This window comes from Chenopodium quinoa, unplaced genomic scaffold (assembly GCF_001683475.1).
Source record: "Chenopodium quinoa cultivar QQ74 unplaced genomic scaffold, ASM168347v1, whole genome shotgun sequence".
Classification (NCBI taxonomy): domain Eukaryota; kingdom Viridiplantae; phylum Streptophyta; class Magnoliopsida; order Caryophyllales; family Amaranthaceae; genus Chenopodium; species Chenopodium quinoa.
Window position 1 is genome coordinate 5,894,082 of NW_018744502.1, and position 72,089 is coordinate 5,966,170.

The window sequence follows — 72,089 nt, forward strand, 5'->3', positions numbered from 1 at the left end:
AATAATTCTTCGCCTTGGTTCGGTTACACGATTGGGTGTGACCCGAAGGGTTCAGTCAAGAGCAAGCTGTAATATTAATTATACATTAATACTACTGATCAGAAACAGCCTCCAGCTAGGCATTCCGATCACTTGACCTCAATGAATAATTAGCTTTCCTAATTAGTTCCATACCCTCTATCGGAATAATACACTTGTTCGAAGGACAACATTCCTTTCATATTCTCAATCAATACTAAAATGTTCTCAATCAATCAATAAGGTGATCGTCATCAGGCTGATCATCAATCAAATTGTAATCGAGCTGACTACTAATCAAATCATTTTCTCATTAATCGTTCATCACGAGGCTCAAAGGAATCAAATTCTCATTAAGAGGCTTGAATGGATAATCAAGGGCCTACAAATCAAGTTATGGAACCCTTAAGATGCCGACGCAGGCGGAATCAGAACCATCGCACGGCGGCAGGTCTATCGCGTCGCGACAGACCCATCGCGCCGTGATGGACTTGTCGTGCCGCTATGATTTGGGAAATCTTCCTCATTTTCTCGGCTGTTTATTTTCGTCATTCGTATTTCTACAACTTCAAATTGCTCGTTCTTGGTCATTTCTCAAACAAATCAACTCAAAATTGCGTCAAATCGTTGCATTTTCACTTAACTACACCGATCTATGTAAGTTTTGCTCAATCTCTTCTCATTTTGGATGAATTTTGAGCATGTTTCTCGCGTTTTTCCGGAAAATCTGAAATGGGTTCTCTGTTTCTCGCGTCGAAATTTTTGCCATGAATTTGCTTATATATGTTCAAGCATTCTGCCATTGTTGAACACTCTAGGTTCGTGAGTATAATGTAGCTTGTTCTTGATGATTTTTCTTGCACTTTGTGTTTAATTTGTTGCAATAAGTGTCATAGACTTGCAAGAAATTGTTTTGATATTCAAAATCTTTGTTGTTGTGTGAATCAAAATCATGCTCTGTTTTTGCATTTTTGTGCTCTGTTTTTGACGAACACCGTATCATGCGGCTAGGAAAAATTTAGATACTAAGAACATTTAATTTACTGTTTTTATACCAACAATAAATAGCATGGCACGATTTCGAGGACCTGGTTAACGTTCCCGCTCTTCTCACTGAGAGGACGAGCCAGTTCGAGAGGGGGAAGGCGACGAGGGAAGCGCCTCTACCAGCCGAGCGTGGTCACTCCCTACTTGGGATGAGCACACCCTGGCTTTTCAGCCGGTTCATCACATCTTCCAGCGGGTTTTGCTGGGTTTCACTAAGGAGCACGTGCGTTGCCATGGTTCGGGAAACGACACCATCTCGTCTCTGTACCGCCACCACATCGCTAGGGTAGAGGTGGTGAGAGTCCTTTAGGAGTCATGTGGGTTGACTCCCCTTCTACGAGTAGGTGAGGCTTTCCAAACCTTCGGAGAGAGTCGTTTCATTGTTCGTGGGGCCCTAGAGTTCTTTTAGGATACCACGAACACCTTCCATTTTTCGTGGGTTAAGATGACTATCACGCTACTCGACTTTTCTATCATCAGTGGGCTCGAGTTCCATCCGACTCGAATTCCTATGGAGGATCCATTGTCGTTGACTTCTCTAGGGGCTGCAGCTCTTCTAGGTCCTATCGTACATAGGGCTGCCGCAGACGCCAGGGAGAAGAACTCGAGTATGAGGTCGATTCATACTTGGTTGCTAGTTCAGGCTTTTGGTGACGATGCGACTACGCCGGAGCAGCGAGTCCGCATCTTTGTTCTTATTCTCCTGTCAGGGACCATATCTCTTGACAGGGGAAATCGTGCTCTACTACGTTATCTGCCCACCCTAGGTGATCTCCCGCGGGTTAGTACGTTTGACTGAGCAAGCATTGGCTACGCTGACCTCCTTCTGGGGCTACGGTTGGGATGCCGCAAGTGACATTGTGGAGCGAAGATCTCCGTTTCTGGCCTTTGGATGGTCATAGAGGTATATTTTCTTCTAATCATGTGATCTTAACTCAAGTTTCGATTTTCATTATTTCTTAGACTTCTTGGTTTTTTCACAGGTCTGGCTCTACGAGTACATTCCTTCACTAGCTCCGGCGAGGCCTAGGGCTAGAGGGCACCTAGTGGCTGCCAGCTAGCAGGACCGCCGTGCTGGTATATCTTCTACAACTGCTGTCAAGGCTGCTATCCTTGATGTTAGGACATTCCTTGCTTTTCGATTCTATAGCTTTTATCATGAGTTTTTAACATATATCTTTTGTTACATCGCACTGCCATTCGATATCATCCATGGATTGACTTGGGCAATATCCGGCTAGCTTTCCAGTATACGGCTGAGAGGCGTTTCTCCTGGAGTACCTATGATGTAGTATAGTACCTAGGTGAGAGAGTGGCTATCCAGCACTCCTCAGATGTTCCCCTAGTTCCCGAGGATCCTCCTGCTTCGATGATGAGTTAGGGGAGACTTCGGCTGCATGCTATGGACGGTGCCACAAGTGAGGACTTTTGGAGGCATATCTACCCCGGCCACTCTTATGAGGAGGAGCTGCTCCCTCGACTAGCTCGTCCACTTTACTGCGAGGAGGTTTGCAAATTATTCATCATTTAGTTCATCTTTTCTGTAGCCCCCAACGGCACTAATTATTAGATTATCTTGTAGGAGGAGTGAAGGCTTGAGGTGTTTGAACCCCCGCGCATGTCTATTCGCTACCAGGGGGTTCACGGTCCTATTGAGCAGACGATCTCTTCAACCCGGGAGGAATGGCGGCTGGTGGAGCGATCTATCCCTCGCTCGACGAGATGGGTGAGTTTTTATACTTTCTTCAGTTTCATGCATGTATCATTCTGTTTTCTAATTTTATCTGATTTTTGTAGTTCTCTTGAGAGGTGATGGTGTGGATGGCAGCTGTCGTCGACGCCTGTCAATATCAGCTGGCGTCATGTCTACGTACAGAGGATGTTGTGCTGGTATGTCTTTAAGTGTTTCTATTTGTTTATCTACTTTGGCCCTTTTTTTTTACGGTTTAACTCATATTTCTTTAACTTTGTTGCAGCTGATCCTCGGTCACGCACTCGTTCGAGGCCAGAGGGCTTGAGAGAGGCAGGAGTGAGCCGTTGACACACCTCATTGGAGATCCAAGCAGGCAGGAGGCGCCTGGGCAGAGGGTGATTATGGTGACAGCCCGAGTCACGGATCCTCGAAGACAGATATGTTCCCATCTGGCTTCGGTACCCCAGTGGTTCGAACTCACGTGGTTCCGGGCGCGTTCGAGGTCAGTCCGTCGTCTCAGTTTGGTGGTAGGACGTACGAGGTTGGCTCATTGTCGCAACAGCCTACGCCTACTCCCTTTGCTGGCGGGAACTTTCAACAGTATGGCCCTGAGGGAGGTCCACAGTTCACTCAGTGGACTGGTCCCACGCTCGTGATCCCCACGACGGGCGGTGATGATTCTACTCAGGTGGTGACTCCTCAGTCTGCATTTTTCTATGACACGATGGGCATGCCTAGGGAGCTTCGTCCTCTAGCACCCTAGTTATTCCTACATTATTTCATCACTTTTATGGACTATTTCGGACTTTGCTTATGTATTATTCATTTGATTGACTTTTACAACATTTATATACATTATTCAGACTCATGTGTTATGTACTTCTTATTTAGACTCTATTCATTTTTACACTATTTTTATGTGTGTATGAGTGTGTGATTTTGTGACAAATTTTGCGAAAAAATTCCGTCATTTTTTATTATCATTGAAGGGTATCCGGCTTTCTCCCCCAAAAGAAAAATGAAAAAAGAAAATGAGGAAAAAATAAGCTTTTAATTAATTAATTTGAAATTCCTAAATAGAAATTCGAAATCAATCTGGAATAAAAGGTTGAAATATCATAGGAAAAAAGGTGAATAAAATTTGAATAAGGTAGGAAAAGTGAAAATAAGTTGGATAAAAATCCAGATAATTAAAGTACAAATTCGAATCAAAGTCAAATCAAAGAATCAACAGGTCGCGCATTGTATTGGAAACGGCAAGTTCCATCGCGGCGCGACAGTCTTATCGCGGTACGATGGCTCTATCGCGGTGCGATGGTTCTAGGTAATCCGGCTCCGAACAAAACTCAAATTTTGCTTCAACTTTGTTTATAAAAAACCCCCAAATTCGTCATATTCTGCATAATTCGAGTCATTAGCTTCTATATTCTTCTAGCTTTCATATTCTAGTAATCATGTCCAAGAGTTTCTGTGAAATCAACCGCGAGTGGTGTCGATCTTTGACCAACAGTGACAAAAAGCGCTTGAATACCTCAACAAGAATGGTCTATTGGGTATTAAGGGTTTAGATTTCGATAGTGATTTTATTCATACCGCAATAGAATATTGGGAGCCCAACACTCACTGTTTTAGGCTAGGATACGATGAAATTAGCCCCCTGCCGGGAGAAATTAGTGCTAGTTTTGGATTTCCCTATTTGCATCTTGCTGTAATCCTCACAATATGTGAATATTTATTATAAGGATTTTTAGCATTTTTACAATCTTCGAGACACCGATTTAAAATCTATAGTTCATGGAAAACAAGTAGATCTAAGAAAATTCGCATCTTTTTCTTTAATAGACCTAAGTCTAATTCTTTTCACATATATAGAAAGAGAGATTTTCTTTTCTTCATGTTTAGCCAATTCTTGCTCACTAGTGGTAGTAGTCATACAGGTCAAGCTATACTAGCATCAGTATTGGAGCAAATTGACGCTGGAAGAAATCCAATGCCTTTAATTGTTAGGGAAATAATGATGAGTTTAGATGAATTGAAAAGGGATCCCAAAGCACCGATTCGAGAATCTCCAATATTATTACAGGTAGAAAATCAATACGTCTAATTGCAGAAATCAAAATATTCAATTTTATGGTGTAATAACAATCAATTTCTATTCTTGCAGATTTGGCTAATGGAAAGAGTTGGATTAATCAACCCTCCGGATAATATTGAAAAATACACTCTTAATTGCCTTGTCAGAAGGAAGAAGCGATTTTCCATTAAGATGGGACGTAGGGAGTGGAGTAAGATATTTGAAACTCGTGACTTCTCCATCAAGTGGGTTGTACCCTGGTGGAAAATTGAGAAGATGAATGGAGTTAATAATCAAGCCTTCTGTCGCATCCCAAGCTTGTCAAAGTTGACCTTTTATTTCCCTTCTAGAGTGATGAGGCAGTATGGACTTGCTCAAACTATCCCTTATGGTGATGATCTCGTGAGGATTCTATGTTAAAATATGTTGCAAGGTTCGACGATTATTGGCACGGTAGACCCTTATGGACCGTTATTTCCGATAGAGTCCTCCTCCATTATCTAGAGAATATAAACAATGGTTACTTTCCCGAGATCGAAAAGATAAGAACAAGGTTCGAAATTCGAGTTCTTAAGGTGTAGAGAAGAGCAACATAAAAAGACCGCCTAGGGGACAAGAATACTCATCCTAAAGATTGTCTGGGTTCAAGAGTTGAATTCAAGACTCCTATCATGCCTAAGAAAAAGAGTTTTGTGGAGGGGAAAAGGAAGAGGAAAGCTACTCTTATAGAAAAGAAAAAGAAGACTTGGGTTGAGAAAAAGGTGGGGGTCTTTGCTAAAGGGGAAACTTCTTTCTCAAAGGTTTCAGTTCACTCATCTAAGGGCTCGCTTTTGGTAAAGGAATTGTCGGATGAGGAGGATGGAGACAAGAACTGGAAAAGGGCTTGAAAGGAAAAGGAGGATTAGATTTAGAGTATTGCTTGCCTTTAATTTTATTAGACAATTTTAAGTTCCAAGTGAATTTTATTTTCAAGCCTTTAAATAATGTAATTTCAATTTCAATTCAATTATTAATGCAATTTTTAGCTTTCAATTAAATCAACTTTATTTTTATAATAATCCTTTATTATGAATAATTTTCCAAACGATGAAAACAACTTGAATAATTTCAAAAATAATCCGAGTACGGAAGTTGAAAAATCTTCGAAATAATTTGAAAATATTGCAATTAATCGCAGTTTGCATCGGTGGGAAACAAACTTTATCGTGGCGCCATGACTGTGACACAACGCGATGGTCCTATCGCGGCATGCTGGAGTCTAGCTTGTTGTGATATTGGAGCTTCGACTAGATTTTTGCAATTCTGTGTCGATTTATTGCGTTTAAATGCAGGATTTTGAAATTTTAAAGTGGCCGCACCCTACGGAAGAGTTGCCAACGTATCCTTATTAAGGAATCAGGCCAAATGTAGCTCTCTTGAGTACGGAACTCATTGGATCATGGGTAGAACTTCTTGAGTTGGTCAAGGTTTGTCATATTAGAAAACTCATTGCCGTCCATATCTGTTAACTTAGTTGCGCCTCCAGATAGGATGAATTTTCCTCTTGGATCCAGAACATTCTTCCTAAGTGCTTTTAATACCAAGTCTCCTTGCTTAATATTTCTTGTCTTAACTTTCTTGTTGAAGTGTCTAGCCATGAGATTTTGGTAGCATTGAACATGATGTAAGGCTTCTAACCGCTTTTCATCGAGTAGAATTAGCTCTTCATATCGTGCTTTTGTCCATTCCACTTCATCAAATTTACTTTCCAATGATATGCACAAGGAAGGTATTTCAAGCTCTACAAGTTGTACGGCGTCCATTCCATAGACTGGGGAAAACAGCGTAGTTCCTGTGGATGAACGGATTAACGTGCGATAACCCCAAAGAGCAAAGTGGAGTTTGTCAGGCCAATCTTTGTAATTTTCTGTCATCTTCTCGATGATTGGCTTTAGATTTTTATTTGCTACTTCTACTACATCATTTGCTTGAGGTCTATATGGAGAAGAATGATGATGTTGAATACCATACTTTTTAAGTAGGTCTTCACACTCTGCTTGAAAGTGAGTACCATTGTCACTTAACATTTCATGTGGGACTCTATATTGACACATGATATTTCTTTCGATAAAGAGTGCCACATGCTTTGCAGTGAGCTTTGCGTAGAATGCCGCTTCAACCCATTTGGTGAAGTAATCGATGGCAACGAGAATGTACTCATGGCCTCCTAATCCGGGTGGGGTAATTTTTCCAATGATATTTATTCCCCAAGTTGAAAATGTCCATGGAGATGTGTAAGTGTAAAGAAGAGAAGGTGGAACGTGTTGCAAATTGGCATATATCTGGCATTTTGCACACCTTTTTTACATATTGATGGCAATATCTTTCCATGGTAGTCCAATAATAGCCTTGGCGCATGACCTTCTAGACTAGCATTTTACCATTCATGTGTGTTCCACATGCCCCTTCATGGATAATTCTCATTGCCTCTCGAGCCTCTTTTTTTCCTACAGACAGGAGAGCTCTACCTTTAGGTACCCTGTTGTGAAGTTCACCATTTATGAGTACGAACTGTGAGGCTGAGAGTCTCAAAGCACGTTTTGCTCTTTTGTTAGCATTAGGTGGATATTCCCCTTTGGTGACATAATATAGAATGTCTGTGTACCATAGTTCTTCTTCATCTTCTTGGATTTCTTCTTCACCCTTAAGAGCTTGAACATAGGCAGGCTTATGCTTTTTCTCTATGGTTAGATGCATTTGCTCAATTTCCTTAGGAATTCTACCCATCGAGGCTAATCTTGCTAAGGCATCAGCAAATTGGTTTTCTTCTCTGGGTAGGTATGTATACTCTACTTTTTCGATTTGATCAGTGAGAGTTTCCAAGTAGGTTTGATATGGAGCAAGACTTTCACTCGTTATCTTCCACCTTTTGGAAATTTGATTGATGATGAGGGACGAATCTCCAAAATTCGAAGCATCTTAACTCCCAATGCTAACTCTATTTCGAGGCCTACCACACATGCTTCATACTCTGCAGCATTGTTGGTAACGTCGAAGTCAAGCTTTATTGAAATTGGGACATGCTCTTCCTTAGGTGACACTAATAAGACTCCCACGCAACATCCTTTCTGGTTGGATGCACCATGAAAGTATAGTGTCCAAGTGTCATCCTCAGTGACCATTAACTCTTCATCTGGAAAATCATTTTCTTAGACTGGTGTTGAATTTTCAATTGGAAAGTCTGCTAAGAAATCAGAGACTGCGGATCCTTTGATGGACTTTTGGGGCATGAACCTTAGGTCGAATTGAGATAAGTTGACTATCCATCTCGATATTCTTCCATTAAGAATGGATTTCTCAAGGAGATTTGAGAGGATCCATTCGAGATAACACATGGACAGTGTGAACGAGCATGTAATGTCTTAACTTTGTTGTGGCCCACACAAGTGTGAGATACAACTTTTCAAGTGGTTTGTAGCGAACTTCATATTCAAGCATATTCTTACTTAGGTAGTGGATGGCATTCTCCTTGTCTTCCACTTCTTGTGCAAGCATTTCCCCCCATTGTTTCTTTAGTGACTGTCAAGTATAGACGAAGAGGAATGTTTGGTAGTGCTGGCGCCAGTACAGGAGGATTTGCAAGGTAGGCTTTGATCTTATCAAAGGCTTCTTGGCACTCATCGCTCCATATCAGTGGTACATTCCTCTTGAGTTTCTTGAATATTGGTTCACACACCATGGTGAGTTTGATATGAACCTACTTATGTATTGCAACCAGTCAATGAATCCTCGAATTTGCTTCTCGGTCTTGGGCAATGGTATAGACATGGTAGCCTTGATTTTAGTGGAGTCTATTTCAATTCCTCTAGAGATAATGACATAGCCTAGAAGTTTCCCTAAGGTAACCCTAAATGCACACTTGGCTGGATTTAGCCTCATGTTGTATTTACGAAGCTTTTCGAAGAATTTTCTCAAGGCTATTTAGTGGCTAAGATGATCCTTATATTTTACGATCATATCATCCACGTATACCTCGACTTCTTTATGCATCATGTCATGAAGTAAGGCAGTTGCTGCTCTTTGGTACGTGGCACCCGCATTTTTCAACCCAAATGGCATCACCGTATAGCAGTAAGTGCCCCACGGTGTTATGAAGGTGGTATTTTCCATGTCTTCTTCTGACATGAGAATCTGGTTGTAACCTGCTTACCCATCCACAAATGAGAGAAGTGCGTGATTGGTGTGTTATCTACTACAATGTTGATGTGTGGTGGAGGGAATTCTTCCTTTGGGCTAGCCTTGTAAAGATCCCTGCAGTCGACACACATTCTTACTCTACCATCCTGCTTAGGAATTGGTACCACATTAGCGACCCATTCTGGATAATACTTGGATACCATGATAAAACCTGTAGTTATTTGTTTTTGAATTTCTTCTTTTATTTTAAGAGCTACGTTGGGTTTCATTCGACGTAACTATTGCTTTACAGGTTTCATTCCTGGAATTAGTGGTATAGTGTGTTGAGCAATTTCTCTGCTTATACCCGGCATATCTTCATATGACCAAGCAAAGACATTGATAAACTCAACAAGTAGATTTATTAATTTATCTCTTGTTTCTTGTTTAAAGTTAAGCCAATTTTAACTTCTCTTTTAATGGTGGGATCTTTTGAGATGTTAACGGTTTCTGTTTCTTCGATTACTGTTGTTTTATTCTCAAGTGCTTCTATTTCTTTAATTATTTCTTTGTCATTTTCATTATTAGCAAAGCAATACTTGTCATCTTGGGTGAGGGAATAACACGAGGAGTAAGCAGAAGAAGTCATATTATTAAATTCTTGAATCATTACATCAAAAACAGAAAGGTCTATAGGGACTTGGCTACTAACTATTCTAGGGGTAGATACAAAGCTAGGTTTAATGGTAGGGGGTGCAACTACGAGAGATTTGGAAGACTCAACTATAGAAGACTCAAACTCAGAGTCAGACTCAGACTTAGACTCATCGAACATGGGACCTTCTCCCGTAGTTATAGAAATCTTCCTTCCGCTTGGCGTAGTTACTTTCACAGTTTTGCGCCATCCCTGGAGTAGTCCTTTCGCTGGAGTGATGAGCTTGGAAGGGTCAAAGTTTTCACTTTGTAAGGCAGTCTGTATAAGTGTGGAGTTGTCGTCGATGAACATAGGCTTATTTTTCTCATATCCAAAGAGGAGACCCATGACATTAAAGTCAAAGCATGGGGGTGCTCGTTCCTTGTGAATAGGAGCGGAAATCTCATCTAGAAAGTTGAAATCCAAAAAAAACTTGAACCCAGGCTGGTGTATTCCGTTTCTGACAAGTGGTTTAGGGAATTTGTAGCATGGGTAGTATTCTCCCTCTTTTATAAATTTTCCATTCAAAGTGAGAGGGTATGGGTCTATTAGTATTGTATCTTTCCGGGTACGAGTTCTTCTTCGTGCATTGGACTTTTCCAAGGCTCGCTTGAGGTCTTCTGGAGTTAGGTTGAATCCAAGCCCAAAAGTATCCTTCTTAGGGAGGCTAGGTAGTCCCATGCACTTACTATATCTTTCTTCTTTCCTAAAGTCATTCCAGGAAAAAGTCTTTGTCTCCTAAGAATTGCATTGACAACGAGATTCGAGTGGGGGTTATAATCAAGAGGGGTCTTTTCATCTTCTTTGATAAAAGAGACCTCTTCGGCGTTGAAGCCCCACAAGTCTTCGTCTTGCTCATCGTGCTCCACATGAATGATTGGTTTGTCAATCACTTTGATTCTCATGGGGGAGGCATCGATTGTAATGGGAATTCCTCCAACTATACCCTTTACTTGTTGGTGGAGAGATGAAGGGACAGCCTTAAGGTCATAGAGCCAAGGGCGTCCCAACAATAGGTTGAATGAAGCTTTGATGTCTACTACCTGAAAAGCAGTGCTATGTTTAATGACTCCTGCTGTGACATTCATGGTGATGGTTCCAAGGGCTTGACGACAAGTGTTGTCACAAGCCCTTATGCCTTGTGTGGATGAAGTCAAGTCTTCATCCTTTATTCCCAACATTGTGGCAGTGCGAAGTGGGCATACATTGATTGCTGAACCATTGTCTATGAGGGTCATTGGCACATTCATCCTTTTGCATACTACCATGAGGTTCAAGGCTTTATTGTGCTTATCACCTTCTGGTGGTAGGTCTTTGTCAGAAAAGGTGATCAAGTTATTTGGAATAGGGAGGTCATTTGTGAGGAAGTTGGCCAACCCTGTTAGGTTTTGTAGTGTCCGACACTACGCGGAATGAAACCCTCCCAAAATCCGCACACAAATTAAAGTAACTATACATGCATATTAATTAACAATCACATAATTAATTAACAAAGAGAGAGAGAAAGACGATCATACCCTAGAAAGACGAATAGCCCCTACCCCGAAGCTTAGTCGGGGCTAGACCAAAAGAACTTAAAGTATTAGAACGAAAGTGTTCTAGCTTATGGAGATCCTTTCAAGTTCACAACTCAATTGCCCTTTCCCAATGCCAAGTGATTGGTATTTATAGGGAAAGGATCCCTTGAATTCCAATCTCCCATTAATGTAGGAGAGTTGGTAAAAATGCATTTATTCAATTTAATTTAATTCAAATATCAAATTAAAATGCAAATGAATCAAGAAACGACAAGTGTCAAGTGGAGAGCAAGGGGTTAGGTGAGGACCACAAGGGGGGGACCACCCTCCCCTTGCTCCCCAAGGAAACCCACACACAAACCGGCTCCCACACGCACAAGCCAACCATCACACGTCAGCTGGCGCTAGGCCTTGCACACTAAGGAACACCCTGCTGGTGGCCTGGTGCTTAGCTGTGCTACCAGAATGGATACATGTGCAAGCAGCCTAGCAAGCACGCCACGCATAACTGTGGGCTGCTGCTAGGCTTGCTCGGCGCACATACCGTAAGCACAGCTTGCGAGCCGCTGGTGTTGTGCTGCTATCAGTAGCATTCCTTAGCTAGCTGCTTCTTCAATGCTTGTGCTAGGCGCAACCCAGCACGCACAACCCGCAGCACACGCACGCATAGCGTTCTACTGTTGCTGATGCGATGCTCGTGCTAGGCGCAACCCAGCATGCTACTACCTCGCGCGCCAGGCTCAGCTAGCATGTGTTGCTAGCCTTGCTTACGATGGTGCGGGATGGCTGCTTCCATGCTTAGCATGTGCGGCTGGCCCTTTGTAGGCCTTACCTTGCACGCATGGCTGGCTCTGCCAGCATTCTCGGCCATGCTAGGCATGCCGAGCTTGTGGCCGAGCCTTACCTTGCGGCAATGGCTCTAACTGGCTATGCTAGCCATCCTAGCCCTCGTTTGGCTAGTCCACTTCGAGGCTAGGATTTTCTCGGTGTGATGACTTGTTGTTTGCTTGATTTCTCGTCTCGTCGATTCCGAAATTCAACTCGACTTACGACGCTCGGTTTCCGATGCCCTAAGCTCGGAATCTTACATCTATGTTCGTAATACTCTAATGACTCATTTAATCCTTTGGATTAATTTTTCGTTTCGGTTCGGTTACTCGATTGGGTGTGACCCGAAGGGTTCAGTCAAGATTAAGCTGTTATATTAATTATGCACTAATATTACTGATCGGAAGAAGCCTTAGCTAGGCATTCTGATCACTTGACCTTTCTGAATAATTATTAGCTTTCTAATAATTCCAAACCCTCTATCAGAATAATACACTTGTTCGAATGACACCATTCCTTTTAACCTCCCATTTGTCCTTCCGGACAAGTGCGCTGCTAGTGTATAGCCTATTTCTTATGCCACTTAATGTCTCTTCATGAACTATAAGATAAGATTCTTCGTCATCCTTATTACGTCCAGAAGTGTTTCTCAATTTCCGAGTTTGACTGTCAATAAGCAGATGATTTCTAAAATCCATCTTAGCACGGCCATGCATTTTCACAGTCTCGCTCTTCGAGAGGCCTTGTAAACAACAAAGTCATGTTCCCTATTGTTAATAGGGGGACATTCCTAGTCTTGCATTGTTAGCTTCCCTTACTAAGAGGACCTAGCCGCCCGAGTGTTGCCATTATAATCCCCATGTACGGCAGACGTTTGACAACATCAAAACAGACTAATACTCAAACAAGAGAACTTATAATACTCATGGTCGAGGAAAGAGGTTTCGATAGCTATAATGAGAAATATACTTATGACGATTTTAAATCTCTTAAAGTATTTTCATATGTCGATCCGGTATAGTTCCAAACAGATATATGTGCAAATGATTTATGACAATCATGTCCTTGTAGCACAAGAAACGGTGCTATAAATCATAGTACACACTAATCTCAAGTGATCATTAATTGTCCATCATCTAAATGACCTTGATTAGGGATAAATTTCGATTAAAATATTCAATGTTCACCTAACAGGTGTTTTTTATCCAAGACATTGTCTTGATACCCTGTTTTGAATATTCTCAAAAATCAAATGGACTCATTATTTAATTCTAAACCACAATTAAATAGAAATGGAGGGATAATAATTTGCAGAAAATTTAATTTCTCCAAAGACGAATGGTTCAACATAGTGTTATACATTAAAATCCTCAAAATAAATTAAAACACATGAACAGGGAAATCAAAGTCAATCTCCGACGTGCCTGATTCCTATTGCCTTAACATGCTTGTTGTGTTTCACTTGAGGCAAAGGTTAAGTGAGTGGATCTGCTACATTGTCGTCCATTCCAATCTATCGAACCCTTGATTAAGGGTACAACATCAAGTTCACCAACGAACTTTTGAATCCAAACTGCCTCCTTAGCTGCTTCCGAAGCTTCCAAGTATTCAGCTTCAGTTGTAGAATTTGTAGTTGTGCATTGCTTAGCACTCTTCCAACTAAACGCTCCTCCATTTAGACAGATTATGTACCCCGATTGCGACTTGAAGTCGTCTCTTTCAGTCTGGAAGCTTGCGTCGGTGTAACCTTTAACATCCAAATCATTACTCCCACCATAGACCAGAAATTTGTCCTTGTTCCTTTTCAGGTACTTTAGGATATTCTTGGCTGCAGTCCAATTCGCCTTTTAGGTCTAATTGGTATCGGCTCGTAGCACTCAAGGTATAAGATATATCCGGCCTAGTATATATCATGGCATACATGATTGATCCAATAACCGAAGCATATGGAATTTGATTCATCCTTTCTCGCTCATCAAGTGTCTGTGGACACTTCTTCTTGCTGAGATTTATGCCATTGGACATGGGTAGGTGCCCTCTCTTGGCTTCCTGCATGTTGAATCGTGATATTACCTTATCATTGTAAGTACTTTGGCTCAATCCAATCATCTTCTTATATCTATCCCTATAGATCTTGATGCCCAGTATGCACTGTGCCTCTCCCAAGTCCTTCATTGAAAAACACTTTCCAAGCCAAGCCTTTACAAACTCTAACATTGGAATGATGTTTCCAATGAGCAATATGTCGTCGACGTATAAGATGAGGAATACGATGTCACTCTCACTGACCTTCTTGTAAACACAAGACTCATCTTGATTCTTAATAAAACCAAACTTACTAATGGCTTCATCGAATCGCAGATTCCAACTTCTGCTTGCCTACTTTAATCCACAAATGGACTTCTTAAGCTTCCATACCTTCCCAACATTGTTTGAATCTACAAAACCTTCCGGTTGTGTCATGTACACAGTTTCTTTCAAAATTCCATTTAGGATGGCGGTTTTGACGTCCATCTACCATATTTCGTAATCGAAATATGCAGCAATTGCTAGGATAATCCGAACGGACTTGAGCATTGCAACTGGTGAAAAGGTTTCATCATAATCAACGCCGTGAATTTGCCTGTAACCTTTTCCCACCAATCTAGCTTTGTATACATATACATATACATCTCCATCTTTGTCGGTTTTCAACTTGAAAACCATTTGTAACCGATAGGTGTGTAACCTTCGGGCAAATCAACCAAGGCCCATACATGATTTTCAAACATGGAGTCCATCTCGGATTTCATGGCTTCTTGCCATTTTGCAGAGTCGGGGTTCTTCATAGCTTGTTTGTATGTCGCTAGCTCATCTCCATCCATAACTAGGATGTCTTGATCTTTGGTTAAGACAACACTGAGGTATCTGTTTGGTTGATATCTTGGACTTTGCGACCTACGCAAGGTCATAGGTTGAGCATTTGCATTGTCGGTTTGACTCTGACCAATGTCAACAGCTGCTTCTAAAGTGCTTTGATTGTCAGTTTTGTTAATTTGACTTTGTTGCTCGTCCTCTCAAAATTCATCGAGTTTGATTTTCCTTCCACTTGTCATTTTGGAAAGGTGTTCCTTCTCCAAAAAAACACCATCATGAGCAACAAACACTTTGTTCTCGGATTTGTTGTAGAAGTAATACCCTTAGTTTCTTTTGGGTATCCCACAAAGAAACACTTTTCTGATTTTGGTTGAAGTTTGTTAGAAACTAATTTATTGACATATGCTTTGCAACCCCAAATCTTAAGAAACGACAACCTTGGAGGTTTCTTCGTCCATAATTCATATGGAGTCTTTTCGACAGCTTTTGACGGAGCTCGGTTCAGTGTTAGTACCACGGTTAGAAGTGCGTGTCCCTAGAAAGAGATAGGAAGATCGCTAAGACCAATCATGGATCGAACCATGTCTAACAAGGTTCGATTCCTCCTCTCGGACGCTCCGTTCCATTGTGGAGTTCCGGGAGGTGTCAACTTTGAGAGAATACCATGTTCTTTCAGATGATCGTCGAATTCATGGCTCAAATACTCGCCACCTTGATCCGATCGAAGCGCTTTGATTTTCTTGCCTAGCTGATTTTCCACTTCATTCTGAAACTCTTTGAATTTCTCAAAAGATTCAGATTTTTTCGACATAAAGTAGACATATCCATATCTACTATAGTCGTCCGTGAAAGTGATAAAATAGCGATAACCATTTCTTGCGGCTGTGCTCATTGGTCCACATACATCCGTGTGTATAAGACCTAATAAGTCACTAGCCCTTTCTCCCAACTTGGAGAATGGTTGCTTTATCATCTCACTAGTAGAAAAAAGCAATTAGGCGGCCCCAAATAGGCAGCGGTTATTGAAATCCGCTTCCAAAAACACACAAAAACCCATCCAAAAAAAATAAAACAAACTGAAAATAAAAATGGGGAACGGTTTTGAGTGAACTGCTTACAATATTATAATTGGAAGCATTTTAAACCGCTGCCCATTCTCAAATATAAAATATCAATAATAGAAAACCCTAACACTACATTATACCATCAGTATATTAGCCGCTTCCTCCCCCCCTCTCATTTTCTTTCTCCTCTTTATCCTCTCCTCTCTCATCGATCTCTCTTCTCCTCTCTTGTCTTCTATCCTCGATTTCTCCTCTTTCCCTAACAGCAACACCGGATTTCTAGGGTGGCGGCAACGCGCCTCTGTTCTCTCTCCTCTTCTTCATGGCGTCCAGAACTACCCTATTCGAGGGTAAGGTTCTCTTCTGATTTGGGGGTTTAGGGTTTGGGTTAGGGTTTTAGTGAATAGGGTAATGGTGGTGGTTGAGGAGGAGAGGTGGTGGCTGCAACCACATCGTCAGCTTCTTTCTCTCTCCGTTGACCGTCTTTGGCATGTGTCTTGGTGCGGTTTTTCCTCCTCTTCTCCTGCCATCGAGGTTAGTCTCTCTCCTTTTTTTATTTTGATTTCATCTAAATTTCGGCTTTTTAGGAATTATGTTCTAATTTGATGATGTTTTTCCGAATTTTATCTGGAATTTTTAAATAATTCTGCTTAGTTTGATGATTTAGGATGATTTTGCATTGTTAAATTTGGCAAAAGAGAAAAAAAAAAGTGGATTCTGTTTCGGGGTTTTCTATGTCCCTCAGGAGAGTTACAACACCAAGACTGGATTTCGGGCGCCTGTACCTGCAAAACAACGGAGACTTCAATTGGGTGGAGTTCCGCCTTCGACGATCAAGTTAGAACGTGTTCGGAAGATGTAAAAAGTGCGGAAAGAAAAATGGGATCCTCTCCGATTCCGAGATCAGGTTTATTGTCGGTGGTGAGAATTAATTATCTGCAATCATTAACTGCTCTGGTTTTTTGTGAATAATGAATGTGTTAATCCCCCTTTCCCTAGGTGGGATACATCTCCCTTTTATAGGGTCTTGGGATTCGTGCCACTAACCTAGGTTACGGACACCTAGGAGTAATGGGTTGTGTCTCGCAAATTGGGCTTTGAAAGCTGTCATTGCTCCCTTGCTAATTTCTAGTGCCACGTGTCAACTGGGGACTGGTTCATTTAGAACCTCTGCTAGGGTGACACGTGTCACCTTCTGATTGGGCCACGTGGTCAGGGTATTTTTACCCAAAACATTTGCCCCTCACAGGGGTGATGTGGCGTGCCACGTGACGCTTGTGACACTTGTCACACAGGCATTGGTGAACGGTTTTAACCGTTCATCTTCTGAGGAAATTACATGGATGCCCCTGATTTTAACCCTTCTATAAATAGCATTTTCACCCCTCATTTTCGCACATTCACGAAAATTTTCAAACAAAGAATCTTTGCCTTTTAAGGATTTACTTATCACCGTTTGAGTTCAATCCGTCTGCTTTTTCCGTTTGACATAGCCGGTATACCGTCTGTGTAGTTCACCAACAGGAAGCACCTGAACCGCCGAGGTAGTTTCCAGCGCTGCCTCCCCTTTTTCAGCTAGGTACAGCCGATCATCCGTCTGTGCTCCTATCAAACAGAACTTCTAAAAACCGTCTAGGTACTTTACCAAACAATTCTCTTCCTCTCCAAGTGGGTACATCCGGTCAACCGTCTGTGCATCTCTCAAGCAGCTGCCTGTTTTCCACCTGCTTGATATAACCGGTCAACGCTTGACCTCACTTTCAGAAAAATCTTTGAGGTACCGTCTCTCTCCTTCGCAACTCTTTCGAGCTTTTTACCGTCTATATATATTGCATTGAATAATTGATTCACCCACAACACACACGGGACAGTCTAGAACAGAAGTCAGTCGGTCTCCTGGTACGGCTAAGTTTAGACCGGCTGAGTTTAGGACTGGAGGTGCCGCCTAGGTGTGTTTGGACCACCCTTGCTCTTCCTCGAATCCGACCGTCTCTATGCATGTGCAGGACAATATGGCTTGGACAAAACGGACGGCATTTGAGATTATAGATCAGACGGCTCAACTGAGGTGCCGGCTGACAGGGAATTTGACTTTCCTCCGGGTGCACCCAGAACTCCGTGTGATGACATTTTAGAGGACTCTGACCAAGGAGACGACATTGAGGTCGTCCAACGATCCGACTCAGAGGCATCGACCTCTCAGCAGGCGGATGCCGTCAATGAGGAGGATGAGGCATACAAGTGGTCGTCTATATCCAACCCAACCGAGGAGCATATGTCCTCCAGGGATATAGCCGCCATAACAACCAGCTTCCCCGCCTTTGTAGGAAAATTCCCAGTGGGGGATAAGTGGGAAATAATTGTGCTGCCTGTAGAGGCGACAGTCGTCTAGGATGACGATAATGAACATGCTGATAATTATTTCGGCTGTTATGAGGCGGCATTCAAAGCCGGCCTCCGGTTCCCTCTTCATAACGCAATCAAAGTCATCTTAAAGGTTATGATCTTGGAGTTTGGCAACTCACCCTCAATTCCTAAGTGAACATCATTAGCTATATCGCCACCTGCGAGATGCAGGACATAACGCCCAGTTGGGAGGCGTTTGCACATATGCATTACTTTAACCACGCATCCGGAGTACATGATGACACTAGACAAACCGTTTAAGTGGAGAAACAGGAAAAGCGAGTTCTACTTGGTTTCCTCCCCATCCAAACGTCTAAGCCATCTGCTCCGCCAGTACAATAAGGAGCCGGCTCTCTTGGGGAAAAAGTGTGCCCTTCCGCATGTCCTTGAGGAGGCTTGGGCACAAATAATTAAGCCGGAGTTTTTCAAGAGAACAACCATGCTTCTGGATGATGGCACTGAAATAATTGTACCTAAGAACTGGGTACCCCATCCAAATTGGCTCAAGGATGAGGCTTTCCTCTCCGCCTGTGGTCTTAGTACTTTTTTTAGTAGACGTACGTTGACCACTTAATCGGCAATTTAGTGTCGTCTCTATGGTTCCGTGATTTGTTTTGTATTTAACCAACCAGTTTTCCTTTTGCAGAAAAAGGTCTAGAAATGGTTGACTCTACAAATACGCCTGCTAGGTCAGTAGCCTAGATTGGGAAGGATCAACTTAAAAAGAAAAGGGCCCAACTGGTGTCCAAGGATGATGGGGTAAGCTTCGGTGGTATGTTTTAACTTATAACTTTTTTTTTGTCACCAGGTGGCTTTTAACCGGCTGTGACCCTTGTGTTTGACTTTCAGGGTGGAAGTAAGAACGTTCCACGTTCCCTCTCCAAAATGCTCAAACGGAAGGCTGATGAACCTTCCAAAACTCTTTCCAAGGCAAGGAAAACCCCGTCCGCCCAGATGGCATCATCAAGGCCGCCTGTTCATGACAGAATAACTTCCGCAGGCAAAAGCCTGAAGGATCTTGGTCTAAGTACTGAGCCGGCTGGCAAAGAGTCGGGCGTCACTAAGACGCCGAAGGGTGGTATGCCACTCTCTGCTGCATCTGGTTCTACAGCGGCTGGGGGTGGGGTGACCCCTCAGTCAGAACCTCAAGGTATGACTTACAACTTTGATCCCCCATGGCCGCTTGGGCCTATGCGAGTCAAATCTCAAGTTACCCAATCGGGGGATTCCTCTAGCAGCCGACACAATATAGGTGGCGTCTATGCTGCTATCTCACCTCATCACTCTATTGGTGTAGATGCCTCTCCAAGGTGGCCTGACCTCCAGCAATATTCCGAGCGGATGTTGAGCTGCCTCACCCGGTCTAAGAAGGACTCGATCCCGGGGGTGCATTAGGTCAACATGGATCGCATCAACACCTAGCTTGCTGAGGTAACTTAACTTTTTGCCGACTGTGTTAATTGAGCCAAATGAACTCTTACCGGTTAAGGTATGTGAGGTAAATTAATTAACTTTTTGCCGGCTAGATTAATTAACATTTTACCGGCTGTGTTTTGCAGGTAATGCTGAGTGTGAAAGGGCTCAAAGTCCCTTTTAAAAAGAAGCAAGAGGAGGTAAGACACGCCAATAAACGGGCAGCTGATACCCTTGATGTTGCTCAATACCAATGTACTATGACTAAAATTAGGAATGAATCCCAAGCTATAAAACAGGAGGAGCTGGTTAAGGAGCTCACGGTTGTTGTGGAGACGGCTAATAATAAGTCGTTTGACTTTGAGCTTCAAATTAAAAACCTTCAGTCGGATCTCAAGGCACTGGTTAGGGCAGACGTCTCCCGCCTGAAGGATGAGTTGGCTCAGGTGCATATTTACCACAAAGCTGAGCTGGCGACTAAGAAAGAGCGGCTGGTGGATGAGAGTGAGCGAGATTGTGAAGCTCGCATGAAAATGGCATGGAATCTCATCCATTCGGACTACGACTGGGAGTTCTTCAACTTTAAGCTACAAGTATGCCTCTAAGGTATACGATGCCCAGTCCCTCGGTCTTGAGGCGCCGGCTCCGTTTGAAGAATGGGCCGGTATTGAGCCGTCTGACGAGGAGCATGAGGATGAGGAACTCAATGAGCAAGAAGAACAAGTGCTGGTTGACACTGACCAAGTTCAACCGAGGCAACCTAAAAACGAGCTCCCATCCAGTGAGGACCAGACGGTGCCTCCACCTCAGGAACAACAAAATTAAACTTTTGTCTTTGTTTCCGGCCTGCGTGCCGAGTATTTCAATGTAATTCCAACAACATTTTTTTATTTTTTCGGATGTGGATCCGGTGTGACAATCTTCTTCTCCCGATCTTTTATGCCAGGGGCTTTTAATGAAATAGCCGACTAAGTCGGTTTTTAACAAAAATCTTAATTTTTGCTAATGTATATGCTTGCAATTTTAGCAACTTGTTAATGGCACACGACACTTAAAGAGCCAATTGCCTTTGGATGCCTTTCTTTTTTACCCCTGGATGGTTGTGTGGTTGGTTTTAAGGTAGATTGATTGACCGGGGGAGCCTTGATACTTTAAAGATTATGAATAGTTCCTTGGTCAATCAATCACTACCGTGATTGCCCCTAACCAAGTACATAGTCGTTCATCGTACAGGCGGATTTTTATTGAACACCTAGAGGTTTTTCTTTCGCCGTTGAGGACTGTTCAAAAATATACTCGAGCGTCCTTTTGCCCCATTATGAGGACTTTCTGAGTTTCGAAATTAGTATGGGGTAATAATCTAAGTGGGAATGATGGCCGGTTACCGGCTGGTGTCAAGGAGACATGCGGTCTTGCTTATGCCTTAAAATTCCATTTTAGATTACTCAGCTTTTATTTATTTGAATTTTTCCACTTGTATTGCCCCTGAGCAATAATAGATGTTTTACAGTGTATTGTATTAAGGTTGTATCCAACCAAGATAGTAGCCGGATACCGGTTGTCATAAAACAAGCGGTGGTCTTTAGCTATTTAAGTTTCACTAGATCAAATAACACGGCTGTGAGGGTATCTTAATCCATAGTTAGTAGGGCCGTCTGTTTTTAAGTTTATAGAGCAATGTACCACCCGAATGGGAGATGCTCTCTGCTACGAAATCATCCAGATGGGCATCGCCGGTTGTCTACTCATGTTGGAGCAGACAATGGTTTTAAAAATCATCCAGCCATTGGCCTCATCAGGTTGATCTAAGACGAACAATACTTAGCTGCTAAGATTTTGGACTTAGCTTATATCTACTCATGTTGGAGCAGATGTGAGATTTTAATAAGGCCGTCTGTACATTGCACAGACGGTACATATACAGAGCAAAAAATATCGTTGAAAATAAAGAACTTTTTATTGATAGACTTTATTTACAAAAATTTTGAAGTCTTAGAATTAGTAATTTTTTAAGTTGTCTACATTCCAAGTTCTGGCCAATTGTCTACCGTCTGGGGTTTCCAGGCAGTAGGTGCCGCCTCTTACTTCTTCATAGATTCATTAGGGGTCTTCCCAATTGGGAGTCAACTTTCCTTACTCATTGGCCCTACCAATTGCCTTCATTTTCCGTAACACAAAGTCCCCTACTTTCAAGGGCGCTTGTGTACTCTTTTGTTGTAGGCTCTTGTCATTCTCAGACGGTAAATCTCATGTCGCAAGGCAGCATTGCCCCTACAATCTAGGAGTGAGCCCAATGCTAGTCGCATGGCTTCCTAGTTGGCCTCTTCATCATAAAGCATGACTCGAAGGGGCGGCTCATAATGTTCAATGGGAAAGAAAGCTTCACCGGTTGCCCCCTTTCCAGTTGTTTAGATGGCCCATAGGACATGAGGCAACTCATCTGCCCATAGACCGCCATCTCTTTCAATTTTCTTCTTAATGTCGCCTTAGAAGAGTTTGTTGAATGCTTCAACCTAGCCATTTCCTTGATCACCCAACCAATTCTTGAGGGCAAGCATCTCAAACCGAGGGCCATTGTTAAAGACCATAGACATAGATACCCCAAATCGGGTGATAATATTCCTCCAAATGAAGGAGATGACATACTTTGTCTTGATACCTTTGACCGCCTCCGCTTCTACCCATTTGGTGAAGTAGTCAACAGCAACTAGAACATATCGTCGTCCGCCTTTAGCAGGCGTATACGGACCAGAATGTCCATGCCCCATATGGCGAATGGTACTAGGCTGTGAATGGCCGTCAGATCAGTAGCTGGACGGTGTATAAGTTTACCAAATATACCGGAAGCTAGGTGACGTTTCTCTAAGCAAGGAGAATAGCACTGAGAGCATGATCGGAGACGGCTAAGTACATGTAGAGCACTTCCTTTGGAAGAGGGCTAACAAGCCTCGGCAATCAGTGCAAGTGCTCTTTTAATTTCTAGAAGGTTGCCTCAGCATTCTCCTTCCATTCAAACATAGTCTTCTTCTTGATAGCCTGGAAGAAATAGAGGCACTTGTCACCACACCGGCTGAGGAATCTCCCTAATGCCGCCAGACAACCGGTTAGTTTTTTAACTTCCTTGACAGTGCGAGATGACTTCATGTCAATAACCGCCTGTATCTTCTCTAGGTTGGCCTCTATCCCCCTTTGGTCAATAAAAAATCTGAGAAACTTCCCAGACTCAACACTGAAGACACACTTCTTGGGATTAAGCATGACCTTGTGTCACCTGAGGATGGTGAAGGTTTCTCGGAGGTCAGCAAGATGATCCGTCTGTAGCTTGGATTTGACTATCATGTAATCAATGTACGCCTCTACGTTCCTCCCAATTTGACTATTGAAGACTGTATTAATCATTCGTTGGAAGGTAACGGGCACATTTTTCAACCCAAACGACATCACTGTATAGTAGAACAACCCTTGATCCGTGACGAATGCCATCTTTTCTTCATCTTTCTTCCACAAGGGTATCTGATGAAAGCCTGAGTAGGCGTCCATAAAGCTCATCAAGGCATGACCGGCTGTGGAGTTGACCAGACTATCGATCTTTGGAAGTGGATAACTATCCTTCGGATATTCCTTGTTCAGATCTGTGTAGTCAACACACATGCGCCAGGTACCATTCGTCTTTTTTACAAGAACAACATTTGCAACCCAATCCGGGAAGTTAAATTGCCGAATGAACCCAGCATCCAACAACTTCTTTACTTCGGTGGCTGCCGCTTGACTTCTTTCCTCAACGTGGTTCCTTTTCTTTTGCCTTACCGGCTTCTTTTTGGGATCCACGGCAAGTTTATGAACAGCAAGATCCGGGCTGATGCCCTCTTTACTTCAAAGGCAAAGATGTCTTTGAATTCTTTCAGTAGATTGTGCAAGTTTGCACCCAACTTTGCAAATGCAACCGTCCCAACCTTAACAGTTCGATCCGGGTGTGTGTCGTCTAGAACGATATCAATGTGTTCTCTAGCTGACTGGGGGCGGAGTTCATCTGACCGTTCCCCGGTCAGTGATTGCTATTGCTTCTCTTTTTTTACTGCCACCAGTTGGTCGGCCTTTCTCTTTTTGTCGGCTGCTATTGGAGCAGGCGCGGGTTCCTTGACTTCATCAAGGTCTATAGGCTCTTCACCTTGATCGGTTGCGGCCACAGCAGGCTTGACGTCTGAGAGGTAGCACTCTCTTGCCGTCTTCTGATCCCCATTCAGGGAGCCTACAGACCCGTTATCCTTTTCAAATTTTAAGAGCATGAGGGATGGAATAATAACAGCCTTGGATTCGTTCAGTGTTGGACGGCCCAATATCAGATTATAGGCGATCAACTCTTCCACGACCAAGAATCGGACTACCATGTGGCGTCCTTCCCCCTTCTCCCCTAGCCGGATGGGTAGGTCAATCCTCCCTACCGGGTGCACTACTCCACCCCCAAAACCAACTAAGGGGTGAGATACCTTGTGCATACTACTGGGCTTGTACTTGAGCTTTGCCAAGCACTTGTGGCTGATAAGGTCAGACGAGCTGCCTGTGTCAATAAGGATCCGACCTACCTTCTGGTTGGCCACTTTACATTCAATGACTATGGGGTCATCATGTGGTTACCTGACCTTGCCCCTGTCCTTCTCAGTGATAACGACCTCAGGAAAGGTGTCTTTAGATGCCTGACCCTCATCAACTGAGCTGACATCCAGCCGCCTGATATAGTCTTTGGTACCCCGGATGGTTGGGCCTCCTCCAGCAAAGCCGCCTACTATGGTATAGATCGGCTCTTCATCCGTGTCCGAACTATGAGCAGGTTGAGCTGCCTTGTTGGACGGTTGTCCTTGGTTCGTCCTTAGGGTTAACTTGGACTACAGAATGTAGGATTTCAACACCCCTTTATTAGCCAGTCGGTCTAACAGCCACTTGAGGCTATAGTAGTCGTTGGTGTCATGGCCAATGTCCTCATGAAATTGGCAATACTTGTTTTTGTTCCGGTTTTTGGCGGAACCTTTCATTGCAGCCGGTTTCTCAATTGTCACCTGGTCTTTAATCTCCATGAGGAGGGAGTAACAGTCCATGTTAAACTCGTACTTGGGGACGTACGGTTTAAACTCTTTCTTCTTCTTTTGGGATGGTTGTTCAGTGTCATCTGTCACCCAAATTTCTTTTCTCTTTTTGCTCTCTTCCCTTTTAGCCTGCTGAGCGGACTGACTCTCTTTTTTGTCAGACTTTTTGGGGTCCGACTTCTTACTGATGGAGCAGAGTTCAGTTGCCTGTATATAGGCTTCCGCCTCCATCAGACCTTCTTGGAGGGTGGCTACCCTCTTTCTGATGAGGTCAAACTTAAAGGTCGACCCGTCCTTCAGATCTTTAAAAAAGTATGTAAGCCACTTCGTTAGACAGCCCTTGAATCTGAATTCTCATCAGATTGAACCGCCTAATATAGGACCTTAGCCCTTCTTTATCTCCCTGTTGTATTGCACCCAATTCAAGACTTGTTTTCTTAGTAGAGATGTTCATAGAGAAGTTAGAAGCAAACAAGTACGCAAGCGTCTTGAAGCTATTGATGCAGCTGGCTGGCAGGTTGCCAAACCATCGTCGGGCGATGCCCTTCAATGCAGCCAGGAAGCATCGGCACCAGGTGGCATCACCCAACCCCAGTAAGTACATGAGGTTGGTGTAGGCCATCAGGTGATCTTTAGGGTTGGTGGTACCATCATAAGTACCCACCATAACATTCTTAACCTTGGCCGGCTGTGCCGCCTCGGTTATCCCTTAGAGAATGCAAAAGGTTGTTCCCCAAGTTTGAGCAGACGAAGCTGGCAGCCCAAAGGTTGGACATGTTTTGCCGCTTGACCCCCAAAGAGGGTCGGCTGCATGTATGGTTGTCCATACGGCATGTATGGTTGCGGAGGCACATATGGAGCCGAATGGATTATCTGAGGGCCAGTGTGGACTGACAAGCTGCCTGACTAACTTTCTCGGTTTGATTGCGAATACCTCATTGAGGTATTCTGGAAGCTTTCTAGGTAAATCGACGTTGAAGCCGACTCAGACAGTTGTTGACTTTTCTTCTACTCGATTAACATTCGGGCATCGGAATAAGTCTTCTTTGATCCATCTAGCTGAACATGTCGGATGGCCTTCCTCTTCCATGTTTCAGGGAATCGGATCTTGGACAGATCAATCAAGGGCTGGTTCCCCTCCTTTAGTTTAGGATGCGGAGTAAGCACACGGTCCTTGACAGGCTTTTTCTTCGTTAAGGGAGAAGGTTTCTTGGCCGACTGACCCTTGTTGGAGTCAGTCGTCTTCTTGTTGATCAAGTCCTTGATTTCCCCTTTGAAACATGTCATGAATTCCATGAGTTCGTCTCTAAGCTAGTAATCAGGGCTGCGCCTTCTGCCGCCTGGGGTTGTCCAGACGGCTGTCCGATTGGCTCACTTGGACCAACTTGCTCTTTGCCCCGTTCCCTTGTTTCTATGGGACGGGTGCGCCTAGTTCTGAGTGAACCGTCAGCAGCTACATAGGTGTTGACATCAAAGTCTTCATCACTGTCTTAGCCTGAATAAACCTGAACTTTGGCCATAGGCCGTTTCTCATTAGAAGGCAGTACAGACTCATGTGAAGCCATCTCAGAAATACTCTCCCCACGGACGGCGCCAAATGTTTCGGGGTTTTTTGTGTCCTTGGGAGAGTTACAACACCAGAACTAGATTTTGAGCGTTTGTACCTGCAAAACAACGGAGACTCCGGTTGGATAGAGTTCCGCCTCTGACGATCAAGTTAGAACGTGTTCGGAAGATGTAAAAAGTTAACGGAAAGAAAGGTGGGATCCTCTCGGATTCCGAGATCAGGATATTCTCGGTGGTGAGAATTAATTACCTACAATCATCAACTGCTGTGGTTTTTTTGTGAATAATGAATGTGTTAATACCCCTTTCCTTAGGTGGGATACATCTCTCTTTTTAAGGATCTTGGAATTCGTGCCACTATCCTAGAAACCTAGGAGTAATGGGCTGTCTCAGGAATTGGGCTTTAAAAGCTGTCGTTATTTCCTTGCTGACTTCTAGTGCCACGTGTCAACTAGGGATTGGTTCATTTAGAACCTCTCCTAGGGTGACATGTGTCACCTTCTAATTGGGCCACGTGGTCAGGGTATTTTTACCCAAAACAGATTCATTATTTTATTTTTATTTCATTAGTATTTCGATTATGTTGGAATTTTCGGTTTGTTAGGTTGATTTTGCTTAATATGATGACTTAGGAATTTAGGATAATATTGTGCCTGTAAATTCGAGCAAAGAGAAATACATGTATTTAATTTTTTATTTTGATTTTGATTTTAATCTTCTAGTTTCTAAGTGATTAATATCTTTCAGAATTTAGCTATAATATTTCCGTTTTGTGGTTGATTCTGCTTAATTTGATGGCTTACTATGATTTTGTGCCTCTTAAATATGAGCAAAAAGAAATAACTGGATTCAATTTTGAATTTAATTTCATCAGTTTTTAATTATTTGCTTTAATTTGCTGAAACTTTTTGCAATTTAGCTGCAAATTTTTGTGAAATACTATGATTAATTACCAGCAAAGAAGAAAAAAAATGGATTTCATTAGACTTGTCAAAATTCTTGAGTGATTTTTTTTGTTATCATCTTATTGATAAACTGATTTTAGACCAGATTGCAGGGGTTGTTGGTGACTGGTGCGTGAGGTGACTGGTGCGTGTTGTTTCTTGTTATTGTTGCGGTGGAGGTGCAGCGAGGGGCTGATGGTACTGTTTTTTTATTTTGTCCAAATGCCGAGAAAATGTAAGTGTTACTATTATTTTAATGTGTCTCGAATTGCTGTGTTGCTATGTTGTTTGGGTGTTCATGGTGTATTATATTGTGGTTTGAATCATATATGTGTGCGAACTAGTAGTTATCTATAATCAACAGGCTTATTCATATTTAAGTATGGTCTAGCTTATATTTGACTCCTAGATGATAATAAAATGAAGCTAAATTCTTATTTAACAATTCTGTGAATGGTTTGTGTTTGAAGACTGTAATGTGTTTTGTGTAGGATTGACATGCACTAATGCACTATAATGACTTAAGATAGTATAATCATTCAGGTCATCAGGAGGTTTCCTCCACAAGGATGTATCAAAGACCATTGGTCTGAACTTATTAAAACTCTGCTACACCCTTATCAAAGACCTTTAAGATGTCTTAATGCTGATAATTCATATAAAGATCCCTTTGTATTCAACACCCGAAAGTCCAGAACTTGATTAAGGTGTCAGTTTCAATTTATAAGATGAAAATGATTAAGGTAAGACGTAAAGTAAAATTCAAGTGATATGCTAGATTACTAAGTTTGAGTGGTTTTCTAGAGGAGAAAGAGTGAGCAGGTAAGCAATGAACAGGGCACTTGAAGATGAAAATGATTTAATGATGAATGTGATGAAAGAGATTTCTGTCTGACATTGGTATATTCTGATATCTGCTTCTATTGGATGCATCCTTTGAAATAGTATTTGTCATAATGAAAATCTTTTGGAAATTTGTAAGAATTTTTAATGAACCTAATTCTATGATTGCCATTAGAATGCAAATTAAATGGAATGTGATCAAGGTCCTTGCTTAATCCAAGTAAGACTAATAGTATACATTGAATGGGGAGACATGGAACCTGATTAGTTGTACGGAGTATTACATTATAAGATTGGATGCGTAATATGGTTGAGGTGTGTTTTGAGTATGTCTTGGGTTCTGTCTAAAAGTTCAACTTTATTTGAGTTATTGACTCTTAGTTTAAATACTTATATGAATGCTTACTTGACTTCTTAGTTTATATACTTATATGAATACTTAATTGACTTCTTGTTGTGATCTTTTATCTTTGGATAGTGTATTATTGACCTAATAGGAAATTCTTTCTTTGTAGTCTGAACTCTCTATTTGTAGTCTGACTGGTAAAATGGCTTTGAGGATTTTGCTGGCTAGCATCAAGGGACTCAATTTTGTAGTCTGAACTCTCTATTGATACTTTGTTTGCCTACATTTTCAACTTTGAGTAGCCACTTATTAACTGATTGTTTTTCAGTTGCTTGGCAAGAATTACTTTTGTTTCTGATCTTCATTGATTTGATGTTGGTTGACAAGTATGTCATTGAGATGGTTTGATTTCTTTATTTTGCAGTTGTAATCTTCTGAGAATGGCCATGTCAAGAACTATCATTTGCATAGTTGGTTCACATACTCCATACTTCTTCTGGTTTTAAGCACAGCCGGTTTTTGCCTTGTTATTGTTCTGCTGGAGCTGCTGTCCCTGCTGTTCTAAAAGCTAAAATTGTTTTTTTCTTTTTTTTTCTTTTTTTTGCAAGGGTAAAGTTACGGTATTAATGAAAATATATAAGTTTTATGTTTATTACTTATATATATATAAGTGTTTGCCAATCAACTTAAGTGAAAAAAGCGCAAAATATATATATATATATATTTTAATATTTTTTGGTACTAAAGGGCAGCGGTTTGGCCCACTGAACCGCTACCCATTACGCCTTACCATCCACCTGTAAACAACAAATGGGAAGCGGTTTGGAGTGTGAACCGCTGCCTATTTCCTCGAAATGGGAAGCGGTTTAAACCGCTGGCCATTACAAGGGGGCAATGGGCGATCCCTTTAGCCCAAGCGGTTCAAAACCGCTTCCTATTAGGGGTTTGAACCACTTAGCAATTGCTTTTATCTACTAGCGCCTTGCCTAATAAACATCTGTCGTAATTTTCAAACGACTCTAAGTCAAGAATACCTTATTGTAAAAGTTTCTTGATGCGTTTGATGTTAATGTGGCCAAGACGACAATGCCACAAGTAGGTTTGATTTGACTCAATGGTCTTAGCTCTTTTGGTGGTATCATTAACATTTGTCTAGTCACATATAGAATGTGTGATCTCATAGAACATATAAGCAAGACATTCAAAAACAATCATTGTTATAGTCTTGTGATCAAATAACCCAGCGTCCAACAGAATTAGTTCTATTACAAGCCAAAGACAAATAATGTGCCTACAAGCACGACGGAAAGACCATCTTTATTGTCCGCTCGTAGGTGCACATCCACTTGTGAAGCCCTCTCATTTGGTCCTTGAAAATGATAGCATAAAGTGAGTTATACATGGTATCCAATACCTATGAATAGCTTTATACACAAGTGTGACAGGTTGTAGTCATATCACCTAATCAAAAGTAATTCCTAAGTCCTCTAACTAAAGTAGATAGGGAAGTAGGATCGAATCCACAAGGAAACAATGTTCTTTTACTCCTAATCAATTATTATAATCTAAAGTATCGAGTAACCAATTTGTATTGTGGGAATTAAACTAACAATTAAACTAAGCAAATTAAATAAGGGAATAATCAATAATAAAAGGCCTAGGGTATAGGTTCACCAATAAATAATATTCTAGGGTAAAACATAACAATCAATCATCATTGCATAAATTGATCAGATTATAAAGGGCTTTCGCTACGTATTATAATCACAGAATTAATCTATCGGTATTAAATCACATCTCTCGAATATTGACTTAACCATTTATAAATTAACATGCCTATTGAAACTAAGCCTAAACATCAATTCTCATCTCTCGAATCTCGAATCAATATTGCAAAACTCATACAATTAAATTTGGCCAAATCTAATTGCCTAGCATTAAATCAACCAATAGGAAATTAATCAAGATTAACAACCAATAATAAATTACCCCTTCATATTATTTATGGATCCCCACAAACCCTAAAATTAAACTACTCACACATAATTAAACCTCCACTAATCAAAGCAATAAAGCAAAACATAACTAAATCAAAGCAATTAAATAAATTAACAAGAAAATAGAATAACAATAAAACTAATTACGAAAAGTCAAAGAACACCTACGAACAAGAAATTAAAATTAAAACAAAAAAATAAAGGAGGAACAAAACTAAAATTAAAACTATACATAAAAGCTTATCTCCTAAACTAACCCCTAGCCTACGTAACTCCTACCTCCTTATATAAGAAAAGTCAACCCCATAATACAAGTATCCAACTCCCACTAAAACAAGGATTACTCAATTATAATATAATGAAAAGGCCCCAGGCAGATACGGAGTGTTATAACTAGGCCCAAATAAAACAGCGGGCAGAATCAACTTAATGCACCTTGTTGTACAATCGCTCGGTCGGGGCATTGGGCCACCCGATTGGGCCCGATCAGTCTTCACGCCCAGCCGGCAGCAGGAGCATTAGTAAGCTTGGGCCGTTTAATGCTTTGGCCCAATCTTCTACTCTTTTGCTTGGTCTATGATTGCAACTTGGATATTTGTTACTTATTTATTAATCGAGCCCTTAATCACCGTACCAAAATTGTTTGACTAGGCTTTGGGCTTTAAATATACGATCATAAAATACGATTAAACTCCAAAATATTTATAGTGGCTCAATAAGCTCGGGAATTGACATAAATTTGCAAATTCCTACAAAATAATACCAACTCTACAAAAACACTAGAAAACATATATTAATAATAAAAATAGCTCCACGGAGCTCAAATAAGCACAAATATGACCATGGGACTGGGAATAAAAATATGTATAAAATAGACTCATCAAAGTGTTAATGAAAATACCTGAGGTAGATGAAACATTCCTCTTCCCCTCATCCCTTTGGAAGATCTTGCATTCCCTCTTATGGTGGCCTTGCCCACCACAATAGAAGCATCGCATCTTTGCTTTGTTCTTGAAATCCTTCTTCTTTGCTCTCAAGGGCATTTTGCTTGCTCCGTAGGAGTTGATTTTGTGAAGTAGCTACACCACATCTCTTAAAGAGTGTGACTCTTTTCCCACAGCTATATGCATCCTAAGTGCATCATAGCCTGAGTGGAGTGAGGCAAGCAAGATATGACCCGCCATCTCATCCTCCAATGGGATTCCAAGAAGCTCCATGTGCTTGAAGAGCCTAGTCATTCTAAGCACATGTGGTTGGAGGGGCATACTGGACCTCAATTTGGTATTGTAGACCTTCGACCAAAGCCGGTATCTCTCCTTAACAAGGCAACCCTCTTTCGGTGGCTTTATCTTCATATTTGAGAGTGACCTAATCACATCAAACATAAGTCCATTATAGTTGCCATTGAGACTCTTGGTGACTCTCACATTGACAATGTCCTCAAGTGTTTTGAGGAACATGTCCGGAAAATAGGAGGAGAACTTTTCCTTCCATTCTTCCGGGATGGAATTAGCCATTAATCGTGAGACTTTCTTGCAATTGGAAGACCATGCATCATGAGCTTCATCACTCATGATTCTCTTCGAGAAGAAGCTTGGAATGGGAGTATAAAAAATGTACTGCATGGAACAATTCCGATGAGTTTTCCGAAGTTCATCTTCCCATTCCTTGAAGTTCACCAAGTTTAGGCTAAAAGCCAACTTGTCGTGGAGTTTCGAGCATATTAAGTTGTTGTTGTTATTAGTTGTTGACATGATTCTACAATTGAAAGAATTTGAAATGAAAAACCATTCATAAAACCAATAAGTTTGAAATTTTATGCAAAATTTTCAATCTTATTGAGCGTTTTATCCACGCATTAAATTTGTCCCTTTTAGGCGAGAATAAAACGATTCCAAGATCCCAAAAATCAAACAGTGATTAAGCATACTTTGGCTTGTCTTAACACTTAATATTTTAAGGTAAGCAATCCAATTGCTAATAGCTCTAAGCTACTCTTGGTTTGATAAAACGTCGCATCTAATGCTTTCTTGACGTTTCATCTCCATTTCCACGACATCTAAGGACTCCTTACTGATATTGTTGAGTTTAACTAAAATCAACTTGTATACCTAGTATACCTTACATTCCTAGGGAGATAATGATGTCTTGCTTTGGCATAGCCCATCACTATTCACATTAGTTCGGTAAGTGTTATCTTGGAATGACAAATTTGACTCAATTTTATAGGGACCTAGGGTTTCTATGTTGCTTGATTTATGTGAACTAAATTAATCATCGTAACATTCAAAATCCTAAACATGCATCTAACATATCATTAATATATAAGCACGATATTATATAGAAAACATAAGTAAAAGATGCATTTGGCAACTAGCATGACCCCTTAATTCTTCATGTCATCAAGGGTCTTCATCACACCATCTTGGCCTCGTCTTCTAAAAATCGCCATCTTCGAGACATCACCATTAATAATGCAACTACTAGTAATTATGACTAGGACTAATCTAAATATTAAGGTACAAAAATATACAACGGTACGCAGACCGTATTTAGATTTACAAAAATACATAAAGGAACGCAGTCCGTATTTACTATCCTAGTCGGGCCCCACTAGTTGCCATTTTCATAAAACCTATGATAGAATAGTTCATCCATTCACTATATGTGAATGGCCCATGCATTTTACAACGTAAAACAAGCAACAATGCAAAATACGCGCAAACTAGTAACTAACTTAGGTGGTTAATCCAATTAACACGCCTAATTAAAACTAGTCAAAGTTGTTAACTGATTATGTGATTAAACGCAATAAAATTAGCTCAAATAATTAATGAAGCTCCCACTAAATTCCGCATCCAACTTAATTAAAATTAATCCAATTAATTTAATTAAGCCGGTTTACCCAAATTTTGCCAAAATTACTTTGCAAGTGCCGGGAAAAACCGAGACCTAGCCTTGTTTTAATAATTAAATATAATAATCAAATATATTAAACGGCAAAATCGCAAAATAAACAATGCCAAGTGCCTAGCCACAAGCCAAAATTGGCTAGGCACCAAGCATGACACATAAGGCCGGTCGCACGCACGTGGCTTGCGCACCAAGGCAGGCTTGGCGCGCGCCACTGCTAGCTGCAGAACCTGCTCAGCAGCTCGAGCTTTGCGGCATGGTGCGTGTGCCCGCACCCCAGCCTAGCCCTCCTCACTAAAACTCGCACACACAAGCACCAAAAACCGCGTATCAAAGCATTGGTAGCCCCGCACACCCCGACAGCCACATGCGGGCTGCGAAAGCAGCCCGGCAAGCCGAGTGTTGTGCTAGGGGCTCGTGCCTCGATCTGCGTGCTTGTGCCTCGAGATTTTATCTCGATTTTTTGTGACATAAATAATTATATCTAAATTAATTTTAGAACCAATATTGAGCAAAAATGAAAATAAAATAAGTAACTTAAATAAATTCAATTTTTAGTGCACAAACCAAAATTAATTCAACAACCATTCTTTAAATTATTTTTGGCTTAACTTGATGCTACAAAAATTTAGGGCTATTCTCACAATTAACTTAACCAAACATAAATTAATAATGAGATTTGACAAAATTAAAAGGGTTGGAAAAATAAACACAATCATCCAGTGAAAAATTTCCAACACTAATTTGTGTAAACCTGAAAAATTACATCTTCCAGTATGAGAATTAAATAAATTTCAATCACAAGTTTGAACTTTTAAGACTTTAATCAGCTCAAAGATGATCAAATCAAAAATTAGTTCAATCATGGAATCTAGAAAGTAAAGTTCCAATCAAATAAACAATTAAAGATTGGATGTTTAACAATTTAGGGCTTCAAAAGTACAAGTTCACCATAAACATTCACACTTGAAGCAATTAATTTGCAAAAATGTGAAATTGCAAGTTTATGTGAAAAATGAACTCACCAAATCAAGCACCAAATATGACTTCATAAACATGTTTAATGAGGGTAATTATTGCAGTAGATTAATGATGTAACCATACACATAATCTAACATTGACATGCCATAATTAATTAAGGTTTAAAGATTTAAATATTTTCATCAAAAAGAAAAAACCCTCGAAAAACATGTTTCTGGGTAGATTTTCGCTTCTGGACAACCCTCGTTGATCGTCGAAATCTGGGTTCTTTAGCCAAAATTAGCATTAAAACGAGAGTAAAACTAATTAAAACGAGCTTCTAATCTAATTAGAAAGCAAAACCAGAAATTTAAATCCATTTAAATCACCTTAATTAATTATTAGTTACAATAATTAAATGAGCGCAGCTCCGATACCGCTGTTGGGTTTCGTAGTGTCCGACACTATGTGGAATGAAACCCTCCCAAAATCCGCACATAAATTAAAGTAGCTAAACATGCATATTAATTAACAATCACATAATTAATTAACAAAGAAAGAGAGAAAGACGATCATACCCTTGATGCGTGCTTCACTCCTTTTAGAGCTCGTACTTAAAAGCGTAGAGCTTTGCAAATGCGCAAGCCTCCAATGGCTCTCACCCTCGAGACCTGACCCGAACGGCTCCTACCCTGAAGCTTAGTCGGGGCTAGAGTAAAATAACTTAGAGCATTAGAACGAAAGTATTCTCGCTTGTGGAGATCCTTTCAAGTTCACAACCCAAGTGTCCTTTCCTAATTCCAAGTGATTGGTATTTATAGGGAAAGGAGCCTGAATTCCAATCTCCCATCAATGTGGGAGAGTTGATAAAAATGCATTTATTCAATTTAATTAAATTCAAAAATCAAATTAATATGCAAATGAATTAGCAAACAACAAGTGTCAAGTGAAGATCAAAGGGTTAGGTGAGGACCACAAGGGGGGACCACCCTCCCCTTGCTCCCTAAGCAAACCCACACACTTCGGCTCCCACACGCACAAGCCAACCATCGCACGCCAGCTAGCGTTGGGCCTTGCGCACCAAGGCACACCCGGATGGTGTCCTGGTGCTTGGTTATGCTGCCAGCATGGTTGCGTGTGCAAGCAGCCTAGCAAGCACGCCACGCATGCATGCGGGCTGCTTCCAGGCATGCTCGGTGCACATACCGTAAGCACAGCTTGCGAGCCGCTGCTGCTGTGTTACTATCGCTAGCATTCCCTAGCTAGTTGTTGCTTCGATGCTTGTGATAGGCGCAACCCAGCACGCAAGCACGCACATCCCGCAACACACGCACGCATAGCTTGCTGCTGCTGCTCATGCTAGGCGCAACCCAACATGCTACTACCTCACGCGCAAGGCTCAGCTAGCATGTGCCACTGGCCTTGCTTGCGATGGTGTTGGTTGGCTGCTGACATGCCTAGCATGTGCGGCTGACCCTTTGCAGGCCTTGCCTTGCACGGATGGTTGGCTCAGCCAGCATCCTCGGCCATGCTAGGCATGCTAAGCTTGCGGCCGAGCCTTGCCTTGCTTGACTAGCCATGCTAGTCCACTTCAAGGCTTGGATTTTCTCTTGTGATGACTTGTTGTTTGCTTGATTTCTCGTCTTTTGAAGCCTAAATTCGACTCAACTTACGACGCTCGGTTTCCGACGCTCTAGGCTAGAAATCCGACGTCTATGTTCGTAATACTCTAATGACTCATTTAATCCTTCGGATTAATTCGTCGTTTCGGTTCGGTTACTCGATTGGGTGTGACCCGAAGGGTTCAGTCAAGATTAAGTTGTAACATTAATTATGCATTAATATTACTGATCGGAAGTGACCTCTAGCTAGGCATTCCAATCACTTGACCTTACTGGATAATTAGCTTTCTAATAATTATGAACCCTCTATCGGAATAATACACTTGTTCGAAGCACACCATTCCTTTCAAACCCTTCTGGATTAGTCTCAAAATCTATTCCCACCTTTGTTAGAGCATCCATTACTGCAACTCTATGTTCATGAGATGAGGTTAGAAGTTTCCAAACATTAATCTCTACCTTATTCTTTTTGAGTTTCTTGACAATGTCGTTGTCCTCTACAATGGGTATTGGGGCTTGTTGAGTTACAGGTATAGGCACAGTTGTGACTGGTGGTTGCAATCTCCCAAACTGTGTAAGCACAGTGATTGGGGATTCCTCATCCCATATGTCATCGTTGTCTTCAAGTGGTAGAGTGCAACAAGTGGTGATTCAATCATGTCTTTAAGGTATACATCCTCGTCATCATTGTCCCAGATTCCATTGATATTGGCATCATTGTCCCGAATTCCACTAATATCCATTCTCGGGATGTTGATGAAAAGTTGCCCATCATCTATGAGTCCTTGAATATATTCCATGAACTTGAAGCAATTTTCGGTTGTATGACCTCCCAATTGAAGATACTTGCAATAGAGTTTATCCATTCTTGTAAGGGACTCAAATGGCTTTGGATCAAGAGGCTTGACCATACCCTTGTCGAGGAGCATGTCAAAGGATCTTTCATAAGTAGTGCCTATAGGTCTGTAAGCCCTCTTGTTCCTTTTCACTTGAGGCTCAACAACGTTGAAGATAAATGGCTTTCTTCCAACGGTATTTGGTTTATTAGAGGAAGAAGAGGAGTCACACTTTCTTTTAAGAATAGGCTTACTTTCTAGCTTGTTTACCATCCTAAAAGGACTTGAAGTTCCAGATTTAATTCTTAAAGAGCATCACAAAGGCCGACCATATTTACGTTGATACGATTTTGGGAGGGACTAGCAATATCTTTATTGGTAATCTCATCATGGAAATCAGTCATGGCATCGAAGAAAATCTCTTCTTCTTCTTCAACAGTATTGACTTCTTCTATGGAAGCATCTTCAACAAGCTTGATAAGGAGTGATGGATCTAATGGATCTTGATCATCATAAATTGCCAAGGAATCAGAAAGTGGAGAATTATTGATACTTGGATTCTTACTGGCAGGAGGCACTAAAAGTTTGTTGTTATCGATCAAATATTGGATAGCTTCTTTTAGCTTCTAACAACTTTCAGTAGAGTGGCCCCTACCTTGATGGTATATGTAGTGTGCGTTTGGATTCCAATTGGCTAATCTCCTTTCAGGTGCATAGGTCCAATGGGAGTAATAAGTCCTTTGGCATGGAGTCGATCAAAGACGATGTCATAGCTCATCCCAATAAGGGTGAATTCTTTCCTTAGTTGCCTTCTTGGCCCTTAGTTATCCATGGCTAAGACATCATTAAGATTAAAGGTACTAACATTGTTACTAGAGTGGGTGTTCTTTGAAGAAGAAGGATTGCCATTCTTCTTTCCTTCCCAGCCACTATTGTTACTATTGTTAGTAGCTTTCAATTTTGCAAGGTCGTCTTCAATTTCAATGCCTATGTTGTAGATATCTTTGAAAGTACTCAAGTTGCATTGATATTTCAAATGCTTTTGATATTTCTCTTGGTGATTCTTAATGAACATCCTTACAGATTCTTTTTCACTTGGAACTTCAATCATTCTAGCGAAAGTTTCCTTCCATCTATTGTAAAATGCAGTGAAGCCCTCATTTTCTTTTTGCTTAAGGATTTCAAGCTCTCTATGATCAATTTCTACTTGAATATTACATTTTTATCTATTAATAAAGGCATATGTAAAATTGTCCCAAGTGGCAATTTTCTCAACACCTATGGAAAAGAACCATTGTTGACATACTGGTTCAAGTGAAAGAGAGAAAAGTGAAGGGAAGACTTTCTTGTCGATGCCCTTAATTTCCATGACTGTCTCAAAATCCTTCAAGTGAAAGTAAGGATTGTCAGTGGCCTTAAACTTAGGGATGTCATTGGCAGAGAACTTGTGCAGAAGAAGTTCCTTATCCATTGAGATCCCCTTAGAGCTTATTCCAAGGTACTTGTAGTCATTGGAGATTTGACTTAAACTGTCTTCAATGCGTTTGATTGTCTCAACTGGTACTTGCTTGTTAGGGTCCTCGGCCTTCTCGATTCGGGTGCTAAGTCCCTTGAGCATTTCAGCAAGACCATTTACAATTTGTTGGAGTTTGTCAAAATCTTCTTGACTAGCTGCCATTCTTATCTTTCTTCTTTGTTGAACTGGCCTCTGGAAAAGGTGTACTTGTATAAAGGTGTTGTCTTTAATTAAACGTCCTTCTCTCCTTGACCAAGCGCTGTAAAATTAAACTATTGACTCTTTTATTGACTTGACTCAAATTGACTCGTGCTTTTACTGGGTTTAAACAAAAAGTGGGTGCATATTTTGTGGGAGTCAAGTGTGGGAATCAAGTATGGGTGATAAGTTTTCAAGAAACATGTTTTATGTTGGGAGGATAATATCCGACTTAAAATGACGGCAAAAATGCACACAAGACTCTAGACATGGTCATGGTGAAAAGACATGTACAAAGTGTGTGCAAGGATTCGTGAGTGAAAGTGATATGTTCAAGATTCGTGTGATGACCATGGGACTAGATATATGATTAGACTCAAACAAAAACCAAGTTAAAACCTCGTTTATGCATTAATTTGGTTAATTATGGAGGTAGGACTGGACGCGAAGACTTGGAAAGAAAAAATCGAACCATCGCGGCGCTTTGGAAACTAGCGTTCTGCGTTAGAGACCAAATTGTCGCGCCACTATTGGAACGCCAATCTAATCTATTTTTGGTGATTCTTTCGAAGGTTTAAACCTATAGACTGCTAGGTCGAGTATGTTTAGACTTCAAAGGTTCAAATTAATTAACCAATTAATTAGGCAAAATCCTTTTAGTCCTTGGTTAGTTCATTAAGAATTTATTTGTAAGAAACAAGTCAACACAAAGGGTTAGTTTAATCACAAGTAGGATATTCACAAGTAGTCACAATATGATGCAATGAGTTTGCAACCTAACCATGGCTCTAGTTCTCTAAGGTTAAGGATTATGGTGTCCAAGAGGGTCCATGGTTATGAGTCCGAATGCATCGCGCGGAAGCCTTACCTTAGAAGGGTTAATACGATGGATGGGACCCCGCAAGTTAAACTCGCTTCCATGATTTGGTGAATTCATAATCTCTGATGCACCCATTATTGCACGAAGCGTTCATTAGGGTGGATAGAGCATGAATTCCCAATGGCTAAGACCATATGTAGAACACATATGGGTTCAAAAAAGTCGAAAAAACTCAATCAGGAAGTAAAATCGTCAAAACAATACTAAAATTAGTCAAAACACGAAGCTAGAAGACTGGCACAATTTTGCAAGAACTTGCGAAAACAGAGTCTATCGCGCAGCGACAGCTCTATCGTAACGCGACAGCTCTATCGCGACGCGATGGAAATATCGCGGCGCAATGGCTCTGTCGCTTTGCGATGGTTTTGAAAAAGATAAAATTCATGCGGAATCCGATTTCCACTCGAATTGGGTCAATCAAATTTTCGTACGTATTCTATTTTGACTAGGATTAGGATCATAAAAAAAGAGATGTTTTATTTGATATCAAATTCTCAAATCTTTATCTTTAGAAAAAAGGATAAATTAGAACCTTCTAGAAAATTCTAGAAACTTATAATAAATCCTAATTAGTTTAAGATAGGGATTTAGGGTAATATGATCCTCCACATGATCATTTGGGCGCAGGTAAGGCTTGGTTCGAGCTTGGTTTAGTATCTTGGTCATAACTCCTTCGTTATAAGTCGAAATTGGGCTTATAATATATCATTGGAAAGCTCTTTTCAAACCCCATCCAAATAAATAATAATTGGACTAGAATTATGAACCAAAATAGACTATTTTGGACGTTTTTATAAGTGGGACACGAAATGAATGATTTTAAGGACACAAAATGAATTATTTTGGTTTAAAACATTTAAGGAAATGTTAGAAATATGGTCATGTCTTAAGGTAACTTCACGAGACTCTTCAACTCTTTACCGAACTCGTTAATCAAAGATGTAAAAGGTACTCATCATTAGGTTTGGTTTTTGGGGAGACACAATCAGGTGTCTATGTTGATGCATTGAGTCCCTAATCTATTATTGCATCATTATGTTTGAAATCCAAATGATGAAGGGACTCAACTAATAGCATATTGTAAAGTGAGGATGCTCTAGTAACTTCAATCTGAAGTTGTTCTTGAGGAACCCACTAACATGTTTGTTTTGAGTGAAAACACCCTATCTGATGGAATGTGTACTAAGCTTTAGTGTAGAACATAAAGTAAAAAATGTAAAAATCTTCATTTCTTATTTCCAAAAGTATTTGTTCTTACAAAAGTTAGTTCCAACTCTATTATGACTTGCATACATGACTGCCTAACAATGTGTCATAAGTATATACCAAAAGAAACATAACCAATACATAAACAAAACGGGGAAAAAAAAAAGTTTAGGTTCCACTGGTTATGTGTGGCTGTCATTGAGTCCCAAAAGACTATGCTTCTTCCTTGAATTGATCAGTCTACACCCACCTCCATATCTGCTTCATCTTGATTGTGACATGTTGCTGGAACTGATATGATGTTTAAATAGTTAACAACATTTGTGACGAGTTCCTTGTCCACTTCCAGCAAGTCTGGAAGAATTCCTTGCCTGTCCATGCTTCTCTACTTCATGTGTGGTGGTGTGAAGTTATTACCACCTTCTTTTGCTAGTATTTCAAGCATGCAAGATTGTAGAGTGATCCATGTGTACTTGTTCAAAATAGGATCAAATTCCTCAAATGCCTCTTGCACTTTCTCAATAAGCTCATCTATATTTTTTTTTGGAAATGATTAGTATTGAAGGGATTGAATTACCCAGAAAAGACCTAGATCCAAAACATTCAAAACTGATGATTGAGCAGGTTGAAAAACAAACTGAATGTTGAATCCATTTTCATGTGTTGCTGCTTGAAATTCTTCATCTTTTGGAACTTGATGTGGCCTTGCGTTATCCCACTGTATGATTATATCCTTAAGCAGTTGAGCTGGCCACTGTGCATGTATTGATGGAATGATATGGTTGAGTAACACGTCCCTTATTACTTCTTGTTCACACTCTGCACTGCCTTAGTTTCTAACGTACCCTTATCTCTGTTCTTGCTTTTCTTTTTGGCTCTTTCATACTTCACAAAAGGAAACATACCATACTTCTCATCATGCACCAAATTCTTATGTTCATCATACAGTGGCTTCCCTATCATCCCTATGAACATAGCCTTAAGTTTGAACCTCTTTGACTATTATACTCTGTATGGGTCTCCCTCTTTTGGGAGAAGATATGATGTCCTGGTTTCTAGGTTCTGATAAAACCACTTCTCATCTAAGTGAATTACCTGTTGCATGTCCCTAAAGGTAGGGTCCTCTACTGTTGGAACTTGGTTCACATGACTTAGAACCCACTTGAGTCTTGCTATTTTGTAGTTAGCAGTGAGTGTAGGGTGATTGGTACTTGTGTGTGTCATAAGTCTTCCCTTCTTCCTTAACCTATGAATTGCTGAGTATGAAATGTTAAGGGTTGCAGCATAGCTCCTTTTAGTGGTCCTCTTATACAAGGGGACAGATACTAGCCACATAGGTTTGGGACCAGTTTTGCCTAATTTTTTTGCTCCTAACATCATTAACATTCTCCTCTATAATGTGGTTTTTAATTACTTGGAACCATCTGGTTGTTGTTGACCTGTGAACTGAATATTTTCTGGCCAAGGTGAATAAAAATCCTCTTGATAATGAGTCCCCTTCCATGTTCAGCAGGATTTCATCAACAATTTGCTTTTTTTCTTCCACTGTCATTTCTCTGCTTTGCCTTCCACCATTATCTACATCATCATTATCTGCTACATAGCCTTGTTCTGCATGTTCATTGTTGGCTTCTTGATGTACCATGTCTGCATCATCATTATCTACTTCCTGATGTTCCATGTATGCATCTTCCATGGAATCATCATCCATGTTTGACTGAAATGCTTCCATGGCTTGTTCTTCATCATACAGTTGGTCTAATCTATAAAATTCTTCTTCAAAGAAATCTTCCATAAGTCCCTTTGAATTTTTGCAAATTTGATGAAAGGTTATGAAGTGGCGGTTGAAGGTAATTTTTTGCAGTCTTCAATGGAGCCTAATTTCTGTATATAGTGATGCTGCTGGTACTAACAAGACACTTAGGAATTAGGGTGAGGAATTACTAATTGTAGGTTTAATGTAATTTCTAGATAGTTGCCAACTTTTGTAAGCTAAATATTGTTGGTTTTTGTAAACAGTACTAATGGTCCCCTCCCCCTCCTCTAACCCCATTCCCCATTGAAACACTAGCAGAAAATGGGGTGTATTGAATGGGGTGACCCCTATTTATAAGGGGCTTTTGATTTGAATTTTATGAAAACTAATTATGGGGGTTAAGTGGCAAAACGTTTGAATTTTCAAAAAAATAGGAGGGAAAGAAAGTGGATCAAAAAAGTTTATCCCGTTTTAAAAAGTCAGTAACTTTTTGGGAGGGAAAAATCCCACTAAAATATGAGGTCACATGTCTTCAATAAAGTGAAAAAGGGTCCACTAACTTTCCCTTCTTTTTATCTCTCCTAATACATACTCTTCCATTTAATTAAACCCCCCTCCAATTTTTTGCCTAAAAGTCTGTAAAATACTAAATTGTTACGAGTAAAGCGAAACAGAGGTAGTAAACTAGGACCCATTTCATAATTATATTCCGTATATGATTAATTATGGCCGTTATGTTAATACTTGCACTTTTTTTTCCATTGATTACCATGGTTTAAATAGATGTGTCCATTTTTTCAACATGGCAAGTACATTGTGAATAGAATGGAACAAATAAAACATAATTAATACAAAGTACTTCATAGAAGTATATAACATCAAAAAAAAAAATTAAGGGAAATTTTCTTTGGCACTCACGTGTTTGTTAATTTTCTTTTGGTGAACAACAAAAAATTCAATTATCTTTGATAATCTTGAATTATTAGTATAAATTAACTATAGCATTAATGATACGGAGTATAACTTTCACAATATAATACTCCGTATTTACTCATCAATGATTATAGTCTTGTAGTATTGATGAATGATTTCGTTGTAATGTTTCTGTTTTGTTGAAGTTGTTTGTCGAACAATTTGTGAACTGTTGAAGGCGGAAGATTGATTAATTAATATATTTCCCCTTTCTTTTAAAAAAAAAAAAAGATTTCTTTGATAGATTTGTTAATCTAGATCCCTTTTTAAATGTTATAATGTTATATATGATATATTATTGAATTGTTTATAGTACATAAAAAATGCAGCATTAAAATTTCCTTAAAATATACTTGTATAAATTAAGTTATTATTAATGATGGATGTGTTACACAATTGACAAACTGGGGACACAGAGTTGGACAACAATTGAATATTATAGATTACCAGATGATTAAAAAGTGGATTCTTATTCTTATTCTTTCTAGGAAGTTTCTTTCTCTTTCAAAGTGAAGGGCTCATACCCTTAGATTAGTTAGATGTTTTTGTAGGTAAATCTTCAACCTCAGTACTTTTGTTCATCATCCTATAAATAAAATACCTAAAAAGGCAAAGCTCATTTACAGATAACTATCTTAGGGTCTGTTCCAATTTACTAAAAACAACTAAACTGAACTGAACTGAAATGAATTATTTATGAGAGAAGGAAATTAGGAACTGAACTAAACTAAACTGAAATTAAGCTGAACAAGCCCTTAGTCTATTTTTAGTCTAATTTTATTAATAACATCATCTTAATATCCAAAGATATTACTCCAATTTTCTACCTTATAAAGTATAAGATTACTCTTATTAATAGTGTTTTGCCAAATATATCCTTTAAAATGTATAATTACATATATATCCTCATTAATATGTACAAGTTTATTAATGATTGGTGTTTGGATAATATTACCCTCTAAAATGTTTATTACTTATTTACCTTTATTAATGTTAGTTGTTTTTTTAACTCTTAAAAATAGTGCGTTGATATTTACACTCTTAAAAATCTTTGTTTACATCTTTTCTCTCAATACTGATGCCAACAATTAAATTTGTCATTTAAGGCTAAACCGAAAGAGCTTGTGGATATAATTAGCTATGACGCGCGCATCATGCGCGTTAGCTACCCTAGCATCTCTAAAAGTTCTTTTTGTCAACAGTATTCATCTCATTAAAAAATCGAAACATAAGGAATTTTTAGAAAAAAGACATTATATAATTAATGTTGTGAATTGAAATTAATACAGTAGCACTGAAATTATTTAATAGGAAAGTTATTGGTCAATTAAATCCAGATAAAGCAAATCACAATAAAAGAAAAATCCAAGAAACAGTTGTTAATTTATGTTGAATACAGGTAGTAAACTAGTAATCACATGTTATATTAGTAGTACAAACTAATAATGATTACGTAAATAGTTTGTCGACCTTCAACGATATTCTTCAGATCTAGAACCCAAATTTTCGACAATACATGCTCTCTATATTGCATTATTCTCTGATGTGATGGTAAAACCACGAAATATTTTATACATATTCGAGTGTGTCGTGCACCTAATTAACTCAAAATTAGTTTTTGCTATTTATTTGATGATTAAATAAAAAATAATAATCAAAATGAGAACAAAATGCTCATAGATATATCGTACACCAGGGTGTATATAACAGTCTCTCGTAAAAGCACACAACTTTAGTATTCATCCCAGGCACTATCTCGTTTGGTAGATGATAGCTAATAACTAGTGACAATGGTCTTAATAATGAATTACATTTCCAAATAAACATACATTTTTCCACTTGAATGTGTCGAATTGAAATTAGAGGGTGAATTCATAGAATCATCAATAAAATGATTAATAGTTGAAATGAAATGAATACACGAACATTAACACGAGACTTTATTACATACAGATTCATTATCATATATCATCGTCTATTATATGTTCAAAATGGAATTTCCCTTCTTCACAAGGAGAGATAGATCAATAATTCAATAATCAACATTAAGGTATACGATAGCAAGTAGTTGTCTAATACTGAGTAGTTTGTATGTGACTAATTCTTATCTAATGAAATTTAATTTTTAGGATTGGAATTTCTTTTTGAATATTTGGATTAACCGAAAGCAGTAGAATATATATATATATGATCAATAGCAGAAAATAACTTTCCAAAAATCGTACATATGGAAGTAACTACATTGCGCCCAAAATCCAAATCTCCAAAGTAACTTATTCAGCAGTAAAGCAATAGTAATGGACCATGGCCGTGGACCAAGAGCTATTGCCACTAGTATGCATTTTACTTTAATACCCCTTAACTTTGTTTGAGGAATTTCAAGGAATAATTATTTTACTTCCCCTAACTCAAAATTTACAATGACCGATATTGTTGTATCTTGTATACTTGTGTTTGATGCTTAATGAAAATTATCCATCTTAGCTATCCCCCGAAGTGCAATTTTTTTATTTTGATAATCCTAAGAGTAATAATTCGTCTAATGATAAGGATTGTATCATACAACCTTGAACTTGTGATATCAATTTTATTAGGGGCACTTTGGGAGTTGAGAGTTGAGTTATTTTTTTTATTTTTACCCTCCACTCAAATTTCATGAAGCCTTATTTGCTAGTCCATACCGGATTGACTTGTGCGAGGCTTCAATCTAATTTGCCATCTTTCTTTGACTACCAGTATTCCATCTAAATCCATTCAGATTTCAGAGAAGTGTGATTTGGTCATGCCTTTCACACATCTTCTCGGGATCGAGGCATCACATGACTCAAAACAGTCAATTGTCATAACCTTCAAGCACTTGTAAAAATATACTAAGTACGAAAAATAAAAAATGACACAATAGGATAATGGTGACTTGTGAAACACTAAAAGCAATAAATTCCTCATTTTAGTCGGCTAGTAAAGAAGTGGAAAAAGGCAGTTAGAAGGATGGAAACAGAGAGAAAGACGGCATCTACCACATACTAGTACTCTCAGAGGTGAATCCAATTCCCTCCCATTAAAAAAAAAAACAACGCCCACACATTGGTCTTTCCTTACTTCACTTGCCTCACTCTTTCCAATACAAAAACCACCCTCACACTAATCAACCAACATTTCCCATTCACACCGTCATTTCTTAACCATGAACCTAAACCACCTCCCTCTATTCCTCCTCTTCCTCGTCCCCCTCGTCCATTCCCAAGTATGTCAACGCTTCTGTGGTGACATCCCCCTTCGTTACCCCTTCGGCGGTGGTCCGGGGTGTGGTGACCCTAGGTTCACCAAGCATGTTACATGCAATCAAAGGCAACTTTCCTTCATCACCCACACCGGTTCCTACCCAGTCACCAACATCGACTATAACAAACAGGTACTCTATGTCTCTGACCCTACTATGTCTACCTGTTTCTGTACTCAGCCTAGCAAAGGGTTCAGCCTTGACTGGGATGCTCCATTCTCTTTTGACGACAGCAGTGTCTTCGCACTGCTGGACTGCTCGCTGGATTCGTCCCCTATATATAAAGGCGCTATTAACGGAAACACTTCTAACGTCCCTCAGTGTGATAATGCAGGTACAGTAAAATATCAGTTCAAGTGTTCAAGCTGTTCATTATAATACTTGTACAAAAAATTTACCTCTCAATTTATCACTTCAAATAGGTACCCCTCTCTGCAGCTCGCTCTACTCCTGCCAGCCTATCAGTCAGCTAAATGTCCCGATCAATACATGCTGCGTGTACGCGCCTATGGATCTGGGGCCTGCCTTCGAGATGGACCTACAGAAGGCACAATGCAAGGCATACACTGCGATTTACAGCTTTGAAGATCAGGAAGCGAATCCAGAAGTATGGAAGTACGGGGTAGCATTGAAGTACAAGTTCAACGTGAAGAACGACTATCCGGTTTATTGTAGCAACTGTGAGAAGAGTAACGGGGCTTGTGCATACACCGGAATTTACAACACTTTTGTGTGTAATTGTCCAAGTGGAGTGAACACTTCTACTGATTGTTACTTTCAAAATTCTTGGAATTCTGGGCTAAGGAATGCTCCTTGGATCAAAGGTAAATCTTTTTCATAAAGATTTCTCTTGATGCAAGTAAAGCACATGCTTCCTATTCTTTTTAGTTACGTTCTTTTTGTCTAATTATATAGTTTATGTATAATAATTAGGATTTGACTTTTTCTAAATCTTCATCTTTGGCTGTTTTGACAGGAACCTTGATCTTCTATTCTATTGTGCTACTCCTGCTATCGATCTCGCTGTAAAATACAAGATCACAGCAAAATGACAGACAAAAGAACCAGTTCAAACACCAGCATTCTCTTCCCCTTCTTTTTGTACTTTTTAAGTTCATTAGATTTTGCATGTATTGCAATGTTTTTGTTTGTTTTTGTTTTATTGAGACAGGTAATTGTAATATATGAAATGCAAATAAATATAACAGTTTACTCCAATGTGTTGTTCTCGTGTATATATGTCACTAACTGTTGACTCCTCTATGTTTATTCATTAACTATCATTCAATATTGAGATTTTAATCTACTGACACCAGATGGGATGCAGGACATGTCTCATTTATGATTTGATGGACGGACTGACAATGTGCAAGAACTAGCATATTACGTTATTTAAACAGATGTATTGGTAAAAAAAAAAGAAAAGAAAAATGAGCCCTTCCGAAGCCTTGATACGAACCTGCCCGGAAATTTCTGATCTGAATCCCACAGACCTTGATAAAAGTTAATCGATATGGACTTGACTAAACCACTGATATAAAACCAACCTGAGTCAATTAAAAAAAAGCTAGATCAGGACTCAATTTAACCAGTCCGTTTGACACGTCCATTAGTCCATAAGCAACAGGCGTCAAAAGGTGCCAGCACTAGCATATATTAATCAGACAGATTGGACATGAAAAAAAAAAAAGTTAAGAAAAGAGGGAATTATTAGAGGATAGACAGGGATAATGATCACAATAATCAGCTTACAATACATGGAGAAAAACACAGTTGGAAAGTACAAGTTTGGAGGTTAAGTGGATTTTCTAGAAAATTATTTCATCAAGAATATGATTCCTTCATTAAAGCCACTAGATTAGAAAGAATCACTTTTCTCACAGAAGAATCTTTGCTTTTTATCTCCCACTTCAACGGGATCGGAGCTCCTAGACAGAGGTAAAATAAAGCTTTTCCTAAACTAATGATTCAGAAACAGCAGAATGATTAACATAAGAGTTCTATTCTATTGACTATATATAAAATGCTCTATCAAGCACATTTTTATGAGGGTGTAGGGCATAACTACCCAAAAACATGCAGAATTCGAGGAAGAAAAAGCCGAGTCTAAAGTATCATCTCATAGACTGAGTTTAGTCTTATGTTGTTACAAAAAAATATTTATTGCTAAAACTTCTGATTGAATGCACATGAATTACCAGCTTCAAAACAGGATACATAGTAAAATATTCGTACCTTGAACTGGCAAGATGAGAGCTCCAGTCTCCAATTCACACCGCCAAATATGCTAAAAATGTACGTGTAGCCATCTTTACCAATATCATCAGCAAATAATATGATAGCAAAGCTGTATACTCTTACTGTAGGCAAAAAACTGAACTTGTGAATGTGTAAACTTTTTGTATATCCATTCACCATGATCAATTTGTATGAAGAAAATCATGTATAATTTCTCAAATTTAGAGTAATTTATATGAAGTTCCCAATAAAAAAGAAAATTCCTTGTATACATTGTAATCTCAGTGCTACCCACCAGGCCACTTTTCATCATGTTCATGATGATTACACAAGTATAAGCTATCTACAAGTCAAAACCTCTCTGTGTCACTATTCCTAATAGCTAAATCCTCCGAATCATAAGAGAGGATAAATATTGTCAAACTGGTCAAGTATAAATGTTACAGGTTGCAGCATATGGGCTTTCCTTCACTTTGTAGTCTTTCCCACAAACAGATCAGTTGTTTAGGAGACTGATAGTGTGCAGTATAATAATCATCGAAGCAACCGGACTGGTGGAAATGCGAATTGTGCAGATACTCCACAGGGCTCGAACTGTTGAACTTCTCAACCCACATCCCCATGCTCACATCTTCCATCTTGAACAACTACAATGCAACATGCAAAATTACTGACTATATTGGAAAAACAGTAATATTGGTTAAAGACATGGATAGGATATTTGACATACTCTCAATCTGTCCTTTTGATACTCTGTCACAATAAAACGGGCAATGTCTGAAGACACAATATATCCAGGTCCATCAGCATATGGTGGATAAATTTCGTCAGGCCATTCCTGAAGCATTACACAAGAAAAAAAATATCAGAAATACAGCAGTGAAAAAACTGGTCTATGCAACATTCAGCTCTCACTAAAAAATAACCAACTAGACAAACCTAAAATAATAGAATGCTAGCTACATCAAATGTAGAGGTGGCTAGTAGGCTGGTCCAAGTGGGGAACCAGGGGCAGACTAGATAAGCAAGACCCCGAACTTGGCTAGGTCGGGTGGGCTCAGGTTAATTCAGATGACTGGCCACTCTTTAGCAAACATGATTGAATAATTTTTTGAAATGAACACACAACAAGCTTCATACAGCCATTATGCAAACATAAGAAAACACCAAATAGCCAGTCATGATTCATGACCTTTGATAGTTCCTTATACCTCATATGTAACAGCCCATTTACCAGTACGTAGTGGGGTGTGATAGTAATTAATTTTTCCAACATAAAGGCTCTTCCCACTGTTAACTCGTCGAGCTTCCTCAATCACAGCATCTACCCTTACAAAGGTATCATCATCACATTTCATGATATATTTTGTTGACAAGAAATTTACCTGTAACGAAAAAAAAAAAAAAAAAGTAAATGTCAATATATTTGGCTACTTTCAAACAAATGATTAACAAAAAAAATCCATGTTCTTACCCCGTATTCACAAATAGCTAAAGTTTTCAAAACAACAAGATCATAGTTGTCTAGGTATGGAACAATGATGATGTCGCCAAAAAACTCAGCCTCTTTCCTCAACTCCACATTTATAGTATCTCTTTCATGCTGCCAATAAGTTGATGTCAAGGATCACTCTCTTGGAATATAAGGATCAAATGTAAAGCATGATTATCAATGTTGCCTCTTACCAATGCTACGAAGAAGCGGGCTACAACAATTGAAGATTTAACCAAGTAATGTTGCATCCAGGATTTACGGACCGCCATACGTTCAGCAAAATGGTCTCCAGCTGAAATTACACCAATAAAAAGATCAACGGGTTCATAAGGAAGTGGTCGAGCCTTCCACTCAGAAGACATCTCAAGGTGCCTCTCAGGAGCGACACTAGGATGTGAAGTGGGCAAAGAAGCAGTAAATGCAGAATGTACATCAACATCCCCATACACGCGTAGTATCATGGCATCTTCTAAGTCAAAACCCTGTAAATGCAAGCACAATTCAGTAAGTTATTGTGTATAATGCACTGGAAAGAAAATGGGGAAATTGATAATTGTGAAAATGCTAACCAACTTTTGAAAAAAAAAAATGTAAGCAACATGAAGAGGTCTTTAATAGGGATATCAAATAACATGTTTACTTCTGTAAGTTTACAAAAAGTTCAATAACAATTTCATACCAAAAGAAATCAAGATTCGTACGAAGCCAAAATAATCATTGCTATGATGAATGAAAAAAAATAAAAATTAGGTTTCTCCTAATTTATGTGAGCAATCAAGCATCTCTAACAAAATGTTTTGCAAACATGCAAAAAGAGGTAATTATATCAATTTTGGCACTGGAAGCTATTTTAACATAATGCTTACATTACGATAAGCAAATGAGGTTAGATGCCGCCCATTAACACTAATATGATAACCTTCCAAGCCCGCAGTGATGGTAAGAACAAAGAACTTCTCTTCTAAGAAAGGAAAAGGCCAGTCCAAATCGATCTTTTTCCTCCGCCCCATCAACCTGTCCAACCACAAACTAGCCTTTGACTCTTCGAAATCGTTAGCATCGTCACGAATCCATTTCTCACATTTTACCTGTCCGTCGACTGCAAAATAATATCCAGCAATCAGCAGAGTGAAGAACAAACACGCAGAATTAAAGGATATTAGGACTCGACTAAGTGCTAAGGACTGCTAACAAATAGATAATGGACTAACCTTATATATGAAGGACAAACAATCACCACCTAAACTCTAACACAGATCATCAATGTAACATCTGATTTATCGTATCTTTATGGATGCATATAAGAAGACTCCATTTTCAATAGGAGTTCAATTATGCAGTCAAGCAAACCACAAGACCAACTTCTGTGTTTATGCTAGCATCACAAAAAGCTAGGTATGGCATGTACTTATTTCAAACTTTAAGCTTATTGAAAAATAATTCAAAATCTCCCGTACAACACTTCTAATCTGTTTATTTTAAGAGCTGCGATATATTTTAGCAGATGAACCTTGAAACAACATGAAAGATGAACCTTTATCACAGTAGTCATTTCTCATTTGTACTCTTATCAGCTAAAGCACAAATCCCAGAAATCCAATGTATTGGATAATTTTATTTTATTTTATTTTTAAGGTTTTCGAGAAGTATGGCTAAATTGGAAACATAACACTAATACAGTTAGTCAATTAGTATCCAAAAAAAATAAAAAATAAAAAATCTCATTCATGCAGAAACAAACTCTAAAATTAAAGTTCTGTCATATAGATGGAACCTAACAGCCGTAACAGGACAACTCTGCTCTAATAGCTTGTTAATGGAATCATTGATTTAAAAAGCATAAGCTTAGTTGTTAAGTTCCGATCAATGGTTTTATCCATCTGAAATACTACTCTGATATTCTTAGCCTTCCTTCCACATCAACAACCAAGACTTCTAGTTCATTTCTTCCATGCAGGCATGTATCTTGCCTCTAGTCTCTATCATTAGCTTGCTTCAGCTAAAATTAGTGAATAGAGTTTATATGATTATTAAAAAAGTACTTTTAAAATCATCTTAATTACCATGCTTTCAAATGAAATTAGAAAACAAAGTTTGATCTCCAGAAACCACATGTATTATACAATAATCTTTTACACAAAAGACGTACCAAACCTTCGAAAAAATCTCATACCGTAATTCAAATTGACCTACTGTCTTAAAATAGTAACCCCAATTTATTTTTTAGTACAACCAGAATTAAAAATTAAAACTTTCCCACATTACCCTAGCAAGAGCTCAAACAGAACTGTATTGCATAAAGAATTAGATAATTAAATAATCCACAGAATGATATGGAGTAGTAAAAATACACCGTGTATCCCAAGAAAGGCATTACAATCTACAATTTCCTAGGAAGAGATGATTCCTATGTTTAACAAAACAACCATTTAGACCTTGTTCACATCAGCCAATTTTTATCCAACTGAAATTAAATTACAAGTTAACATGTCAACCGAAAGACCACTCACTATTACTCTCTTTTTTTTTTTTTTTGAATAGGAAAAATATTTCATTAATTAAAAGTCATACGACATTTACAATAGAGATTCGACGTTAATAATCAAATAAAATTTTCCTTCATAAAAACTATGATCGTCGAGTAGATCTTGCACTATGAAACATATCCCGCTTATATAGCTGGAAAACACAGTCACGTTAGAGAGACAACCTAACGATCCTTTATAGCTGTGAGAATGTTTTCCTTCTAATTCATCTGTTTGTATTTGAAAACTTGATAATTTTTTCACCAACGAAATAATTCCATGACAATCCATTAGATCTAATATCATGAATTCAAAACTAAGAAATTTCTCCCCCGAAAAAAGGAGATAGACCTTGTCTTTCAAAGGAGGTCGAAAAACCCTTGACCTTTTCTTTTGAGGGAGAAAAGTTTCTCCCAAAAGGAGGAAACATTATTATAAAACCTAAAAAAACTTTAAAGAAACAAGAATTGGGGCTTGAAACCCCTTCAAAATTCAACAATGGAAGCTGGAAGCTAGGGTTTTGAAGAGAGGAAGGAGGAGAGAAAATTAAATTCTCACTATTACTCTCTTAATTTAGTGCAAACGAAACTAAAACAATTATAGATTGCTACCAGATTAAGTTTCCTTTTCTAAACTCACACCAATCCCAAAGAAGTCACCAAGTCTTTTGATCGAAGACATTTCACTTATCTTGTAATTTCATCCACTCTTGGAAAATGCTAACATTGATTTTACTAGATATTAAATAAATACATTAGAAAAATATAATTTAATTCGTTAATGCCTTATAGTTTTTAGTCTTCCATAAGAATTCACCCCTTGGCACCTTTCTCTCAACAACAACAAGTTGTAATATAATCCGTATGACACGGGGCGACAATGTTTCTTTCAAAACAGAACAAAACAAAGTAGCACAATCATAATCAAACCCTTAACTTTTGAATATCTATGCTATGCTGCATTCCTAGCTGCAAGTTATAGATACTAGTAATGAGCTATCACTAACAGAATTATTTAAATTACTCAATTACGTACTAATATTCTTTAATTGTTGGAGCCGTAATAAATAAAGGAAAAGCACCACAAAAATCTCACACCTCAACTACTTATTTTGAGTATGGTACAATGTCTATGTAAATTGTTAAAAATAGCATTTCGTACATTTTACGAATCTCATAATATTAATATTTGAATAACACTAGTATGACATTATTCACAAATCTCGGCAATTAAGTAATTAACCTATCATCTCTACACTCACAAATCTCATACGAGTAATAAATACTACTGTACTATATACTTGTAATTAACAAAATGTCAATATTTTGAAAAAAAAATTGTCAATTTCAGTATATAACATAAGATTATTTTTTTTCTTTTAATTCACCAAAAACTATATGTCGGTCAAAGTGTAACACTTAAAATGTCAATATCAATATATAACTTTAGATTATTATAATGGGAAGGTGTCAATTTGAATATCCGGGCCAATTCGATGAGGTCGGGTCAAGCCTAATTCACTTGAGTCATGTTAAATTATTGTATCCATACAAATCAAAATCTAAATTTGGTTTTTTTTGGAAAAGTTTCGGGTCAGCTTTTGACATATTTGCGGGGAACAATTACTACAAAAGTAATTACCCCCTCCATATTTTTTTCAGTTCATCCTATTAATTTTGTTTTTTCAATTAAAAATTCCAAATAGAAAGAACAAATAAATGACCAGAGAATAACTATTGAAAATAGAGAATAACATACATACAACAACGCAATAAATGAGCAACATTACCAGTTTCTTCATTGAAAGGCGAACGCCACCCTTCACAACGGACGGCATTGCCCCACTGACCTCGATAACAATGATTCATCTCGATGACCGGTTTATCACTCCAATCCCCTTTAATCCTAGGATTAAAATGCAGAAACCTCGCCGCCTCCTCGCCTCGAACCACTTTCTCTTTCCTCAACTCCACCATAAACTGTGACACCATCACATCCTTCCCCAACGATATTTTCGGCTCCTTTTCTTTATGGGCCTTCTTCGGCCGCCCCACCACCGTTACATGTGACCCAATTGTCAGCCCACATGGCAGGCCCACCATCCCATTAAACTCTGACTCTCCAACTGACACCTTCTCCGGACACCTAAACGCCGCCGTTTCATTCCCGGGACTCACCGCGGATGACACCTCATGGGCCTCATTGGGCTTTCCCTTCAATTGGGCCCATAATTCTGAGCCCACAACCCATGCTTGCATGGCAGTTTTGTAAATAGAGCTATTATCACAATCCCGAGCTCTGAAATCCAACCGGGATAGAATTCGGGGCGGTTTATCGGCTCGGGCCGAATCGTCTACAAAACGGGTCGGAAAGTCGTGTTGATTACCCAAGAAACGGAAAAGAACTGGGAATTGAGTAGTCATCAAGAAAAAATAGACGAAAACTAATACCATTAAAAGATGGAGTGACTTGAGTCGACTCACTATTACCACCGAGTCAACCTTGTTGTTGTTGTGACTCGCCCTCTTCATCATCTCTCTAACTTTTTCTCTTTAAAAAAATCAAGAAATGAGAGAAGAGAGAGAGAGTAGAGAGTGAATTTTGGGTGGAATTTTTTTCAATTAATTTTTCTTAATTTTAGGATGTTTCATGCAGTCTTATATATTTGGTGGCAGTTTTAAGAGCAAATTTAGTAATGAGACCAGTTAAGATGTTTTTTTTTTTTTTTTTTTAAATAATATGTTGGAGTTACTAGGATCTCTTAATTGAATCACAAAGGATACAACAATGCGTTATTTTGGAGCTTTTATTTTATGCTTTGATCAAAATTAATTAGACATGTTTGCATATTTGGAAGATATGCTTTCATTATATGAGTGATATTTACATGTGGATAATTTATGATTTGTGAGGGACTTATATTGCTTATTTGGTGAAATTATTGGTGTAAGTGAATGTTCATTTGAAATTGAGTATTGTATGATTTAACATGTGATAGAAAAACATGGACTTGTGCTTATGTGTGTTAGAAAGAATAAATAATTTAATGTGGTCAATGTACATTTTAAGGTTTAATAAATAATCAATAATTGTTATGATAGTAAATGAATCAGAGCAATATGCATGCCACTTGAAATTAGATTAATTTGAGTTGTAACAAAATTGAGTCAAGATTTGAGTCGAGCAAGTGTAGGGTCATAAGATTTCAATTCCAAATCATAAGTACATATAATATTTATGTTCTGAAATGTACAAAAACGGCAACGGATTTTCAAATGTTTTTTTAAAACTATAAGCCAAAATGTATGTATATACATCCACAATAAGCTTAGCTTGAATAGTAATATATTATTTATTACACTACCAATGACAAATTATCAAAGTTACCTAAATGTAATGGGTAAAAGTTATAATAGATTGTTCTAATTAAAAAAGAAAAAAAGGGTTATAATTGATTGTTAATATGAAGGGAAACTATTTAATTAATTGGTCAAACAATATTAAATGTACGGAGTAACATAATAATTATTTCATTTTTTTGTGGGTGCAAAATGAATATTATATATATTTCTGTCGATCCTTTTTACTTGTCTTATTTGTTTTTTTTTTCTACGGATTTTTCACTGTATACCACTGAGTTATTTCGTGATTCACCATATACTAAACAAAATTTTCTAATACACCAAATACCACTAAGTTTTTGGTAAATGTCACAACATGCCTTTAATGACTAACGGACGTTAACACCATTAGTCATTAAGGCTAATAATGCCACGTGACAGCTTGTGATTGGTTCCTTTCTAAATTATTTAATTAATTATCAAATAAAAAAAAATTAAAACCAAAAAATAATAATAAAAAAAAAACAAAACCTGCTGCCACCAGCCCACCACCAGCCAGCCTATTCCGGCCACCCAACAACCACCGTCGATTCTCCACAATCACCCTTATCTCCGTCGCATCTCTCTTTCTCCTCTTCATCATCAACTCTCTTCTCTACTTTATCATCTCCATTTGAAGAATTATGATGGAATTGAGAATCGTTATTATGATTTAATGCTTGTTCCGATTGCAATTTGTGTGTTTTCTACTGTGATTGAATTGGTTTCCCCAAATTCTGGAATCCCTAAATTGGGTCGTGGGTTAGGGTTAATCTTGAAGGGACTTGGTTTGTGCAAATGGGGTTTTCGTTTTTTTCAGATTTGATTGCGAATTGGTTTCCCCAAATTCTGGAATCTCTAAATGGGGTTTTCGTTTTTTTCAGACTTGGTTTGTGCAAATGGAGTGCATTCGTGTTTTGGAAGAAGGTTTGTTGCTGAGGGTAATTACTCGAGTTACCGACTTCAATGGATTCTTCCTCCATGGATTTAGACGACGAACTTGAAGATCATCACCAGCAGCAACAAGACGACATCGATCCATACATTCATCAAATTCATCAATTACGCTAGCTCCATGGGTGGGGTTTCGGTCGGGTTTAAGGTTTAAATGGGTGGGTGGGTCGCGACGGGAAAGAGGAGGGGAAAGGGATGGTCCCCGGCCGGCCGGGAAGTGGACCACGCGGCCAGCCGGGGGTAGAGGTCGGGGCTAGGCTGGTGGCGGAAGTGGCTGAATTGGTGGTGTTTTATTTTATTTTTTTTAATTTTTTTAAAGTTAGTTAATTAAATAAATAACATTAATAATCACCAATTACAAGCTGCCACGTGACATAATTAACGTTAATGACTAATACCGTTAACGGTAAATCGGTAATGGCATGTTGTGACATTTACCAGAAACTCAGTGGTATTTGGTGTATTAAAAAAATTTGTGTGGTATATGGTGAATTACGAAATAACTCAGTGGTATACGGTGAAAAATCCGTTTTTTTTTTATATAGTTTCCAATGCACATAAATATCATTGTATCAATACTTTCAACTACAGAATTTACAAAATTAATACATATAAAAGTTGATATCTAATAATAACGCATAGAGACAAAAATTATAAGCATGTTTTCTTATATACTTTGTATTTATTGATGATTTTTCATAGTTGAAGCTTTTCTCTTCTAAAATTTAAGATTCTAACTAAGACAAAAAAAATAAAAAAAATAAAAAAATAAAAAAATGGAAGAAGTAGTCGTATATATTAGCACCTTTAGCAGTTTAGCGGTATATAAAGAAGATGTTGTACCAATTGTAAAGACCGCTAATGGTACCAAACTTAAGAATACTTGTTAGAATAAACAATTAATTTTGAATTGTTGTAATATATAGTATTATATACTATACTTATTGATAATAAGATATTATTAGTTAAAGAATTGCATCGGCCTATGTACCCAAAAGAAATAAAGCACTTATTAAAAAAATCGGAAGGAATTTATTTTATTATTATTTCTCTCCCCTTTTATGGTCTCAACCCTCAAGTCAAACTAACAACTTTTTTTTTTTAATTTAATTTTTCCCCTATTACATACTTACTTTTCAATAAATTATTAACTCCACTATTTATAATGAGGGGTTGATGAGTTTCGAACCCGTGACCTTTGAATCACGATGGTTCTAATACCATGTTAGAGTACCAATTCAACCAAAATCTTAAGCTTATGGTTGAATTGAAGCCTAGGAATATGTTTTATACTTTATCACGCCCCCTCACACGAGAGCTCGTTGGGCTTGAAGTGTGAATACAACATGGGCCCTCCTCATACCCTTAATATTCCACTTGAAAAGTGGAGGGGTGGATGAAATTTGAGCCCGTGACCTTTGTGTCATGCTGGCTTTGATATCAGGTTAATGGACCAACTCAAACAAAGCTTAAACTTATGGTTGAAGCCCAATAATATGTTTTATACTCTATCAACCTCAACTACCTTTTATTATATTGATGTCAAATAAAGTGTAATAACTATGTAATGGTCATAGTTTTAACACTCAAAAATACTATTAGGTTAGAATTTCATCGGTTCATTTTATAGTATTGTTGATAAAATAAAAAAAATAAAAATTCTTTGAATTTTTTTTCTTTTTAAAATCTGACCAAATTAGTCTGTTCTCCAAATGCTAAAAAAATTCTATATAAATTTTCAATGTTCAGTCTAGTCTGATTCGATATTAGAAATTTATCCAATTAAGCTCTTCTTCTCGTTTACTCTCTATTTAAACAATAGACTGTGACAAAACAACAATAAGCTTCTATATCACCAAAAAATAATAGGGATATTCTTAATGGTAACACTCTACAATTGTTACGCACCAACGGTAACCCCCCCATTTTTTGGATTATACGAAATGACACTACTTTTTTTTTTTTCTCCTAAAGATGACATTAATGATGGTGTTTTAACATAAAATAGGTCAATTAGAATTAACTATGATTAGTTTTTTTTATAAAGAAAAAAAGAAAAACATTTAGAAAAATTAACAATCACAACCATCATCCACACTACCATCTCCACTAGCCAGCCACTGCCATATCCCTCCCCTTTTCCGGTGCCTACCTCCTCCCCAACCCCCTTTCTCTCTCCTTCTCCTTACACCAGACGCCCCTCACCCTCCTTCCCCGCCACTGCTCCCCACCCCTGAGCACTGCCCATACGACCTCAGCTTGATACCCCAACCGAAACTAAATGGCAAAAATTCATCACTCCAGCAAACCAAAATTCATCCGTTAATGGCGTTTTTGTGGGTTTGTCACCGTTCTCGTGAGCGCACTCCATGATCGCACCATCTGGGTCTTCAATTAGGGCGTTAAATTGATGTTAGTAGCTGCCATTGTGATCGAAATTACAATTGTTGGTGACTGAATTGTTGATTGCAAAGGGAGATTAATTGGTAAAAATCGAATTGGCGAAGGTTTTAAGGTGAGCTGGGAAGTGGCCAATGTTGATTGGTGGCGAATTAACGACTGTAGGTGGCGAATTGGTGGAGCAATTGGTGATGTGTGGGCTGCCGGAGGTTGGGCGGCTGTAGGTTGTTGCGTTGTGGTGTGATGTGGCTCGGTGGTGATGGATTGGGTGGGGGCTAGTGGGGTTCGTCGGTAAGGGTTGGCCTAGAGGTGGAAGGTGAGGTGGTGGATGTTGGGCTGTGGGGTTGGGGGGCTGCCAAGAGTAGTTATTTTTTTTTATTATTTTATTTTTTTTAATAAATAAAATCTGTCAAATAAAAGAGGGCATTTTTGTCATTTTGCTATTTTGGTTAACCATGGTTTAATTTTATGTTAAAACACCATCATTAGTGTCATCATTAGGAGAAAAAAAGATCACTAAAGTCATTTCGTATAATCCAAAAAAAGGGGGTTACCGTTGGTGCATAGCAATTGTAGGGGGTTACCATTGAGAATATCCCTTAAAATAATAAATTAATAATTTCAAAAATTCAAGTAAAATAATTTTTTTCACTTTCCAAACAAAATTATTTACCCACTTAATTAGAAATGAGAAAAATTAAATTTATGTTTCTAACTACTATTGTATCCATTCGATTATGTGTTACTCACTGTAGATTTGTAATTTAAGAAATTGTTAAATAATATAAGTGACTGTAAGATAACGTAATAAGAGAGAAAATTATTAAAAGTTGGTTTGGATAAAAAAAGTTGAATAAAGTAAGAGAATATGAAAATTTGTAATTATTGTGGGGTTGGGAGGGATAAGATGATAAAAGAAATATACCATACACAGCATAAATCAAAGTGGGTAGAACGACCTAAACTGAAATACCGGTAGAACTAAAAAAACAAAGAAAGTATAAATTTTGCTAATTTAAGCCAAGTGAATAAAGTTTACAATTGGCTTAAAATAATGTTTTATAAAGCAATTAGCCCAAAACTTAATTTATGTTGGTAATAAGAAATGAGACACTTAAAACAAAACGGTAGAAATAAAAAAGCTAAGTAAATCATCAAGGGAGTGACGTAAGGTTGAAATTCCCACGTAATGAGATGACGAAGACATGGGACCCATTACGAAAATGTGTCAGACAAAGAGAAGGGTAAGAAGAAGATGAGCTTTGAAGTGTCAGTATAGCATGTCATTGTATAACAATAAGTCAGCAACCTTTGAGTTAAGAGTTGATGGCTTGATGCCCACCTTTTACTTTTCAGTTTGGACTTCCACTTCTTGACTGCGATACTAAACTTGCCATGCTGCTCCAACTATTCCGCCGGACTCCCTCCGCTCGCCAACACTTTCGGGAATTTCACTAAATTGGTTGACTGCTTTTACGAGAGATGATTTTGGACACCAAATATTGCTTTAGACCCACCTATTATGAGAGCATATGAGTATTATTTTTTGAGTATTATTTTTGTACCCTTTTAATAAAAAGGTGTGTCAAAATTAATATATGATGTGTTAAAATTAGTTTCTGCATTTACAATACTATATTGCCAACTTGTTTTATTATCTATTTTGTAAATAATATACGTACGGTTACATACTTATTACTTGCATTAACTTGCGCCCAAAAAAATAAAAAAAAATTAACGGTATTATCCTTGTTTACGTTTACACTATTATCATTTCACTCAGTGATAGATAAAAAAACTAGTTTAGCAATTTAGGCTTGAACTCCCATCTATCTATAACTAATATTAAAGTAATTACCATTGACATCACCACTGCCACTTGTCAATTTTTTATAAAAAGCTTTTGAAAACCTAATTATAATATTTTGATAAAGCAATTGAAAGTTATTATTTAAAAAGTTTTATATTTGAGTTTTAATAATTCAACTATATTTGACTTGTTTGAATTGATATTAGCATTAAAGGGTGATTCCTTAAGCTTAAGCATCAGTTTAGTAAGTGATACACTTTAATTATATGTAATTTTGATATTTAACCTATTGCGATTGATACGAGTCATCATGGGTGATTCCTTGACTAAAGTACCAATTTAAAAGGTATAAAATGATTTGAGTTTTTAAGACGTTTTACGTTCAATCGTATCAATATCAATAAATAAAGTTTGTATTGGGTGATTCCGTCAACTCGTTTATCGAATTAATATTATTTATAAATTATTCTTTAATTCTTGTATTTATAAAACTCTTTATAATGTCCTTTTATTCATTAGTTCATTATAAATTAATAATGTTATTTGTTTTGTATTTCGTCTTTTTATGTCGCTTTTCTATTAATATGAACTTTATATATATTTTTGTATCGTGATTTAAATTATTGTTTTCATAATTATTATTGTAACTATTATTGATATCGTTATTGAGATATCAATAACATAACTTATAATTTAATATCGTTTTAAAATGCGTTTCAATTCTCCCTTCGTTACACTTCTTCCCTAGTCTAGTTTCGAGCCTATTAGTTGTTGTTTAAGTTCGAGCTTTTAAGTGGCTTTTGGACCAAGCTTTGGGCAAGTAAGTGTGCTGCTATTAGGGCCTAATATACTCTCAACTTAAGCTTAACAAACACATACTAAGTGAGCCCAAAATGAAGCCTTGAATCCTGCTTTGTATGGCCTTTTGGTGAGCTCAATTTGAGCCCATTCCTAATGATTCTCACGGCAGCTAACAAAGGGTAGGGGGCTGATATTTTTCACCCTAGTAATGAAGGCTAATGAAGGCTACCCAAAAGACTCCTCATTCCCCATCACTTTTACGCTCAAACATCGGTTTTCTCCTTCACAAAGAAACGCAGCACAACTCCTCCTTTTCTCTTCAATATTTTCATGCATTCAAGGGGTAATTCAATGGTGATTTGAACCCTAGTTGATGCTGCCAAGTGCTCCTAATTTCGTGCTTTATTCATCCCCCTTTGGAGCATCAAAAGTAGAAGAACAACAAGGGTGTCTAGAGGGTTGTTTCGGGCGTGATCTTAAGCGTGGGTGGTCTAATCTCGTGGCTCTTCTCTTTGCTCTTCTTAATCTGAATTTTCATGCCTCCTAATCAAAGGTAACTAGCCTTTATTCCTTTAGATTAGAAATACTAGGCTTTAGGGTTGAATTGATAGGTAGAAATCATGTTAAGGTTAGATTGATTAGTTGATTTTCGTTCTTGATGTGTATGTCAGATTTTCGTGTACAATTAGGGTGATTTTGGGTGTTTGAATCATGTTTTTCATGCTTGAATTATCTTATTATCAATCCCTAATTGGTGTATGATATTTTGATATGATTATCTTAGGTTTTGTGATGACTTTTGGGTACTTAAAATCTGAATACATAACCTGATTATGTGTGTATAAGACTGCAGTGAAGCCCTAATTTCAATGATTTTATTTTATATTATAATAGAGGATTGTTTTACGATCAATTTGATATATTATGGGTAAAATTCGAAGGTGTTTAAGGCCACCAAATGACTAATTTTGTGAGACAAGCTGTGCTGCAAACATGAATTAGGGCGTGATATTAGATAGAGTTTATGAGCATGTAAATATCTTATTTTTGTGACTAATTGAATATATCTTCTAGATTACCATGTTAGGATTGTTTAGGAGTTTATATTATAGTGAAATTCCATGTTTATAGGCAAAATTCTATCTTTTAATGAGCATGTATATTCTAAAATCTTGGACTGTTGGCAGCATGTTTAATATATGTTCTTAGGTCTTGAATAATTATCTTGATTGATTTCATTGCGTAATTTGAATTAGCATCATGTTAGGATATTCCCTAAATTGATTTGGCATGATTTTATGAAATTTTGGATAGGTTAAAGTGCCTAAATTAGTGCAACATTGCTGCTGCCCCTAATCTGCTAGGCGTGTGAAAGATGGTGTTTTCAGTCAGTAAATCTCTATTACTCACTGTGAGAAACAATTTTTGTTTCTCACAGTGGCAGTTTCGTAAATAAAATGTACCACCGTGACTAAAGTGATACAATTTTATCATCTATTTCGTAAATAAAATGTACCACCGTGACTAAAGTGGTACATTTTATTTACGAAACAGCCACTGTGAGAAACAAAAACGTTTCTCACAGTGAGTAATGGGGGCGCCCTCGTTTTCAGTTGTGTATTCCTTGATTTCTAAGCGCAAATGCATGTTTAAAATGGCCTATTATGTTTTAAAAGTGTGTACTATAATGGGATGAGCTTAGTTTCATGTTTAAGGTGGGTTGTTGGGTGATTTGGTGTGATTGGTGTTGTTGTACGGTAGTGTAGGGGCTGCTGTAAATATGATTTTATTTGGGCATGTTCTATCTTGAATTTTAAGTCCGAAATGATTTTATATGGTGCCTAATGAGTATATGTATGCACACTAATTTTTATTTTGCATTTGAAGCACGTTTGGTTGTATTTTATGATGATTTTTGGACTTATATGTTGCTGCCTCGTTTTGGTTGTTTTATGAAATTGTAGTTTGGATTTTTGGTATTATCAAATGAATTTATGAAATTTCTATTATAACTATTATATATTAGTTGAAATTATATTTTAAATAAGTGATGTGTGAATATTTTGGTATTATAAACCCCTAAAGTAAAATATTTTGATCTGCGTTTGAGTGTGAGTGAGTTACTATTGTATCGTCGACGTCGTAATGCTTTAGAGAAGAATAACATTGTCTTTAGCATTACTTCGCCAAGAGTTGTGAATGTAGTTAATCGTTGAATTCCGATAATTAATTATATTCTCGAACTCAGACGATACCTTTTGAGGTTTATTAAGTTGAAATGTGTGTTGAAATGGAGTTTCAATTGAATTTAAGAAATATGATTTTCTTATACAGTTTGAATTGAGTGTAAGACCATTTGGGCTTCTCTGCAGATTTTTGAGTTGAATATATTATATTAGTATTTTTAATTGATTTTGAATTGTGTGTGGGGCCGTAGTCGGGTGTGAGGCCGAGTTGCTTCTCGATGATTAATGAACATGCTAATTACGTACCTTGATTGCGAGTCTGAAGTAGCTCAACCAGGGTTAATTGTTGTCGTCCGGCGGTGTATAAGACCTTATAGGCATCTACCCATAACCGAGAGTTGGCCAATCTTAGTCACAGTCTCAGATGACCAGGGGTTCGTTCTAACAAACCTTAGGAAGTGGATTGCGAGGCCACTAGCGTTCCCTCCATGCCAGTTCTACTGTTTGAATGTTTTGAGTTTGAAGTATTGATGTAATACCTCGTATTTTTATACGTATTTTTAATTTAAATAAGTATTTCGTAAAATATTTAAATAATTCGAAATGAATAATTTAAGGTTTTTCATTAATTTAAAAAGAATGATTTTTATTAAAAGTGTATTTTTTATTATTTAATAATATCTTAAATATTTTATTTTATGATTTAAAAATATTGGGGCATATTATTTTATAAAAAGATAATTTTAAAAAGTCAAAGTTTTAAAGAAAGTCAAAATCCTAGTTTGATTAGAAATCCTAATTTGAGTAGGAAAGTGATTATTAAGGGTAATAAGTAGGAGGTTATGAGAGAGGCTATAAATACCCATCATATGCCTAAGGTGGAGTGCACCCAAAGGTAAATTCTCTCTCTCCTCTTATTTTCTTTTCTCCTTAATTTTTTTTCCCTTCCCCTTTATTTTTAATTTTAAGGTTTTAATCACGTTTAGATTCTAACTCGTCCGATTTTTCCAAAAAAAATAGTGTTTTTCGTATGTAAACAACGTTTTAATCAAAACTCACTATTTTTGGTAGTGAGCACCACCCTCTCGTGGCCAAATTCAGCCTCTAAATATGGTTTCCAAGCAGTTTTTGATTTTAAACGAAGGTTTAATGTTCTAATATAATTTTCAGATTTAGTTTTTAATCAAAAAGCCACAAATTGAAAACCCTAGGTTTCTAAATTAATGTTTATTGAGGGAATTTGATTGTGGGTAATTTAAACTATTGAAATTAATGTTTTTAAACATAATTACAGCGATTTTTGATGGTTTAATAAAGCTGAAATTTTTATATAAAGGTTATAATTAGGGTTCTTGAAAGGATTTTTAATTACCCATTAATTGGGAATAAAAGTAAGGGTTTTAAATAACATTTCAGATTTATTTTAGAGGATTTATGAGTGATTTTGAGAGTATATATTGCTGGAAATTTGTGTGAAAGAGGTATTAATACTTCTTTATAATTTTGGTATTGTAGGAGACTTTAAGTTGATTAATTTCTAGCATTGTGGTTAGTTGGAAAGATGATTTAAGGTATGTTCGCGTGCTTAGTAATTATTTGAATATGTGGAAGCATGTTAGGCTTTGTGTAATTAATTTCGAGTAGTATCATGATAGGTTTTGGTTGGAATTTGTTGATTTGATTGATGATTGGTGAATTATGTGTGATGAATTAGTGATTGGAATTAATTGTATTGACATGTTGGATATGAACCGCACTTTTATTATTGTCATGTTAGAGAGCATGTTTAATTAAACTAAATGTTTAATTTGGTTTGGAATACGAAAAGGAAATTTTATTGCGGTGCTTATTATGCACTTAAGGTGTTTCTAACACCGAGGGATAGGATTTGCAATGCTTTAAGCACTTAAGGTGTTATTTAACACCGAGGTAGTTTAAAAAAGGTTCAACATTAAATTATGTGGTCACTAATTATTCAAGAATTAAATTTGGTATGTTTGATTGCTTGAATGAATTATAATGTTAGATTGTGTATGGTTTGAGAGTCATCACCAAGTTTAATAATATGTAAATAACGTAAAGTGAAAGAAATTACACACCAAAACTCTTGGAACGTATATACCTTGAGTATGAACATATGGGGGGAGTTATGCGACTTTGTATTTGACCATAACTTTTACTGGGAGTACAGGACACTGTATTTTCCTTTTTATTATTTATTATGCGCAGGATGTTTAGTTATTTGTTTAGTTAGGTGTTGGATATCTTGTATGCTTGTGAATAGGTGTAACAAGGTAAGTTGTGTGTTGATAAGATGAAAGCATGTTAGTGTGTTTTATTACGCTTATGTACTCAGCATTGCTGATTGTGTGTTTGCATATTTGTTTGACCTTGTCTTTACCTTGGCCCTACGACGACCCATTTCTAATGGCGAGTAGTGAGGACAAGTAGAGAGAAGCTTTCAGGTGATGAAGCATATCAAGCATGATGGGTTTGAGCGAAGAGGTATACATGTTTCTTTGTTGTTATTTATTGTATTGAATTATTTATGTAATTGTTGACACTAACATTAGTTAATGTTTATATTTACTTTGGTTTTAAAGGGCCTTTAATGGTTCCAAGTTATTGTTTTAGTGTAAGTTGGTTTTAAAATTTGAGTTGATTTTATTAAACTTTATTTCATTTGAGTTTTTAAAATATAGTCTTCCGTTGTGTGTTTTTGATATTTGCCTTAGCCATTTTCACGGTGGCGGTAATGTCTTAGATTTTTCTATTTCGTATTTTAAAAAGGGCAAAACAGTTATTTTAAAGGAAAGGAATTTCTAGGGTGTTACAATTGAAACTATGAAATTATTACTTATTTTGAAGTTTATATAAATTATGATTGAAATTAAGTGATTTAATATCGATTTCCTATTTTAAGTTGGTTATGAAATATTTCATAGTTTGTGTGGTTTGATGGTTTTAAGTGATTTCTTTTGGGTTTTCAAGTTGTTTGTGGTTGTGGTTTCTTTCTATTAATTTAAGTCTAAAATCTTCTATTTCTGATTTGAGGAAGAATTGCTAGTTGCTCCCCATTGATTGTGGAACGTTGTTGTAAGCAGTTTCTATTTGTTTATTTGATCTCTGTGACGATGGGTTAAGGATTGAGAGTTTAGAACCTAATTTTTGGGCTTATATGCCTTTGTCGTTAGCTGATTGTTTAATTACTATGAATTTGGTTTTAGTCTGATTTTAGTTTGGCCGATAAGGGTTGTTCTGCCTTGGCTTTTAAATGTAATTGTTGTCTAAGTTGGTGTTCATTTGCTTATTTCTTTTTCATCACTTAGTTTGCGCTATGGTTAAATAATTTAATATGGATGTTTGAATGACTTAAACTTTATTTTTAGACCTAGGTTAAGCTTGACTTTGCCAATCGAAGTTAAGTAGCCTCCCGCTCAGGCGTAATTCTGCTAACGTTTCCAATTCTAAAAGAACGGGGTGTAACACCCCGAATCTCCCTCTACAGAAATACTAGTATAATACGTATAATTATACCGTAGAGATAGACTTAGGCGTATAACCGTCGTGTGATCACGCAAGGCTACTCAAACTTCTAATTAAAACCACAACTTCGCAGCGGAAATTCAAACTCTTTCTTTATTGATACTTCATATAAGTAGTGACCAATGTTATGAGTACTCAAACAAGACCAATATTCTTAAATCTAGGTGAAGCATATTCCGGGACTCCCAAAATGCACATTTATTAACACCACCTGAAAATAGTCAACACTGCTTACCGTTAAGGCAAACAAGGCGAACCAAAACCAATAGAAAATACGGATAAGCAAAATATGCTAAGTACGATAAGTAAAATCAATTTATTAGCAAACATGCTTTTAAAACCAATTCCAATAATTAATTCAATAATTCCAAACTCATAATTTTAAAATCAATTCTCAATATACTCAAATATAATTCCAATAACTCAATAATTCAATTGTAGTGATTATTAAAAATCAATTCTTTTCAAAAACTCAATTCCTCTCTAAGTTTCCACACCCCCCAAGTTAGTATCTTTATGTTGAAAGACTATCCTTGAGGAAAGACTAGGTCACACAAAGTCCATAGTCTTCAATGAATCCGCATAGTGGGATTAATATAATATTCATACTTGTAAAACTTTTAATAAATAATTCCTCTTTAAACCAATAATTCCAATCTTTATAATAAAACAATTTAAAACCTCCTTTTTATTTAATTCAACATGCTTTCAAACTTAACCTTTTAAAACATGATAAATAATTTATTCAAAGCATGATATAAAAATCAATCCACGATTTATTTATCAAAATCAATTCGTTAAACATGCTTTTATTTCATAAATCATAATTCAGTTTAATTTAATTCAATCACCATAAAAATTATATAAAACATGCTTATTCGATCCAATCAATTTCAAAGGTATCTAGCCACCTAAATGTACCTTTGATCCTTTCTAGCAACACAAAAAGGAACTTCAAGAACTTTGATCAAACACACCCTACAAATAAATACAACCTTAATTAATATAAGGCTAACAAATAATCACAACAATTAAAATAAAACTCCAAACTATATGTACATGAACCTTATAAATTAATTTTCATAAACTTGAATAAAAATCTGATTTTATTTAAATAAAAACACTCATAATAATTTTTATAAAACCCCCATAATAATAATAATAATTAATTAATTAAGAGAAGAGAAGAAGAAGTGGTAGAAAACCAAAGAAAAAGGAGAAGAGAGGTGGCAGCAAAGGGGGAGGCAGCTGGCGGCTATGGTGGTCGGCGTTGGCGGCAGGTGGCAGCTGGCGGTGGAGGTGGTGATTTGTGGTGGTGGTGGCGCAAGGAAACAAGAAGAAGAGAAGAGAATTAGAGAGAAATTAGAGAATTTGGCGATAATGTTTAGCTATGACTCAAGGGGTATTTATAGGCTAGTTCATGCAAGAATTATGGTAAGAGAATATAGGAAGAATTATGGTAAGAGAATATAGGAAGAATTATGGTAAAAAGAGTTAAGAAAATTACTTGGAGAAGAGAGCTAAAGAATTATGGAAAGTTTAATGTTAAGGTGACTAAGAAATAATTAATTTATGGAAAGTATGTTGTCATGAAAAATAATATGGAAAATAGCTTTGCTCGGAGAATAATCAAGGAGATATAAGGTAGGGAAATAAGATGATCAGATATAAGGTAGGGAAATAAGATGATCAAATATTTAGGGGATGGGAAATAAAAAAAATAAAGGAAAAATAATAGATTTAGGGGAGATAATTAAAAATACAAATTACCAAAATAAATCACCCAAAAATCCAACCAAGGTGGCTGAAAATTTTGAGCTTCCATAACTCAAATTTTTGGACCCCTTATGTAGAACTTAGTGCAAATTTTCGGACCCCTTATGTAGAACTTAGGAAATTATGTTGCTAGATTTAAGGGATTAAAAATAATTGTGTAAATAATATATTTTGTATAGAATAATAATTAGGAAAATACCAATTATTCACTAATTAAATTAACTAAGAAAAATCAGATTTCCTTCACTAAGAAAATCCAAAAATTACTAGCTAATTAATTAGGAAATTCGGCCCTAATTAAATAAATAAGAAAATATAATTTGTTTAATTAAAATAGTCGATATATATATAATTCGGTTTTTAAATAAAATAAGTGGATAATAAATCTTATCCAAAATCCAAAAATTATAATTAAGTTTGAAAATACTTTTGGCGCTAAAATTCAAATATCATTTTAGGAAATAAATTCAAATAGTAAAATAAATTAATAAAATACCCTTTTTAGAAAATGACAATTAATTAATTAATTAGAAAATACAAATATCATCGCACGGGACTAACCTAGTCAATAACATTGTACCAAAAGCGAATCTGACATGACACTTGTCATGTTCTAATTAAAAAAATTCCCGCCACTTTTACTTTTTTTTTTTTAATGAATATATTTTTACATATCTTTCTTATATTTTATAATAGGTTTTTTTCTATAATAAAAAAAAACATATATTACGTATAAGGTAATATATTAGAATAATGCACTACTCCCGTACTTCGTATCATTTTACATCTTATTTTTTATCTTTGAAAGTTTTTTTGTTCCAACCAAGATTGACACTTTAGCTTTTATTATATATTTATTTTGATTTATTTATAATAATAACACTACTACTTAATAAGTATAAATGTTAAATAAAAATAAAAACCTAGATTATTAATTGTCATAAAATATTAAGTTAATTAAATTTGTATATAATAATGTGCCGTTCAAAGCACTACTACATTTTTGACCTATTGCAACTCTCAAATCCGTTGCATTAGGCGTCAAAATCCGTGGCATTAGGCCTAATGCAACGGCCATGTGTCGTGGCATTTGATGGCATTGCACTAGGTCTAATGCAACGACATATGACACCTAATGCCACGACATTAATGATCCGTTGCATTAGATCAACACCTGATGCAACGACAACATTATTGCCGTGGCATTAGCTATAATACCTAATGCCACGGTTTCCTATACCTAATGCCACAATTTCCTATACCCTAATGCCAATAATAATAATAATAATAATAATAATAATAATAATAATAATAATAATAATAATAATAATAATAATAATAATAATAATACAATTATAATAAAAAAATATATACAAAAAGTCAGAATTTATTAATATAATTTAAAAGTTTGTACATTGTTATCTATAAGAAAAATTACAAAATTAAATTATCACTAGTTAAACTAAGAAAAAAACAATTAAAATGTTAAAACTAAATCATTTTGTCCCCCAAACCATATTTTCAGCAATTGTTTGGACCGGATTATCATTTCTTTCTCCCGCTTCTCCAATTTCTCAAGTAAAACAATTTGGGAAGCACCTTCTTCAGCTTCAATATCCACCTATTTTACATTACTTGATGATGATGGATGCTACTGGAGATCTTTGCAACTTAGTGTTCAAAGTTTCCTTAATCGAGTCCAACTCCTGTCATAGCAATCGTTGATGTGCTCAAGCAATTGTTTACACCTACATCATCCTAAATATAGGCCGGTTCGTTCTTATCGTCGAAAACTTATTAGCTCATGAATAATAATTGCAAGCTATACTAGTAAAAAAAACAAAGTAAAAAAACAATGTAGTCAATTCCCTAGAACCTACATATATCAAATAAAACCCAAAAACCTTATAAAAACACAATCCAATTTCAAGAATTCAGAATAAAAAAAGAAGATAAACATCCATCATTCCTCTTTTCTCATATATAATTCAAGCAAAAAAAAAGAAGTAAAAAAAAATACCCGGAGGATGTAGTGGCTACAACAAACAATAAAGTCCACATCAAAAACCTTTCACGTGCCTTAGACCTTAAAATTACATGTGCAAATGTAATAACAAGCAACTTTAAGCATTTTCACTATTCTTTAAGTATTACACTGCAGTCTATGCATGAGAGGTGTGCAATACATAGGGACATTGTTCAAAAGCTCATAAAATACAAGTAAGCAGTTGTATCAAGGTTATTGAAAATAAACTCGAAGTTCCGAAAGTTTATTTGTGTACAAGAATCCTTCACTA

At 37.6% G+C, this 72,089-nt stretch overlaps 2 protein-coding genes across 2 annotated transcripts; one reads left to right on the top strand and one right to left on the bottom strand.

Moving 5' to 3' along the window:
- The first annotated feature begins 45,990 nt into the window (after nucleotides 1-45,990).
- Nucleotides 45,991-47,899, top strand: LOC110698059 (wall-associated receptor kinase 5-like). The gene is made up of 3 exons (XM_021875462.1): nucleotides 45,991-47,015; nucleotides 47,104-47,505; nucleotides 47,658-47,899. Exons 1-3 carry the CDS (start codon nucleotides 46,586-46,588, stop codon nucleotides 47,708-47,710), a joined length of 885 nt encoding a protein of 294 aa, XP_021731154.1. The 5' UTR covers nucleotides 45,991-46,585; the 3' UTR covers nucleotides 47,711-47,899.
- Nucleotides 47,900-49,101: 1,202 nt separating this feature from the next.
- LOC110698058 (hydroxyproline O-galactosyltransferase GALT6-like) lies at nucleotides 49,102-55,635 on the bottom strand. Its single transcript, XM_021875460.1, has 7 exons — nucleotides 54,729-55,635; nucleotides 51,281-51,513; nucleotides 50,606-50,896; nucleotides 50,394-50,522; nucleotides 50,131-50,304; nucleotides 49,650-49,757; nucleotides 49,102-49,566 (listed from the first exon to the last, which is right to left on the bottom strand). The coding sequence occupies exons 1-7, from the start codon at nucleotides 55,471-55,473 to the stop codon at nucleotides 49,360-49,362; spliced, it is 1,887 nt and encodes a 628-aa protein (XP_021731152.1). The 5' UTR covers nucleotides 55,474-55,635; the 3' UTR covers nucleotides 49,102-49,359.
- Nucleotides 55,636-72,089: the final 16,454 nt, after the last annotated feature.

What these genes read in the sequence shown, in the direction of transcription:
- LOC110698059 (XM_021875462.1), top strand. Translation starts at nt 46,586, where the DNA reads ATGAACCTAAACCACCTCCCTCTATTCCTCCTCTTCCTCGTCCCCCTC. An exon ending in CCCTCAGTGTGATAATGCAG is followed by an intron (nt 47,016 to 47,103) that starts GTACAGTAAAAT and finishes CACTTCAAATAG; the next exon opens with GTACCCCTCTCTGCAGCTCG. An exon ending in GAATGCTCCTTGGATCAAAG is followed by an intron (nt 47,506 to 47,657) that starts GTAAATCTTTTT and finishes CTGTTTTGACAG; the next exon opens with GAACCTTGATCTTCTATTCT.
- LOC110698058 (XM_021875460.1), bottom strand. Translation starts at nt 55,473, where the DNA reads ATGATGAAGAGGGCGAGTCACAACAACAACAAGGTTGACTCGGTGGTA. An exon ending in TAGCTATTTGTGAATACGGG is followed by an intron (nt 50,305 to 50,393) that starts GTAAGAACATGG and finishes TTTTCGTTACAG; the next exon opens with GTAAATTTCTTGTCAACAAA. An exon ending in ATCAAAAGGACAGATTGAGA is followed by an intron (nt 49,567 to 49,649) that starts GTATGTCAAATA and finishes GTTGCATTGTAG; the next exon opens with TTGTTCAAGATGGAAGATGT.